The following is a 71888-nucleotide window of genomic DNA, read 5'->3' as shown; positions in this document are numbered from 1 at the left end:
TTTAACTTGCTTCATCCTCCTCTGCTGGGTCACAAGGACCTCCTACATGCTTTTGGTTTTGGTGTAGACAGACTGACATCAGATTTTACCTTCTTGTGCCTTAAACAGAATAATCTGGCCTCCTTCATTTCTTTATCCCAAGGGCTTTGACTCAGCCACAGCAACAGTGCTTCTTAGGGGCTTGTCCCCCATTCCCTCTCCTTTTATCAGCAAGAGGAGAGACTGAGCTGCCACTCTCAGATTACCCTGTTGTGGAGGTGTTTGCAGTCCTGGTGGTAATTCACAGAGGCGGTAGCTGTTATAGTGGGGTGGGAACATCAGACATAGCAAGATAACTTGGGTATAGGGTCATAGGCATCTTCTGGACATTAATCAGCATTCTGCCTGTGTGGTGAGCACAAGAACAGGACACAGATTGCCAGTGCTCATCTGTGAGAGATTCAAAAGGGACATCACCTTGCTCCTTGCACAGTCAAGGCTTTTGGGCTTTGGCATCACACTGAGAACTGACATGAGCTTATCATCCACTATGAGTTTAAGCAAGGCCCAGCTGGATCAACTTTAAGGTAAAAAAAAAAAAAAAGCCCAATTACAGATATTTGCTTGTAGCTTTGTGTTATTTTTAAATGTTACTTGTAAGTCATTCCCTTCTCAAGTCAGTAGGGACTGAACATGCAACTACAGCCAGGAACTTTGGGAATCAAAGAAACTTCTGTTCCCCAGACTTTTAGTAGGTTATTGCAGAAGTGATGCTTTTGGTTTCTCTGTTTCCAGGCCTGTTTTTCTCACTTTTGGAAGCAGAATCTGACTTTTGTCTCAGGGGCTTATTAGGCTAAATCAGTTAATTTTAGGGTTTTATAGATACAAACCATGAATTTTTACAGCTGATTTTCAGAGAAAAATGTTAGAGCCTACTGTACTTCCTGAATGAATTCACTACAAAGAGACAGTTTATTCCATAGCATAAATTCATTCCATTTACTTGTGAAGGCATTTTTTTAAAAAACAACAAACAAAAGCTTACATGAATTTCTGTTTTCCAGTATGTCTGCTAATTTAGGCATACATATTTTAAGGCAGGTGATGGCAATCTAAACAGACTCTTTCCAGCCATGCTGCAGAGCTAAAAATATTGTCTGCCCAGTGACTTAGAAGTAGTCTGGCTTCTGGGGTATGCTGAATCTTGAGGGGTTTTTAAGTCCATTTTATATGTCTAAATGAGAAGATTTATTTTCTCTCATGCACCAAAATAATCTGAATTGTTGAATTCAAGCCTCCGTAGAGCCAAATGGGCACAGTCTTAGGTGTTAAAGTGATACAATTACAAGTTTTGTGTGGGTGTGGTATGTGTAAGTGTGAGCATAGGAGGCATAAATAGTTGATCTAAAGTTCTGCACAAAATTTAAAACACACCAGCAAAATCTTAGATCTGTGGGAAGACCAGGACCATACTGCTGAATTTAAAAATGCTCAACTTTTTTCTGTCATCCATTCAAAACTCTTTCCCCAGCATTATGTAGGCTATAAACTATGATACCTGTGTCTTAGTTTCCTGTTAAAGGAAAGACTCATTTACTAGGTAGAAGCATAATTGTTGGTCACATGCATTCTTTTAAATACAAATGTTCATGTAAATGTTCAACAAAGCTCTTCTGAATTGTTAAAATATTATTCATTGTATTCAGATTTGTACCTAAATGCTTCATGAATACTTGGCACAGTCAGTTTCCTTAAATGTTATGAAATCCAAGAACCATTAATTCTTTTTCCATATTCATGGAGCAGGATTTGTCTGCCTCAATGCATGTTTAATTATGTGTTTTTTACTTAGGCAGCTTTCCCATGGATGACAGTTTCACTTGATATCACTGTTAACTTTGCTTGAATGAGGAGCAAAAATTAATTTTTGCTAAAAAGAGTTGTGAAGACTTGTGTTATTTTCTCTGTGCAATCAGAAGAATTTACTGTGGTTCCCAATTCCCTCTCCAGCAAAGTCACCTTAATAATAATTTTGCTTTAAATCCATTGTATATTCTGTGTTTTTAAAGTATGGCAACACTACGTTTTGCTAAACTGTTACAGTTTGAAACATCACTGATTTTGACATAATTTGATTATTTTTTGTAATATCCTTGCAAAGGGGAGTAAATTATTAGACAATCAAAATGAGAAAGGCTGGCACCAGTATAGCTGTTGTAATGCTGGACAAGCACAGTGTTCCTGCTGCAGTTGTCTGTAGGCCAGTCCCTTAAATTAACCTCTTAATTAAGTCCCTTAAGTTAACTTCTTTCTCATCTGTGGTTTCAATCTTTATTCTGATGCATTTGGGCCAAAACTATTGTCTTCTGTTTCCAGCATTACAGAGGAATGTTAAATTCATCCAGTAAGCTGGCTATGTTTAATCCCTTCTTCTAAATGTTAGTACTGTTTCCAGTAGCTTTGGTTTGTTATAGTGAAAACTGGACCCTAAGACTCAAGATAGATTAGATACCACAAAACATGTATCCATGTAAGAGAACTGATGGTAAGGACAGTAATAGAGATCTTCAGATGACATTTAAACCACTTGAAAGTAACCCTTTTTAGTAAAATTCTGCCAATCTTTTCTGTTTGGTAAGACAAAGACACTTTTTCAGCCTTCTCTCTCATTTTAGGCTGGGAATGGAGTGCATAGTTTGGATACCAGCAGTGGGACAACTAACCAGAACACAGCATCCATGGGACCATTGTTAATCAATGACTTCTAAGTGCAGGATTGGTGCTGTTGGATTGGAAACAGGTGCTACAGGATGCCAGGTGAGGTGACTGAGAGCAGCAGCGGGATGGAGGAGACCGTGCAGAAGGACAGCAAGTCCGGAGGCCAGAGCCCTCGCTGTGGCACAATGAGAAGGGCTGTGGCAACCACTGTGACCTTTGATGGGGAGGCCACTATGGACCGGAGGAAAAAGAAGAAGAAAGAGTCCCGTCCCGAGTCAATAATAGTGTATCGGTCTGAAAATGACAATAAGGTGGAAGAAGAACAGGTGGATGAAGAAGGAGGGGAGAGGAGCTCTGAGGAAGGCTCCAAGTTCCTGGGTCAGTCTATGACAGATGGTATGTAGTCCTGAGAACTCTCACTTCACATAAGCTTTTTTGATACCATCATGCTCTAAAGTGAAATAGAAGTGACTGTGGGACCAACCCTCTCCAAGACTGCAGGCAAGGAGAGCTTGAGTTCATACATGAAAGTGTTCTGAAACAGAAAGCATTACAGGCTGATTTGGGATGTCTCCTTCAGTTCTTTGCTAGTTTGTTCTCAAACTAGCAAAGTTTGGTTGTTGCTACAGTCTTAGTTTGAATGTATGTGCTGGTTGGGGTTGATGTGCTGGTTGTAGTGCTATGCAAGCATTAAGTCAATGATGTCATTCTAGGCTGTGATCAAGCCACTGTCCATACCTGAATAACTGCCTGTTAAGTGAAAGGATGGAAGCAGATGGAGTTAATGGCTCTACCTTTGATAGGGAATTTAACTCATTATCTAGGATTTGTTGTTGCCTTCTGTTTGCATATACTCAGCACTGCTTCCTCTTAAAGGGTGATTATTTGGTAAGGTCATCATGGGGGATCTTGGAATCACTTTCACTTATGCTGTCTGCCCTGGGTACCTTTTCAGGGAAGTGTGGAAGGCAGGTCCTGTGGCTAAATACTCTTGTGAGTCAGCAGTGCAGGCTGAGAGGGGCTTAAATGTTCTTGTTCCACCAGATACACTAGATTCCCCCATGATCCCAGACCCTATCCTCATTGCTTACCTGCTGCCATCCTACTTTTGCAGAGCACTTCAAGCTGCTCAGCCTCTTTTTAAGAATTTCTGAAGACCCTCTTCCAAGCTAGTCAGAATTAAAACCAGGAGGAAATACACTGTAGCCCCAAAGAGGAGTTTATGGCCAGTACCACTGCATGGCCCATCCAATACCAATGTCACTTGAAAGCTAAGGCAGTCCCTTTGTAGCTTTAACACATATACCAGCACTGTCCAGTTTGGTGCCTCTGCTGATCTCTCAGACTGCAAATATAATTTTATGGCAGTTTGTTAAGTTTTTCTAACCTTCAAAAATTAGTTTGGATTGAGATACAACGCAAATGTAAAGTGAAATACTAGCTATTCAGGTATAATTCCATGTGTGGATGTGCTTATTCCAAAACAAGTATCTCAGTGGTATTTATCTAATTAATCCCAAGTGTCCATGCTGTTCAGCAATAAATCTATGAAGTAAACAGAGAAAACAGGCATACCATTTTCAATTGACTTACTCTGTTGCAGCACTTTCCCTTCATGAATTGTCCCTAGTGGAGATCCTGGAGTTTTCTCCCTTGTGATTTCTATCATCTGGAATTCCTGTCTTTTTCCTCATTAGCTCTTCTTCCATTTTCTTCTGTGGTAATTTTCTTCATACTGCATTGCTTCTTGCCTTCCATCTTTTTAAATTTAGTTTTAACTGTAACTCCATATGCACTATCTAATTGTCTTTGGGGTCTTTGAGGATTTACACAAAATACTTTGTCCAGAAAATAAGTCTGATGTAGATGAGTTTATCTGTGTTGTAGGTGTCTGGAACATGCCTTTAGACAGCCGATATGTCACCTTGACTGGAACAATCACCAGGGGAAAGAAGAAAGGTCAGATGGTGGATATCCACGTCACACTAACGGATAAAGAGCTGCAGGAACTGGCTAAGTCAAAGGAACCTCCTAAAGAAGATGTACCTGAGAAGAAGAAGAAGTGTGATATTGGGTTAGACAGAGGGCCCCACATCGTCCTCTGGACCATCATTTGCCTCCCCATCATTTTTGTAGTGTCCTTCGTGGTTTCATTCTACTATGGAACCATTACATGGTACAACATCTTCTTGGTGTACAATGAAGAGAGGACCTTCTGGCACAAAATCACCTTTTGCCCCTTTTTGATTATCTTCTACCCAATTATAATTATGGTTGTTTCTTTCTCCCTAGGCCTGTATTCAGCTGTAGCCCAGGTAGCATGGTCCTTTGGGTACTGGTGGCACGCTGTCAGGGATATGGAGAAAGGATTCTGTGGCTGGCTCTGCAGCAAGCTGGGCTTGGAAGATTGTTCTCCGTACAGCATTGTCGAGCTGCTTGATTCTGACAATATCTCAGGTAGTCTCTCTGGCAAGAGCTCTGCACAGGGGGTTGAGACCTCAGCAGTCTGAGCCTTTGTCCTGGATGACTATTTTGGTCACATGCGAGTGTTCTCACCTAGAAAATAATACACTGATTTTTTAAAAAATATACATATATATTTAAACACAAACTTAATGAATAAAGTATTGGGCTGAGGGTCCTCTTTGAATGTCACAGAATGCAAGAATGCTAGCTTCACATGCTCTGGGTGGGGAGGTGCATGGCTTTCCAAGGATTTCTCATGTGTTGTAGCTTAATTACGGCTTCTGGGAATCATAAGAAAATCCAGGTCTGCAGGGCTCTGGCTGTTTGTGGAGTAGCAGAGATATATTATGAAAAGTCCACTTCTGTCAAGGTAGACTTTACTTTTCAGCACTATGACACAGTGAAAAGAAGTCTCTGCTTGGGGGATGAACTTCAAGAGATAGGAACCTATTCAGAGGTGGAGGCTAAATTGCAAAATGTGTGATGTTCCTGCAGTTTTCTTAGGGTCCTTTCCCAGTCTTTCCAACAAAAGCAGCTAACTTCGGCAGGCTGACGGCTTAGACACTGTCAGAGTTCAGTGTCACAGACCACTGGAATAGTGGGAGAGGACAGCATAGCTGCCAACAAAGGCAGGTGAGTTCTGCACTGACCTGAAACAGCCCCATTGCACGACGGAAGAACAGGGCTTGCTTTGTAATGCGGTGTGTGGGGACCTGATGGGGGTGTCACCAAGATCCCTCAAGTGCAGGTGCTCAGATAGGTGCTTGGAATACACCTGCAGTGGATCTCTTGATATGTGCACTGCTAGGAAGGAACCATCTACAGGAGTCATACACGGTGTGCAGTGCAAACAGTTGCATTATAGGGAGGAAACACCTAAGGAGGTGCCTGTCCCTAAGGAAGGGGCAATCCATTTACATCTCTCTGCAATGCAGGTGTGGACTTGCAGCACCTGGATTTAGGGAGGTGGAGTTGAAGGCTCTTGGGATGCGAAGGGCTCTGAAACAAATTATTGTGGGTTTCAGCTTGCTCTTATGGAAGAGCTGTTGGACCTCTCCTTTCAGAATTGGGAGTCCAGAAGTTCATGTCCATCTGTGCCTCAGCTCTGGAAATCTGTGTTGCCTTTCCCCACCTCATCCCTCTTCCTGCTTAATTATATGGAAGAGCAACAGATCATAATGATCATACATTGTCCCCCCTTCGTGTCTTATTTTCATAATGGTTTTCCCTCCTTTTTGGATTTTTCACGGCTTCACAGTGGGCTTCCTGACCAGGCTGAGGTGGCCACCATAGGCTAGAAAAAATTTAATTGTCTCTTAAAAAAATTACTAGCAGAAAAATTCTTTTTTCTTGATCAACTATTGGGGTTTTGGCCTAGGAAGGAGATGAGCAAAATTAGAGAGAGGTGTAGCAAATTCTAATGGGGGCTGAGTAACACATTTGAAACATGGTTAATTTTCTCAGTGCTCCAGTTCAGCTGGTGCTGCTGGAAAGTCGGTGATCCCCAAGCCAGAGGAGCCCACCATTTGCATGTGTGTAGGTAGGTAAGTTGTGGCATACAGTCTGTCAGTTGCATGGTCACTCCTGTCTCTGAAGGTGTCTCACTTCCCCAGTCTTCCTATCATGGGGAACTGTTCTAGCGTTAGGATGGCAAAAAGAAGCATTCAGAAGCTGTATTTCACAGAAACTAATACTTTGTGTTGCATTTTAAGGTTGAGCTCAAGACTACAATGACTGTCCTGGTTAGAACATCTGGGAACTGGTGATGTATAAACAAGTCCATCTGATCCTCTAGTCCAGACACTGAGAAATAAGTAGTATCTGCTGCATCCTTGATCCCTGGGAGGTCAAAGGAGCCTCTTAGCATTGGCTGAAGTCTTAACAGTGAATAACGCACAAACCAAATATCAAGAGCAGTCTTGGCCCCACACTTACCTGAGAAAGCAGTGGTGCTCCCTGGGCACAGGTAGAGCCAGGCTGTGTTTGTTGCTTCCTACTTTCCTTTTTTACTGGTGAGGTCTTTCAAAGCAATTACCAACTTCCAGAAAAAAAAAAAAATAGACCCCAATGTGTGAGACAATGTCAGGTAGTTTAGTGGGCTTTAAAGGGCTGACATATGCCTGGGACTGGTTCAAGCAGTGGAATGCCTTTCACAGGCCTGTTTGAATCAGGCAGGATGATTTGCCTCTGAATTAATGGAGATGCTGAGGATGAGCCATGCCAGAGCTGGCAGTCTGTAGTGACCTAGTGCAGCCACTCTGCTTAATAACTGCTCCACATGGCAATTGCAGGTTCCCACATGGCTAGAGGGTGGGAATAAGTGATGCTTAACAAGCATTAAGGAAAAGGAAGGTCTACTGGCAAGTGTTCTCACGCTTTGCCTAAAGGGACACTGCTGGCATGAAAGGGATGGATTGTGTATCTTGGCCCTAAAATGCAACAGACAAGTTTGGGGAAAGGATGGCTGGCAAGTGTGCATTGCTGCAGAGGGAGAAAACCCAATTCAGCTGTCACTGCCAAACAGCAGCTGTTCAAGACTAGACCAAAGGCTGGGGTCAGTAGCACAAAGAGCCTTCAGCTTACACAGGGCTTCAATGATAAATACCAGCTCATTACAGAATACATCCGTGTAAAATGTCTGCTGAGCTGCAGGATTTGCTTTCATGATTGTTAATAGCCGGCTGGAGTGGAGACAAAACCAAATCTGTGCCTCTTACTGCTACGAAGACACAAAGGAGTGTCAGAGGAGTCACAGTACCCTCCCTCTGCAGTGGCAGGTGTGCTTCTGGGTTTGGAGGTCACATTTTGGAGAATATTCTGGGACAATCCATCCTGTGTTTTCTACTTCTTTACATTTAACTAAGCTTGCATTGGCTCCTGCTAAATTCAAGGTGTTCTGTCATTGATTTTGGTGGGTGCTATTTTAAGCTTGGGATTAGTTCTGGTGCTTGGGATTAGTTCTGGTGCTATTTGTAAAAGTTTAATTCAGACTTTTCTCTAAACAACTGGATAGCTTTGTCACTTGCCCATTACCTTCTGTAGCAGCTTCCCTGTTGCAAAATATATAATCATTATCAATTGTTGTACAAGAAAAAAAGCACAAGTTTTTGTCTCGTTCTACCCCGCTTGCAGAAACTCCCAAGTAACTTCTGCTTATGTGCCACTGTCAGAATGCAGGGAATTCCAGTTACTCTGATTGTTGAGTGTGTTTCTGGCTGCTCTAGTCTGGATGTTTTTTAAGTAAAGGTACTGTTTGCTGATTGTTATTTTTAATTGCATTCCCTTTTCCCATCCTTGCTGGCCTGGGTGGAAAATAAAGATGTATGTGGCTTTACAGGAGTGTTGCTCTCATGCTTCTGTTTGACTTTGTGTTAAAATCAGTGCTGTGGGGCAGACATAGTCATTCTATGCTGATAAATGATTAGAATTCATTGTATCTGAAGATCCACCTTCAAGTGTGTCTGAAATTGGTCTAAGTTCTACCCCTTGTTAAACTGTGCCTATCCAGAATTGTCATATATCTCTGGGGCCTGGGGTTTTTTTACTTCATAGCTCACAAATGAAAACTTTTGATTTCATTTTACTCATTTGGTATCTGTTTAGCTTTAGCCCCAAGGATCTATAGCGGGGGACACGCTTCCATACCAAAACAGGAAGTACTTTTAATTCTACAAACATGGTGTGTGTGTCTGTGACTTGGAGCTGCTATTTACAGCTGTGCTGGGAAGATTCTTACAACCCTTGGGTACTTCAGGGATGTCTCTCATAAATCAAGAGAATCCACCACTGCAGTTCTTCAAGGTGTCTAAATATTAAATGACACCTTTGGATCTCTCCCACATAGTCTTATTACACTTATTTGAAATCTTCTTTCTTCTAAGGAGAGATAGATCTTCAGAAAACCCGAACAAAATTCCTAGCTGAGGCTTTGCACTGTTTCAGTAAAACAGCTCTTTGAGCCAAAAAGCTACCTGCAGGTGATTCCCTCAAACAGGAAGTGCAACAGTTAGAAATAACAGGAAGATGCTTTTGGTTTGATGCCTGTTGCAAACACAGCCAAGGGAACAGAATTCCTTATGTGGCAGATGTGTGTTGAGGACTTCCCACCTCCAGTGAAGAACATAATGAAGGACACTCAGCTTCCCGCTGTGACAGGGTGAGATGGAGATAGTGGGCCCAGAGAATTAGCTCATTAGCATTTGCAGTTCTCACTTCTGAGGTGCAAGGTATTAATTTTATAAGATAATTGTTATCACTGAGAGACTTCTTTTGAAGATCTTTCCACCAGGCAAAGCACACCTGTGTGACTGCCCGTGTATCTCAGGAGGGGGAGAGGAGGTGCTAATTCTGCCTGCTGACTTACCCACCCCATTTAGTTTCTTTGAGGACTGAAACAACAGCATGAATGTGCTTTTATCCACAGCAAGTCTCTTGAATTCACCCTTCTAGTCCCTCTGGTCAGTGCTTTGAATCCTAAAGCCAGGATCCTGCAATTCCTTGCTAGATTATTAGCAGAGGTTGCACCATGGATCCTTGTAACCACCCCCCCCACAGGTACCTTTTAGAAACTGCAAACACTAGCTAAGAAAAGCCACTCCAATGTGCTCTTGCACACTGAAACATGCAATTACATCGCATTACAGAGAGAAAAAAAGTATTTGCACCCCACTGTGATGGACACAATTTGTCTCAACATTTATGCAACCCCATTTTGTCCCAGACAGTGAATTATCTATGGGATCAGTGCCCTCCCTACTTCTTTCCAAGCACTTGGCAATGTGGAGGCAGTTACATTAATGTGCTTTCATCCCTAGATTAGTCCATGCACATTTATATCCTGAATGGAAAAGGGAACTTAGAAAAAGAGAAAAAAGAGGGGTTGAATCAAATTCAGGAGGCTAATCCACCTGGAAACACAAATTTTCAATTAATTTGGTGAATTAGAATAGACATAGTGTTTTATTGTCTTAACTACTAAAGCATGATTTCTCTTCCAACAGGCAGCCACTTAATGATGACGGAAGGTTTGTGGTTGTGTGTTAGGTCCAGGTAAATTATCAGGGGGGTCAAAAAGCCCCCTTAAGCATCCTTCCACATAACAGGTGAAGTGTGTTTGCATGCAAACAAGCAGTCCAAAGAAAAGAGGCTTGAGGGTCTCTCATGTATCCCCCTTGGTCACCCAGTTCCATTAACTTTCACTTCTCCTAATTTCATGTCATTATACAGTAACTGAGGTCTGTCAGAATGAATTAAAATACAAAGAATGCCTGAGTCAGGCCAACAATGCATTTTTCCCTGTGTTAAAAAATGTCCTTGCTTTTAGTGTGCTAAAACCTAAAACCTTACTCCCAGAGTGCAGCAGCTAAAATCTCATGTGGTTTGTATCCATTGAAATTAGATATGCCATGGATGAATTTGACCTGGAGCCTGTTAAGATACAAATCTTAGATGTGATGCCCTTGTCTTAGGGCTCCTTTTCCCACCCATTTCTTCCAGGTGGAAACTTAGCTTCACAAGATAAAAAAGAATAACTGCTGATTTTGATAGTATGTTCTGCCTGCAAATAGGATAAACCCCCCACCTCCCAAGCAACATGTTCCCCCAGAGCATGGTTTATTACAAGTTCCTCTAGCAGTAAGGTATATTAAGACCAATATATTTGAAGGTGCCTTTGCCTGTCTTCATACATATGCCAAATACTTTCTGTTCCTACAGTGATAAGGTAAGAAAATCAATTACTTCTACTACAAAATACCAGCAAACTGGCTCATTAGGATATAACACAAATATAGCTTAATTTATTCTAGCCTGATTATCTGAATAACCTGCAGTAGTGATCTGATCATCCCAAATATCATAAATAAATTGAATGGCTTTTATAGTGTCAATGCTGGGCATGAATCCAACAGCTCCTGGGGTAGTCAGCCTAAGGAGAACATGCCTTTTATTCAGTCCTTTCTAAAATACATTCTTGTCCTGAAGTATGGAAGTGTCAGTTTCTAATGATGTACTTAAATTGTATTTGTAGTGAAGTGCCCTTATAATTACAGGCAATTACTAGAATATCCTTCCATGATAATGGAGATTTTCCTTAACACTTTATCCATGTAAAAATGGCATACAGAATTAATAAACACAAGCAAGTTTAACCTTCATTAATTTATTCAAATGAGCTCCTCTGTGACCTAAGAAAGGAGCAGAAATAATTTGTCGTATCTGCATGTAGTAAAGAAAAAAGTGAAATGTTTAATATAATGAGCAGTATCATCCCAAGGCACACGTAGTGTCATTGCTAAATGGTATCTCAGTTCTCCCCAAATATGTGTTGGTAGAGCTGCCTTCAGTGACTCACAGTGATTATAGCACTGGCTTCTCTCTAATGTGATTAAACACCACTGGAGTGATGGACTCTAGTATCGAAACAGGCTCCAAGGCAAAAGTTTCATGTCATGGTAGTGACTTCAGCCAGCCCCATGATTACAGCAGAATTGCTCTGAGGCTCCAGTTTCACCCTAAAACCAAGTGTGTTTTGATGGCTAAATTTGCCATTTATTTCAATAGAAGGTTATAAAAAATTTAATGTCTGTCTTGAATGTCTAGGACAAAAAAACCTGCAGAAATCATTGTCATCTTGATAACTCCCTTCCAAGGAATTTCTGTATAAAATAACTGACAGAAAATTTGAAATTATTATTCCCCTACCTCTACATCTGACACTGTCACGTATCTGCTAGTGTAATGGGTTAGCATCCATTAACACAAATAGAAACCAAACATAATCCCTTCTTTCCTCTCAAATATAAGCTCTTTCACATTGCTGCTTTGTCCCCCAAAGCTGTACAAGCTGGAAACTCACAAGAATTAAAATATTTAAAACATGACGTCCCCTCCTCAATGCTACAATGCTTCATTTTGAAAGTGCAATTAAAGCAAATATTTTTCAAAAGATCTGAAATTTTATTCTTTCAGTCTGATTTCAATCTGCTTCCAGGTGCAGGCAAACAGAAATTTAAAATGGGATCCACTCAGCTCAGAAAGAGCCTTGTTTGGCAGCTGAAGACTCCTCATCCCGTCCCACAGTTGAATGGATAAGGAACAAAATCCTGTGCTGTGAGGATTAAATTAGATTATTAGCCAGCGCATGTGCGTGTGTGCATGCAAACATACATGATGCTGGTGAGGGCAGGATGAAACTGAAGGGGAGGATACTAAAGGCTTATCCTTGTGCATCTGCTAAGCAAATCCTTCATGCAGTGAATTATCCCAGCTAGCTGGTCCTGAACAATCTGCTGCATGAAAGCGCTTTCCAGAGACCCTGCAAACACAGCTGGATTGCTAATGGCTGCCAACAAAGACACTGCAGAGGCAGCGGTGTGATAAAGACTGCAAAACAAAAGGGCACGTGGAGAACAAGATGGATGAGATTCTGCTTCTGCGACAACCCCTTCTGAAACAGCAGCAACCACTTGGCACTTACAACCTCTTAATAAAAACTGGCTTTCACTTTTATCCAAACACTATTGGATACTCTTTTGCTGGGCTGTTGCTTTCCCCAAAGCAAGTACAAATGACATGATCTCTCTGGTCTTCTCTAGGAACCCAGGTGCTCTGGAGCTCAGTTGAGCCCAATTATTTGTTTGAAAGAGAATCAGTCTCTACATGGCAGATAGTCCTATAAAATGTAATAAACAAACAAATAATTCGTTGTAACAGATTTAACAACTAATCCAGAAAGGTCTGCTAAAGGTCTGTTTCCAGTGATGTCTGGGGCTTTTCACTTACTTAGCAATAGGAAATTTTCACCTCTCCTGATACCAGGCTGAGTGGCCCTTGCCTCACTGCCTGCAGAAATCCTTTGGCTAATCCATGGATTTAGAACTCGTGAAGCAATCCTAAACAGAAATACAGATCTTAGATGTAGGAAGAAATTTTTTTAATCTATCTCCCCAGAAGGGAAAGTGTAAGAGCATATGTTTCTTTGCTGCTGTTATTGCCCAGTTTCTGCCAGACTCGTGCAGAAATTCCCCTGCAGTTCGGCAGTGCTCGCTGGGTGCCGCTCCCTACGCCTGCGGGCTGCAGAGCTGCCTCCGCCTGCTGTCTGGGGTCACGTTGCCCTCCAGTGGCCGAACTGAAAAACGGGGATAAAAAGCCACTGTAGTACTTTTCTCTGCTTTAGAAATGCATCCAGAGAGGTCTGTGCACCATGAAATTGCAATGGAAATACTAAGAGTTTAGTCATGCTAATTATTAATATATGAATGTAAAACTAATCCTGTCCTCCCTTCCTGTTCCTTGTAGGTATGCAATCTGGAACAATCTTCATCCTCACGAGTTCATGCTGCTCTTTCTCTGGCTTGCCAGGCTTATATAGTGGGGCCACGGGAGGATGTTTAATGAGAATCAGATTCAGCATTTTGGTTTGTCCTTATACAGTGTGGTCAAACCCTATTTTCACAAATTGCACAAAGCAATCTCTCCATAATACATGTCACTCTAACGTATCTTCTCAAAAAATACTTTTGGGGTATTTTTTTCCAATAGCATGGGACGTAAATGCTGATAAACTAATATGTGGCAATAAAGGCACAATATTTTAAAAGATACAAAAATCTAAGAAAGCTCAGTGCCCCTCTGAGCTGCCCCTTGCAGCTGATTTTTTTTAACATTTAGCAAAATGAGGCGTTTTCTGTTTAGAAAGTGAAGCTCCATTCACAAACACCTGTGAGTGCTCAACATTTAAGCAGATCTGACTTATCTCAATCTGAGCACTAAGAAAATGTGATTCACACAGCCAGTGCTTACTGGTGAGAGACTTGGTTCAAGTGATATGTAAATCAGATTACAGGCAATCTGCTGAACAGAACCAGAGTTTAATTCTTAAAGTGCCATTTAGTTACCATAATCATAAGAATTTCCTCTTTCACACTCTGTCTTTCAATTTTTGTAACAAATGAGATAAAAGTCTCATGACTCCTTCAGTGCACAGCTCTAACTTTATCCCAATACATATTGAAATAGACTGTGACATTGCCAGACAAAAAGTACCAGGTCCTGTAGTTGAATCTGTATCACAGTGTAGAGAAATACTTGGTTAAGGTTGGAAAAGAAACTTTAATGTCAGAAATTCCTGTAATTTTGGAGCTGGACTTTTCCAACTTTATTGTTCTCTTTACTTCTTACAGAAAAACAAATAAAGCAAATGAAATTACATTGAATGGACTCCTCCTGTCTGTTACATGAGATTCAGCTGGGATGAAACCTTTGGACACACAGCATATGCTTCTGCCTTTTGAGCTAATTAAATAATTGACAGCTGTGGAAGACTGTCCATTTACAAAGGTCATCTGCAATCAGGCAGCAACACAATTAACATCAGCAGCAAAAAGCGATTAGAGATAAAATAGGAAATGTCAGAGTGTGTTTAGACAGTGGAGATGTTTTCAAACCAGCTGAGCCAGGTGAATTCCATCCAAGGCAAATATACAACTGGGCAATGCAAGTTTTACTGATTTCCCTTGAAAATCATGTGTGAGATTACAAATATATCATCTGCTTTGGAAGGGGATGAGAGAGGGCAAAGATGTCAGGGAGTCAGAGATTCTTTGTGTTCAGAAAGTGGAAAGCAGTACAGTAAATAATTAAATCTTTAGTAAGTTCTCAGAACATAATAAGTAAAAGGAAAACCAGGGAAGGGGGGAGTTAAGGATAAATACTGTTAAATTGCCCTCCCACCTTCTTTATTTTCTTATTCCTTTAGTAAGGCTTTGATGTTGTTTTAAATGCCATTCTCCTGCGCAAGCTTGGAAGTGTTGTGCACTTTGGTGTATGCCAAAATAGCTGCAAAAGCAGGTAGAGTGATCTATCTTAAGCTGTGCCTTAAGAAGTGGTTATTCCCAGGACTGGCTACCTTGGGATGTGCAGTGTCCTTTCATGACCTGGATGAAGACAAAATAGTTCTTCTGAAATCTGGAATTTCACCACAATGAGGGGGATGTAAAGCACCATGACTGAGAAGATTAGAGCTAAAAAAAATATCACTGCAATTTCATAAATGGATTGAAAGAGGAAAGAAACCAGGATTCAACTTGTTAGACATATGTGTCGTTCAGTTCATTTGGAATAAAAAACAGGAGGTGGAAGAACTATTGGATGGGCAGCAATTCTGCAGGACAGTACATGCAGGCTACAGAAGAGTGTGATTCTCAAGTGTGACTCCATGATAGTGTGAAGAAGGTAAAAAACACATGGGGGAAAATGGGCTGTAAACACTGTTGGCCTGTGATTTTATGCTTTCCCTCTCTGGCACTTGATAAGGCCTCTGCTAGTGTATGATAGCCAGTGGAAGGGGTGTTGTTTCTGCCTGAGAAATGTGTAATCACTGCATAATCTGAAGAAGAGAAAGGGAGGGAAAAGAGGAAGCTGTAAATTCAGCAGCTGGGGCGGGGGGTAGTGAGGAGGAAAAGCAACCGTGACACCCTTGTGGGAGAAGAACAGCAAACATGGAACCTTTGTCTCAGCTCCATGCAGAAGGATTTGAAGAGACATTTCTCCTCTGCAGTGCTATGGGCTTAGGAGTTCTGGGTGTGCTGCTTTGAAGTAGTTTATCGGTGTGATCCACCCATTTGCCACTATTCAGGAGCCCCTGAGCTGGAATGTGCATGGCAGGACACACCTTGAGTCAATATACTCTCCTATGTTTTTCTTTTGTGTCTTCAAGCAATGTTGGATGGTGTGGTGTAATCTTTCCTGTTTTGCTGATTTTCCTACTGCAGTAAAATCTTTGTTTCCCAAGAGGCTCATTTCTTAGCATTACATGAACTAAACTGAAAATGGACAGAGCGTGTAGACCAAGAGGTAAAAACTGTTAAATCTCCCAAATTATTTTTTAGAAGTTATTTTTCACTTTAATAAAGGCACAGTTTTTTAATGGGCCAAATGTTTTTGAGTCACTGACACAGAACAAGCCCTGTGGACTTAGAGCTGAACCTCAAAGCCAAAGACGAGTTTTGCTTTAGAGAGTGGCTCTTTGAGTTTTTTTCCCTGTAGATATATTCCACAGAAGCAACTAAACAAACACTCTGAGTTATCCCTTGGGAAGGGCCATCAGAAATCACTAAACAGACCTAATATATACTAGTGTTAGTCTGCACCACAGTTTTGGCTTGTGTTTTCAAGCAGGTGTTTGGAAAAGCCTCTTGGGAGAAGACAACTGCACACCTCACAAAGCCCAGCATAGGGGGATGCTAACAGATTTGCTTCCAAGCTCTGCTTTGTTTTGGATGCCAATTTCCCATCTACTTTGTCTTCCAGCTTTCTGCCAAGCTTGTGCTGGTGGAAATACAAGACTGATTGGTGTCACAGTGTGTTTGCCCTGCTTTGTTTATCTGTAGAAAATTCAGTTCATAATTCTTCAGTTTGCAGTTAGCACCCACTTTTATGTATCATTCCAGGCAAAGAATAGGTAATGATTGCAAAGTTATTTCTATTTTTCTGTAGAAAATTCTGCTTCATGTATCCATTTCAATAAAACTATTGGGCTAGATCCCAGATGGCTATGGTATTCATCTTTCTACCAGGCATTTATCCAAAGTTTTACCCTGTGGGTAAAGAGGGAGAAAGGCCAAGTCATCTTGCTACTTCTACATTTAAGTCATTTACATTTGCTCAGAGATGCCATAAGCAGCTGGGTCTCAGCTATAGCTCTCTGGGTAATACATTCCTTCTTGTAAAAAAACAGGGAAGCCATTTTCCTTGCTGCCTTGTAAAGGCATTCAATGAAGTTAAGCACAAAGCAGACCATTCATTGCTGCTTCCCAAAAGTGTACTTATTTAATCCAGGCTTGGTTTTGAGGGAGGGAATTAACCAAAAAAGGAACAAGCAGAGAAATGAGTGAGAACCTCACTGACACAGAGGTGGGACTCAGTTTGGTGTGAATGAGATTACAGCTGATCACCCTGGATCCTGAGTCCTCTAAGATGTCACATATTTATTATTTATACCCAGAGACTGACATTCCGTACAATAGAAATGGACAATTAATCACAGACTTCTCTTTTTTATTTTTTGCACACTTTTATAAGCAAAGATCCTCAAATCTAACAAGGCTAACAAAGCCCCAGTGTGCCCAGATGGAGTTGATTAGTCACATCTGATGATTACCAATAAGGGAGCTCTGTTCAGACTTGCAAAGGAAAAAGGAAATGTGGATTAAGGTTTGTTTCAGGAATTATTAACCAGTTTTCCTTTGAATGGTGGAAACAGCTCTGAAGAAACCTGGCAGCATGAAGGTGTGAAGTGGAAATGTTTAGGTTTATTGTTTGTGTATTTTGCCAGGGAGCTAAAAGCCCCCAGTTATGTCAGACTGAGAGCTAAAGGATAGGAATATCACAGATGGAGTTTCATGGTTATAGGTGTCTTTAGTTTTACTCAGACTTTGTAAGGAAATTGGATGCTGCTGCCTGGGCTGGGCATACAAAGCTCCTGCAATCAGAGGTTCACCATTCTGGCCCAAATTTGGTTTCCCTGACTAATGTTTGCAATTACAGCTCTAGCTGCAAGAGCTTAGACCAAAGCCTGGGATTCAGTTTTCATGTCAAATCTAGGATTCAGAGAGAAGGGCTTTATGTCAGTATTCTGTTCCAGCAGTCAGGGCTGGGGTTTCACTTTCCAACCCCAGCATAAATATAAAATGTTCATTGATCTTGATGCCTTGCAAAATGCTTTTCTTCTGGTGTGTGAAAAGCTGTTGCTGATGAAATTGGTGAATTCTTGTTTCTCTGTTCTTCCCTCATTTGTGTGCTCCATCTCCTGTCTTATGTCTAGAATTCAAGCTATGTTGGAAATCAGCTGGAGTGGGGTTTGCCTGGTTGTGAGCCCAAGGCGGGGCTTCTGGACTAAGATAATATCAGGAATAACAATAATGATAGTAAGCAGCCTGATTTCCTTGGCTGATTAATCTGAAATCTCCTTAGAGACATTCAGGAAGACAATGCAAGATTTTCTCTGGCAGTAACTGACTGGGGTTTTTTGTCTACCAGTTTCCCCTAAAATGTTTGTCACTTTGCCAAGCTGCTCTGTTCCTTTGATATGCAAAGTGCTTTGAAGAGAGAATCCCTCAATTACCAGTATTCCCAAGGCATGGCAATGTAGTAAGGAGGGAAAGGGGATTTTTGTCTTCAGACATCACTCAGTATAAAAAGAAAACACTTGTATTTGTAGGGTCATCTTCTGGTACAAGATTTTTGAAGTGTTCGTGTGATATTTACTCTTTTATACCTGTACTAGTATCACCACTTTGAGCTCTGTTTTGAGAATAATTATAGATAATATGTGGATTTTGAGATATACCTAGAAGTGAAAGACGCTGGTAATGGTATCCTCAAAGGATACAGGAAAGGCAATGCAGAACAAGTACTCAATACATGTGATGAAACACTTGCATTCTCATACATCTCTAATGATTTAATAGCCAATGGGCACTAAGATATTCCTGCCATAGCATCTATTTTACTAGGACTCCTTAAAATCAGTAGGTTCTAGTTAGACCAAACAGCTTGGATGTAGCATGGTTCAGAAAATCTATCTGTTGTTCATGGTGGGAGAAAACTAGTGTTGTGCCAGTGTTTAATGAAGCAATCCTGATTCCTGGGCAGAATGCAACTTTTGGGATGCTCCAGACAGCTGAAATCCCTGTGCTAGTGATGAAGGGAAATGGCTGCTCCCCATAGGCTGTGTCCTGTGGGACTCATGAAGAGGAGGCTGGATAGCCCTGGAGACAGCCCCTCTGGGGAGATGTGCTGGGTTTGGCTGGGATAGAGTTAATTTTCTTCACAGCAGTTGGTATGGGGATGTGTTTTGGGTTTGTGCTGAACACAGGGTTGATAATATAGAGGTATTTTTGTTATTGCTGAGCAGGGCTTACAGAGCCAAGGCCTTTTCTGCTTTTTGTATAGCCATGTTGGCAAGAGAGTTGGAGGTGACATGGTCGGGACAGGTGACCCCAGCTGCCCAAAGGGATATTACAGACCATATAACATCATAGTATATAAAGAGGAGAGGAGGAGGAGGAAGGGGGGGTATTTGGAGTGATGGAGTTTGTCTTCCCAAGTCACCATTACAAGTGATGGGGCCCTGCTCTCCTGGAGATGGCCGAACACCTGCCTGCCCTGGGGAAGCAGTGAATTAATGCCTTGGTTTGCTTTACTTGTGTGCATAGCTCTTGCTTTTTCTTGTTAAACTGTCGTCATGTCAACCGAATCTCAAAAGTTTTCCACCTTTAACCGTTCCGTTTGTCTCCCCAGTACAGCTGGCGTGGGGTGTGAGCTGCTGTGTGGGGCTGGGCTGGCACCGGGGTCACAGGGCCGTGGGTGAGGGATGGGGGAACCGGGAGGTGCTCTAGGACAGGACAGGGCACAAGAGCCTCTGAGACTTGCCCTGCGACTGCCTCTCCTCAGGGACCCCAGTGCATCCACCTCGGTGCATCCACCTCGGGCTTGTCCTCGGCTACGCTCTGATCACATTTTGGCCAAAACGAAAACCACACCTGCGAGATGTGGCACTTTGAGGGAGGGCTGGGGAAAGCCCTGAGGAGAAAGATGCGAGGGACACCCGACATCTCCCTCCCCTCTCCCACAGCCGGCCGTCCCCAGCTCAGCAGGTGCTGAACAGGGGCACGGCCGGGAGCGCCCCCGCCCGGGCCCCCGCCCGCCGCTAGGCGGCGCTGCCCCCGCCGCGGAACGCGAGGCGCCACCGCCGTGTTCCCGGGGGGACGCGGGACGCGCGGCGGCCGGAGCGCTGAGTGCGGCGCACCGCGTCCCGGCACGAGCGCCATGGCGTCCAGCGGCAAGGTGAGGGGGCCGGGGGTCCCGCTGGCCCCGGGCACACACATGTCCCCATCCCTGGCACCGGGTAACCCCTCCCCGTGCTGGCCGCCGAGCCGCTGCCGGTGCAAAGCTGACTAGCTCAGAGGGAGTCAGTGTTCCTGCTTTAGAGCACAGTCAGCTCCCGCAGCAGTGACTTTTGCTGTTGCTAGAATAACGGTAGAACGAGTGTTGCTCTGTTGAAAATGCGGTTTGTATGTGTGGTGTGTTTAAGGAAACTTGTTGGTGAAAGCTGTGTTAAGGTCTCTAGTTATACTGGGCAGTTTAGTGTCTGTTAAACGCAGCTTTATCTGTGCCGCTTTAACCATCTCTCTCTTTGCTCTGTGATAGTACTTGAGCACCGAGAGGTCAGAGATAAAGGCAGGCTTGTTCCATATCGCCCTCACCAGTAGTTGAGCTGAGCAGGTTGATTTATCTCAGGTGTGACAGGGCTGTCCTGCGGTCACACGAGCGGAGCATCGGGAAAGTGTCGCCTAGGACCCTGCAGCAGCCCTGGGTGCTCGGGTGAGCTGCCCAGAGGTCAATAATGGCTGAAGAGAGACAGAGGGGATACCGGAGGAGCTGCCCTCTTCCTGGAGGAGGATTCCACTTACCTGAACAGGCAGACAGCTTGGGCTTGCTGCCTTCCAGAAGGGCACGTCGGCGTTGACACTTGATTGTGTGTTTCATAGGCAAAACAGCAGCTCTTCCTCTGTGCTTCTTGGGCTTCTCTGCTGTCATCCTGCCGTCTCTGAAGAGAATTTTACCCCTTTTAGACAACAGGATGGATTTGACTGCCAGTTTTTGGGTATTTTCAGGGTTCTTCAACATTTCAGGGTCTTTCAACATTGTCTCTTATATTAACAGTTACTGTAAAAGAAACCACTTATAGTGTAGTTTGATTTTTAGGTGTCGTGTGTACCCTTTTAACTTTTTAAGTAATTATGCTTATATTTTATTTTTTATTCTTACTCATTCTTTCCAGGTGGCAATAGTGCTGTGCCTGGATGTAGGCCTTACAATGAGCAGCTCTTCCCCTGGTGAAGAGTCTTCACTTGAGCAAGCCAAGAAGATTATGACAAAGTTTGTGCAGCGACAGGTGTGTGCGACTTCAGAAATGTTAAAGAGGGAGAGGAAACAATTATATCTGTGAAACATTTTTCATAATTTACTCATTTACTAATAATTGAGACTTCAACAATTAATAATTACCACACAGAAGACTCATTTTGAGGGCTGAATCAGCCAATTTCATTTGTTTAATCCCAGATAACTGCTTGTCAGTTTGTTAATTTAATTATATCTAACTTTGTGAACTCGCTGTAAGGTTTCGTTTTGAGAGGATAGCATTGAATAAGCTAAAAAAAGTAAATCCATTGTAACGTTTCAAATTTAGTTCAGCTTGCTGTAAACTGCCTAACATAGTTGTGTATTAATCTACCTGTGTTTTTATACTGGTGCTGTGTTCTCTGTATTTGCAGGTTTTTGCTGAGAGTAAAGATGAAGTTGCTGTAGTTTTGTTTGGCACTAATGGCACTAGAAATGACCTTTCCAGTCAGGATCAATACCAAAATATTACTGTACATAGGTCACTAATGCTGCCAGATTTTGATCTGCTGGAAGACATTCAAGATGTGATTAAAGCAGGCTCTAAACAAGCAGACTGTATCCTTTTGCTTTTGAGGACTTCTTGAACTGATTCAGCTACGTAGGAGACAGGAAGGCAGTGTTGTGAAATTGGGCTCAGCCTCCCAAATTTTAGCTACTATCAAAGTTGAGCTAATTTGTGGTTGCAAGTTTTTCCAAAAGCGGATTTAGCTGCTTTTTGACATTCTTTTAGGCTAACAGATGTAATCTTGGCCTTAAAAGGAATCATTGCTTTTATGAAGTGTTCTGTTAATTAAAGAGAACAAAGATAGTGAAACAATTTTAGGCCTCAGATAAGGCATGTGTTTTTTAAAAATAGCATTACAGAACTTGGTTTATGCTTTTTAATAAAAATGTTATTTATGAAATAAGTCAGCAGAAGTACCAGAAATCAGACTGTCGTGGTTTAAGCCCAGCTGGCAACTCAGCCCCACACAGCTACTTCCTTATTCCTCCACCAGTAGGAAGGGGAGAGAACTTCCTTATTCCTCCACCAGTAGGAAGGGGAGAGAACTGAAAGGGTAAAAGGGAGAAAACTCGTGGGTTGGGAAAAAGACAGGTTAACAGGGAAGTTCAAAGCTGTGCACACAATCAGAGCAAAACGGAATTATTCACTACTTCCCATGGGCAGGCAGGTATTTAACCATCTCTAGGAAAGCAGGGGCTCCATCAGACTTACCAGAACTCTGAATATCCCCCCTCCTTTCTCCAGGCTGTACATGTTGAGTGTGATGCCAGTTGATGGATATCCCATTGGTCAGTTGGGACCAGCTGTCCCTGCTGTGTATCCTCTCAGCTTCTTGTGCCACCCCCAGCCTTCTCACTTGCAGGGTGGTACAAGAACCAGAAAAGGCCTTGACTGTGCAGGCACTGCTCACCAACCACTACAGTATCCCTGTATTATCATCACTGTTTTCAGCACAATTTCAAGACTCAGCCCCTTGCCAGCTCCTGTGAAGAAAACTGGCTCTATCCCAGAGAAAGCAGAATAGATCAGATTGATTTATTGATGAAGTATTTCTAACGTTGCCAAATATTGCTTCCTGGTTTCAATGCCATTCATGTTTGAATGTGTTCTGCTTTTAGTTACATATAGGGAGAAGAGTTTTCAAGGGTGATCTATCTAGTGTTCCTTCATGTGTTTCATTTACATACAGATGAGTTTCCTAGGTTGTCTCTCTCTGGCCATAAAGCGATTGCTGTGAGTTCTATCTGGGCAGTCAGACCTGTTTCAGAGAAGTGTGCAGCTAGTCAGCTGGCTCACACATTCCCAGTGGGAATTGTGATGAGGAAGAAACTAAGAGTTTGTCAGATGCAGGTGCTTTGAAGAAAAACTTGCATGATAAAATGATATATATTGAAATTTTGTTGATGGATTCAGAGTAACATTCTAAAGCTCCTATTATTGGACTTGAGCCTCTCATTGACAGTTGAGAGGCTGTGATCTGAAGTAGTCTTTTTAGTGTTCCATTGGGTAAGTGGGGCAGAGACAAGATTACAGTACCCACAAGTTATATAGGAATATAACACATTAGTTATTTGAAAAGTATTTACCTCAAAAGACTATTTCTTAACTAAAATGCATGTTTGCCAGTCTTTGAGAGGAAGTGAAAATGTAAAATTGTTTTATATGAAAAACACTTTTTGTTACTTGATTCATATCCTGAGATTTTTCTTAATTTCGCTTAGTTTTGGATGCTATTATTGTGTGTATGGACTTGCTTCAGAAGCAAACAATGTGAGTATGTAACCTGAAGTCTTATACAGATATCTGACTTTGCAGTGGTCTGTTTTCTTGTCAGTCTTATATTTCCAGTACATATAAACATAGGAAGTGCTTCCTTAAATAAAAATAAATAATAGAAAACCAACAAAAACCAAAAGAACTTTAAAGATAAACAGCACACTACAGAAGTTTCTCTGAAGAATCCTTGTGGGACATCTGACTTCTCCAGACAATTGGAGAGCTTTCTGAGGCAACTGGCAACTCTGTAGTAGAGCCATGAGCGTATTAATGCCATTAGAGAAGGCACAAAGCCTTCACATTCCTTGTCTTCTGCTTTCAAAATATGTTAATCTGGATGTTAAAATGCTTAGAAAAGGACTACTGAATTTAAATGGAATGGCACATTTTAGAAAGAAAAAAAGAAAACAAAACGAGAAAGGTGAATTTGTTCAACCTAGAAATGTAAAGACTGTTTGTAAATATGGAGGCTGTAGTAAATAATGGTGCAGAATGAAAAAACACTCTTTAAGCTGAGAAAAAAGGGTGACATCAGTGTTACAAAGTTGTCAGTGAAGGTACTTAGGCTGGCAAGGTGTTTCTAACACTCTGTCAAGTAGTGGTGCAGGGAAAGGAAGGTAACTTTACTTCCTTTCAAAACAGAGCTTAAGCATGTTTCTAAAAAGGTTATGTGATCTAATTGTGAGTGCAGAAGACTAGACTTGGTGATGCAATTTGTATTTTTATGAATACAGTCTAATCAGCGTGGGAAGCTGTATGCTTCCCAAATTCCCAAATTTAATAGTTAAAACTGAGTTGTGAATGAAAACGACTGTGTTTATGGCATTATAGCCTTGAATAGCTATGGAGCACCAGATTTTGTTGTAGCCTGTATACACCAAGCCCTTTGATACGGAGTTTGCCTTCATTAGAGAAAATACTATAGGGTAAAAATACAAGAAAATCTTATGTTTGATTATCCAGATCAAACCCGTACCAATTCAACTGAATTTTGTTCTGTCATTGGCCAGCCCTTCTGATCTGTACTGTTACTGCTTCTTAATCTATTGAGTAGTCTTGAAAGTCCATCTTCTCCGATGAATTTACTGAATTAGACTACTAAAATGGAACCCCTACCAGCAACAGTAATTTAAAATACATTTTCACAAGAACAGACTTAACATCTGCAAAGGAAATAACCAGTGTAATCCATAAACAGCCTATTTTATTAGCATTTTATCCACACTGGTGAAAATTGGCAGAATTCAATTCATTTAGATGTAGTTAGTGATTTATACAGTCACAGGGCTAGAGTCCTCAATTTTAGGGTAGAAAGGAGAAAGGAGAATCATATAAACACTTAGGATAAATAATATAACCTATGGTAGAATAACTTCTACCAGGTAATTTATTTGGTTTCCTTCATTTTACAAGTATATTTATTTGGTAAAAGTAATTGCAAATATATTACTTTTGTTACTATTTTGTAAGGAAATAATTTTTAAATGGCCTTATAATATCTTCAATATATGTAAATGTTTTTCTCTATTTTAAGTGGAAAGAAATATGAGAAGAGACACATTGAACTGTTTACAGATCTTAGTAGTCCTGTTAGTGAGGATCAGCTGGGAATTATCATTGCTAACTTGAAGAAAACAGGAATTTCACTTCAGTTTTTGTAAGTATAAAAAGGACTGTTAGGTACTATGCCATTTTTTAAAGGGAAGTTATTCTTTCTTAATAATTATCTTGAAATAGCTGGTGATCCACTGGTTTATGGTTTCTATAAAAGTGTAGCAGTAAGTAATGTGATTATTATAAGTACTTCTGTTAGTTATATGTATCTTGAATTCCAGTTATGAGCCAGGTCCCCTTGATTAAGTAATGTGCAAATAAATGTTAAGATGATGGTTTCTTCTCCTCTTAAGCTTATAGCTTAGAGCCAGAGTCTAAAGTGGGAGACAGAAGGACAATATAAGTAGAGAATTGGGAAACAATAAGCCAAAAATAGCCTTAGAAACAGTGGTTTTGTCACAGCAACAGCCTAGATCCTTTTAGGTAAGGACATTACTGGGAAGAAATAATGAGGTATTGTTACAGATATTAATAGCTTGATTCTGGTGTCAATAGAGGAGCAGATCTGAATAGAAGGGTTATATTCACAATGATGGCTTGGGAAATGGAAGCAATGTCTTAAGTGTTAGAACAGGAATCCCTTGATTGTAATGCTGTAGATATAGGCATTGATCCAAATAGTCAATGGTGGTCTTAAGGTCTGTATTAGCTGATGCATGTGATGGCTTCTGGAAGCTGTGAGCCTTCTAGAGTTTATTTTAAAGCCAAACTTTATGTGGCTGTTTATGAGAAATATTTTCACAGGAGAAAGTTAAAGCCCTAGTTTTCTTCTGACCATGTACTTTTTCCTAGATCCATCATTCTATAAGGAACAATGTTGTGAACTTAATAGTGAATTAATTTAAGCCATTTGCCAACCCATCTGGAAGATAAAGAAGCGGTTAGGTAGGAAAATGTGACTAAAAATCATGGTCTGATCCTCCACAAAAAAATCTTTGCATTTGCTTAGGGGGACGCTGGGTGCAAAAATGTCAGGTTCTGTCTACATAGCAAAAGCAGTTATGCTTCCAATGTGACATGTCCCTCCTGGCTTATTTGAGCTGTTGTTGGCACTGGAGGCAGTAGAGGTACAACACCATGAATCTGAGTACCTCTGCCAGTCAGAGTACATCTTTTGGAGCCCTGGTATTCTGCTGCTGCTCCCTTGTCTACAAAGCACAAAAGAAATGTTGCTGTTACAGCACTGACTGCAAGTTTGCACCCTGTCTACCAGCCATGGGAGCAAAGGATTATTTGATTTTTACTTGTACAAATGCAAAATGTTTATTTAAAAATAATTTCTTGCTTAGCCTTTTGTTATAACCTATATTTCCATCTCTTATACCCTGTTCATAGACTAGGTTGTAGCTTGCAGCAGATAGTTTGTTTTCCTCCCTGTTTCCAGGTGCCAAACACATGCTGAGCACTGTGTAGTGTTGGGTATTATGTACTTCTCATCACAGTAGTCTCTGGGCATTATATAGTGAATGTAGCCTAACTTTTATCTGTCAGAGGTTTGAAGCTTTTTTGATGTTGCCATATCAGCTTAAAAATTTCAGTGGAATCTGCTTCCTAAAAAGGTACGGAATGCTTTCCTGAAGCTTGATCTTTAATTTTGCTGTATGTGACACTGTTGTGCATAGTGTTAACTCTGCTTATTGTGTGTTGCTTCATGGATAAGTTTAGTGAGGACTAATGAGGTGAAAGTATGGAAGAGATGTGTAGGCTGCTTTTTAAAAAACATAATACAATGCTAAAGTTATTTTGCTTTGTAGAAATGTGGTAAAAGGTATCATGTGGTTCATTCAAAAATGGATCAGATGGAAGACCTGAAAAATCTGCAGGTGTTTTCAGGGGCACGGAGTTGATCTTATACATCTCTCTCTGTTGTGTTTGTTATACTCAGTTAACACACTTCTATATTCTGAAGAGCTGCAAAATCATTTTATCTATAACCCCTGGCTAAATTTTAAAATCTGATTCATGAAGTGCAGGAAAAATGTGTCATCTTCAGTCAGAAATTCACCCAGTGTTGTAAGCTATTAAAATCTCAAAGAGTAACATTTGTTCCAGAAATACCTAATAGCTCCACTGCAAAGAATGTCCTGCTTGCTGGCATTTGCAGCTGATACAGAGTCATAGGCCTGGGATGGCCTTTAACAAGTCATCTAGAGCAGTCCTCTACTGCAGACTGGGTCAGCTCTATGTCTGTCATTGCTGAGCAGTGTTTGTCTAACCTTCTGATAAAGATTTGCAGTGATGGAGACTCTTCTCTCTCCTCAGGCAGTTGGTTTTAAAGATTATGGTTTGAAATGCCTTTATCAGGTTTTTCACTATCTGACCTGACTCCATGATGTGATTGGAGTGCAGGCAGAATACAAAGAACTGATTGTTTCCTTCCTCTCTGCAACAGCTTTTTATATTTAAGGCTGTCTTGCCCTCCAATTCCCTCCTCTACGGGCTTTATTTTGTTCAATCTTTTTTAATGGATCTTGCTTTCTAATCAGCATTGGCTTTACTGTCTAATCTATTCCTGTATGTGGATGTCTTTACTGATGCACAATACCCAGAGCTGGTGCATCACTCTGGTCAAGACATTTCCAATGCCAAGTAGACTTGAAATAATGCTTAATTTGTTTTGCAAGTCCTGTGGCTCTTTATACATCTGTCTGCAGCTAGATAGAAATAATTGATCCTGAGAACATTTTTGTTTTGTTTGTTTTGATTGGTTATTTTAATAAGGAAGAAAGTTAAACTAACTGCTTCTTCTTTTCTTCTTAGTCTGCCATTTCCAGTGAGTGTTGATGGTGGAAGTGGAGATACAAGTGCCAGTGTACATGCTCATATACACAGAAACTCTTTTCCAATAAAGGGTTTAACTGAACAACAAAAGCAGGGTATTGATGTGGTGAGGAAACTCATGTATACTTTGGATGAAGAAGGAGGGCTGGAAGAAATTTATACTTTCAGGTAAATTTGGCTAAGCCTGATTATTGTACTATGTATATACTTCGTGATTTCTTCTCCAAAAGATGAAGTAATCAGTTGTGTCACAGTTTCATTGAAATCAGTGAATTTTATGACTTATTGTACCCTCAGTCCCTTTCATACCACTTCTTCAGTGACTTTAGAATAAGTAGAAGAGCTTAGAGATTTCAGGGCAAAATTAATTTTCTGTATTTAAAGAAAAAAATCAGCTTTCTTCCATCTTTAGTGTTGGAGAATTTTGGAGGGAACATTTCTGTAAATGTCATTTCAAAAATGTGTTTTAGAAAGAAATGGAATTTGTGGCATAGTGCAGCTTGAATATCTGCATTTAATTGGTAGCCTTTGTTCCTCGGTCACAGACTTCTTTTAGCTCACTGGTTTGATAAACTCCCACGAATTCTTTGAGTAAATGTTGTTTGTTGAATTCTCCTCTTTAATCACAGTCTACTGTGCCACCGTGACAAACAATTTATTTTGTTGTTTTTCATTTTTCTTGCATTAAGAATGCAAAAATTGAAAGATGATTTTTCACTTCTTGTTTCCCCAATGAAAGAATAAAAATTTGTGTATCTTTGAAAAACTGTAGCTAATGATATATCCAAAACTTTTCTACGCAGATGTTGTCTCAGTTGGGAAACAGGCAAAATGCATCTACGTGCCTTATCATAGTCTGATGTTACTGTCTCAGTAGTTCTCTTCTACAATTATGAAAAGTGATCCTTTAGACAATGTGGTTTTCAGGAAGCTTAGCAGACCATAGCTGTAATGTTGTTATCAAAGCTAATTTATTAGCTTTAATTATCTAAAAAAGGTAATTTTTAGATGAGGACTGTCCCTGTAGGTTTGTGTGCTGTAATTAATCAGTTTATTTGTGGGATTTCCTTCCCTTCCCCAGGTCAGCTGGTAAGCTTTGCACCTCAGCAGCCTGAGAAGCTGCTCCTAGAGCATCAGTGTGCATTAGTGAAGAGACACGTGTCTCTGTGTTCTGTACTAGTCAACAGAGCAGTCTGAGTCTCTAGAAAAAAGCAGGCTTTGTCACTGCTTCAGAGACTGCAGAGAAAAGCAGAATCTTCCCTGGCCCGTTTATCCTTTAGGATAATCCATATGCATGAACCTACCATGTGGCTTGGCCTCTTTATACTTTTTTTATCACAGACTCTTGCTATTCTACAAGCTGTCTTTGTGCCATACTTTCAGGGGAAATCCAAAATCTCTGGATAAATAGGCATTTGGCTAGTAGATTAAAGCTTTAGTTGGAAAAGTTGTTTAAGAATATGTGAGGGTTTAGATGCAATTAAGTTGCTTATCAAGCTTTAACAAGTCAGCTTTGCAAATCTGTCATGATAATTGGCCAATGCAGATAGACTCTCCATTTTCCTAGATTCATTATTCCTGCTGTTAAAAATATATCAACTCTTGTAAAAATAAATTAACCATGCCAGGAAAGTGAGGAGATTTTGCTGTGTTTTTTGTAGTTATGATACTCGGCCTATTAGACAGGTGGCACTTCTGCTGCCTCTGGGTTTTGGGGGAAGGGATTGCAGAGCAGAAGAGAAAGATTGTGTTCATAAAATACAAGCTAAAATGTACATTTGCAAGGTTTGTATTGACTGGATCATCTTTGATAACAGGCAGCATTTTTCTTCTATAAATATAAGAAATTAAAGGATAGAGATAATAAATTGAGCTTAAATTACATTTTTAGGCATTTGGCACTTATGTATTTGATTTTTTGTACTCATCCCTGAATATATGTGTTACAGTACTCTTAATGATATAGTACCATGTTCTTTTTTAAAATCCTGTATTGATGTCTTTATTGCTAGAAAAAAAAAAAGTCTTCCCTTACTTTTCCTAAGGAAAAAAAAAATGTAAAAAAGGAAATCCAATGTTTATCTCATATAAAAATCCGAGTGTGTTTTTGCCTTTCATTGTACTTTTGGACTTCAATGAAACAAACCCTGTTCATACCAGGAAACCTGAAAAGTAGAATGCCAAGTTAAATTCTGTACTGATCTTGAGTTGATCTTGATTTGTGCCAGACAAGTGCTTTAATCAAAAGAGTGGTAGATTCCAGGTTTTATCATAATGTGAAAAAGAGGAATTCAACTTTGTTTTATCATGCAATGAAAGAAAAACAAAAAAAAAGTTCTTTCTCTGTGTTGGAATTTTACAGCCAAATAGCCAATACTGAAAATAGCTGAAAGTTGTTTGGGGAGAAAGCCTATTTGAATTCACAATGATATATTATAAATTACTGTGAATTGTTAATTTTGGATGCTGTTGCTAAAAGTTGTGCAATTAAATTTACGCTTTTTAGTGTAAAGTCACTACAGTTCCTTTTTTTATATTTTTTTAAATTTGTATATCTCCTATTTAGGCTAGAAATAGTTGAAGTAACCTCTTTCACTCTGACAGAATGCCCTTTAATGCATTCACTAGTACTGTATAAAAAAAAGTGTCAAAAGTTTATTTCCACATAAACAAAATCCTGTTAATTGAAACTGGATTCTTTATTTCTTCACTAGAGAAAGCATTTTATCACTTAGAGAGCCTTTTCTAATTTGTGTTGTTCAGCTTGCTACATGCCCTAATTGGGTGAGCACAGATAAATGGGAAGTGCTTGATTGTGTAGTTTTATCACTAGATGTAACACAGGGTCTTTAAGCCCTAATGTCACACCATCATAAAGGCTCAAGATGGGGATTATCTTCTGTTCCACCTCTTTTTTTCATTCTCTTTTCTGACAATGGGTAATGATAAGATTATTGATAGAGTTTATTTACTTTGTGCAATCTGAGATGAAACAGTTTGGACTCCTGCATTTCCTTAAGGAGAGTGTATTGTCTGTAATACTTATTAGAGTCCACCAGAGTTCATTTCTGTTTTCCTGATTCCTTCATTTAGAGAGAGCCTGGAACGTCTTTCAATGTTTAAGAAAATGGAAAGAAGGCCTATGCCTTGGCCCTGCCAGCTCACTATTGGTCCCAATTTGTCTATAAGGATTGTGGCCTACAAATCAGTAAGTGTACAAAATGATGTGTTTTAGTGTAATTTGGCAGCAAGTTAGGTGCAACTGCATGTTTGTTTTTTTTTCCTTAAAGCTAAAAAATAAGGATTAAAAAAATCCAAATAATTAGCTAGAGATTTTTCTTTGGTTAGAAGCCAGTACATCTAAAATTGTGGTTCCCACAGCAACTTTAACTTCACCATACATGTTAAATAACTAAAATTCTTAAGGTGCAGAAATAGGAGTAATTGCTATCTACTCTGGCACTAAATGGTATTGAAGTTGATGACCGTTTAAGAATGCTGTGATTGAAGATTTATATTCAGCATAAGTGATACGTGAGACTATTTATATTTCTTAAGCCCTAAGGCTTGAGAGGAATTTTGGACATAAGATTCCAAATGTGTGTGTAAAATGGTGGGTGTAAATGTTTTACCAGCCATTGTTTCAAATCACATCTGTTGTTATTTCAGACTTGGAATAAAAGATCTGTTTTTCCAGCTTGTTTGTACTATTTGGCAGAGCTTGGGCCCAGTCTGTTTCTTATGGTTTATATGGTTCTTTTAATCAGTGCTAGGAAAAAAATAAGTGTACTTAAAGGCAGAAAATGTCCAAATTTTTAGTTATAGTTAATAGGTAACTGTGTAGTGTGGCAGTATTGATGGATCTGGTGAGGTGGAGATTAATTGGTTTGTTATTTCAACACAAGACTGAGTCTGATATTAAGATGAAATATGTTTGAGAGAGCTGGGTATGCTAGCCTTGAAAGACATCAACATTCTATTTATAGTTATTACTAATTTTTTTATTAGTCTATTGTGTCAGACCAGTGCAAATAGATAGAAAGAGTCCTTTCCCAAATATGTTTACACACAGAATAAAGTAAGATTGGGAGAATAAGCAGTGTGAACTGAGTGACTGGCCTGAAGTCATAGAGCAGTCATACTGACATAATCTGTTCTGTCTTTCCTGTTTTCTGCTCAGGTCTACATTTTTCTTTTCATGTACCGACTATACCATCAATTTCACTTAAGCAGAGAGAAAAGAAAGTAGTTTTATTTCCCTGTAGTTGGGAAACAGTTACTCTTTGTAAATACTTATTCCTTCTTTCCCTCCCAAGTGCCATAATGCAACTGGGATATTTTTGCCTTTTGGGGAAGTTGCAGTAATATAAGGTATTTTTATCCTGTAGTGTAGTAAGCCTGATGGAAAATGTGGCCAAGCAAGCTGCGTGAACATTGAGTCTTACTGTATCAATAACATAGTTCTTAATGCTTTGTCAAAAGTATCTATACAGTTGGAGGTAGTAAATTGCATAGCAAGCAAGTTATACATAACCTGTGTATATCCTTTGACTCAAAGACTTCCTCAAATGGCTTAACCTACAGGTTTAATGAATAACCAGGAGAAGCTGTCAGTATGCTACAGTTCACGTGTTAGGTCTCATACAGATGAAGCGGTGCTGAAAGCACAGTGGTGGCAGCCAGAGATGCATTATTTGACACTGTCTTTATTAGTTGGCAAAACAATGCAGCACTCAGGCTAAGGATTTTTTGTGTGTTCTGGTAAGTACTCTGGGTCCCACTGAAATGTTAAACATTCCTTTTCTTTGAATTCTGATACCCAGGTCACAGAAGAGAGGGTGAAAAAACTTTGGACAATTGTGGATGCTAAATCCCTCAGAAAAGAGGATGTGCAAAAGGAAACTGTTTACTGCTTGAATGATGATGATGAGACAGAGGTTCAGAAAGATGATACTATTCAAGGTACAACATCTTTATGTTCACCCTGAAGACAAAGGGAAGATAATGGCTTGGACTTTTAGGTGACCTAAGGGCCTCTTAGTTTTATACCTTGAAGCCTAGCTATGATCTTAGAATGTAAGCTCTGTAGGCTGATGGAACACGGAGACTGTTACATGAGACTTTGTTTTCACATATTTAAAAAAAAATAAATCTTACTTTGCCAGTAGTAGGAATAATAATAATAATAGGAATAATAATGACAATAGGAATAATAATAATAGGACTAACAACATCAATAATAATAATAACAACAGATGGAACTTGGAAGGCACTACAGTGTTCTCAACTGTGGAAGGCCATACCTCAGTTCTGTAGTTTGTAGTTGTGCTACCACTATTCTGTTTTTAGATCTTCAGTTGTACTGATAACATGAATACTTTCATAGTGCTGCTTTTTTGTAGATGAGCAAATGCTCTAGTTATTCTGCACTTGGAAAGATGAAGCCATCAAAGGAAGGTTTAGTGTTCAAGAGTACTAGCTTTGCTGTACTGTAACAGGATCAATCTGAAGTAGGTGTATGCAAAATACTTTTTATGACCTGCAGCTTCTTTCTGAGCAGATTAATTTCCTTGGAAGTCTACCGGCCCCAGAAACAGCAGGAAATAGTGTACTTACTTTTAAAGATGGAGTTAAGCAAATCTTTTTCATTTTCTGTGATTATATAGATAAATTTTGTTACTGTTTTTTTTTCCTTTCCTTTTCTGTTTCAATCCTATGCAAGTAGGGCAAGTATATTAACTATAAAGAGCAGAACAATTCAGATAACAGTATAGAGAGTGCTGTCAAATGAATAACATAAATTGAAAATTAGAATAAGCTGTGTTTTTCATTTAATCTATTTCAATTTTAGCTTTCATAGGTGTTTCATAGCAGTATCAGATAAAGTCCCAACGACAATATGACCTTCTTTAAACAGAAATGATGGTTAAAAAAACAGTCTAGTTATGTTTTACAACTTCAAAGCTGTGTGTAAAAAAAAAAAATCCACTTCTTACAGAGAATGCATTTTGAAGGATTTGTGACTGGTTCTCAGCTAATCTCCTGACTGCTTAAGTTAGTAAGTAGTTGTGAGATACTAGTAAAAAGAAGTGGTGAGCAAAATAGATACAGGATTTTCCTATCAGTGGTGTGATATTTCTAATGCTAAAAGAGCTTCTGATGCCTCCTGGACTTCTGTGAATCTTTTGAGAAATGTCATAATTAGACAATATTTTATATTTGCAGCACCCGTACTGATATTTTCATTCTGTTGGTGTGTTTGCTTTCCAGTTTGTAGGAAAATAGATCTGTTTGTAGGTTTTTCATCCAGGGATTTATCTCTGTTCCTTCTTTGTTCTTCACACCTGAGGGATACCATCCTTAGTCTGTGGTAATATAATAAAGTGATGACGTTACAGGGAGGATATTGAAAGCTGAGATAGGAGAATAAGCAATTGGAGCAGATGATACCTCTGAGAAATTACAGCTTCCTGTTTTGTGGATGTATGCCTGTAATGTATGGCACAGGAAGTAAAACACAGAAATATATAGGAAGATCAGTTCTGCATACAGGAGTGTTTTCATTTTCCATTGTGTATCTTGCTTCCACTGTTAGCACATTTTATTCTCTGAATCTCTTCTGGTGTCACCTCATGTGGTATGATTTGTGGTATGTTTGAGGTTGCTTGTATTATGTTTGCAGAGAGTGTTGCAATCTGTTTGCTGAAATCTATTCTGATTTGCTTAAATCTATTCTGTGAGCGTAACTTTGTTAGGCAAGATGTTCTCTTATTTTCTTTCCTGCTCTCTGAGGGTACTTGTGTTACATAAAATGATGTAGAAGGAGTAGTGCAACTGCTGTTCACGAAGTACAAAATGTGTCTATGGGTGTTTGGGGTTTTTTTTGCTAACAGGGAAAGTAATTTGATGAGCATGTGTGGAATGTAGCTGTGGGGCATGAATGCATTGTTAAAATATTCAGGGAGCTAATTTTGGTGTTAAAATTGTAGGCCCATATGCTTACCAGATGCTCTTCTCTTGTTCTCCAGGTTTTCGGTATGGGAGTGATATAGTTCCTTTTTCCAAGGAAGATGAAGAGCAAATGAAATACAAAACAGAAGGAAAGTGTTTTTCTGTTTTGGGATTCACTAGATCCTCTCAGGTGTGATACTAAATGTCTTCCCATTCAGCTTCCTGGGTTATTCAAGACAATTGATCTTGGTTAGAATTCAGTAAAGTCATGGTGTTGTATTGAGTTTCAATATTGGGAATGGGGCATCTCCACTCAGGTATGCAGGGGTGACTTACTTGCTGATTCTAGTAATTCATGTAAACAGTATGTAGTCTTGTGAAGGAGAGGAGCTTGTAAATGTGGCCATTGAACCCTGAAGTGGAGCCAGAGGTATTTCAGCTCACAAGCTTTAATAGTCTGTCTTCTGTTCAGCTCACACAGCAACCTTTCTGGGCTTTGTCCAGCCAAGAGTAAGACTGCTTCTTAACAGAAGCTTCTCCCTCAGCATTAAAGTAATATTAAAGCAAGACTGAAAGCTGACTCCATTAATTCCCAATTCCATAAGGATTAGTTAGTGAACCATGACTTGCCTCTTCTTTCTATTGTGATAAAACTTAAATGTAGTGAAGACTTCTTAGAACTTAGACATCATTCAAAAACTCTTCATATTTCCACAAGGTGCTTGGTGTTTGTAACGCACTTATCTCTTAATTGTGGTATTGACTTTGCTATTTGCTGTCCCTGACAGTTTTAAGAAACTTTAAGCAAGTACCTTAATAAAAGTTATCCAGCTCAAGGTGATTTCCTTCAGAAAATCCAGGACTTAAGCATTGGCAAAGCCTTAGGCAAAGGCTTAACAAAACTATTCTTGAAGCTGGACACATGAGGAAAGAGTACAGAGATATGAGTGCCAAGTAATTACTGTGAATATTAAGTTGCTCCCCATCTTTTTTCTCCAGCATATTGCTCAGGGTGACTGAAACTTGACTCATCTTTGAGTTATCCACACCTAGTTCTCTTCACCAGTCAAAACTGAAATGAAATCGTAGGGCCATTCTACACCTGTTCTGACAGCTCCTAGCCCTCCTGCTCTTTGAAATCTCTCACTGCCTGGACAAAGTAAAAGGCTAAGGCATCATCACCTTTACCATCAAGGAAGGATGCTCATGAAATAGGAAGCATCTGTGGGAGCTTACTCCCAAATGGATGTAACTAAACATCTTCTAACTTTACAGGTGTCACAGAGACCTTGTGCCTGTTGCTAGATATGTCATTAGACTATGACAGTGCAGTGTTCCTAAACAAAATAACTGAGGAGCCAGGAAGTTACATGATTTACTGAAATGAGGAGCCAGCCTAACTGGAAACTGTAACCTGGTTGCTCCTTGAGGACCTTCAAACGTAATTGTTTAGTGTAGCTGTTTAGTATATTTGTTTAGTAACATGGGTTCTTGTGCACTGCTAGTGATTGAGCAAGGAAACATCTCATGCTTGAGCTTATGTGCCCTAAATTGGTCAGGGCCAGAGAGGTGTTAGGAAGTGCTACCTCCTGTACCGATAACTGGATCTAATGAATGAAATGTGTCTGAACCCAGTGTTCCAATGAGACAATTTCTTGGATCTCTCCATCCATTATTAGCCTCCAGCTGAGTCTTGCTATTGTCATTTAGTTCTGCAAAATGTATTTCACTGTGTGCAGACGTTTCTTATGCTGGAGGTTGGCCTCCTGTTTCTGTTGAAATTTATTTGAAAATGGAAACTAAGAGGAAAGCAGATGATGAATATAGTGTTCCTGTGAGAAAACTCCTATTTCAGGTGGATTTTTATTTTCCCATTGTTGGTCAGATAGAGTGTGGTAATACCTTCAGATACATAGTTAATAATTGTAAGGTTACAGTTAATTTTAGGGATACTTTCTGAGTCACATAAATATGCATAAAAGAATCAACAAGTTGTTTTTAAAAATTTTCAGAGTACCAAATATAGATTGCTTTTGGTTATTTTTTATGATGTACTTCTCTTGTGTCTAGATTTCATAACAAACAGAAATAATATCTTAAAGTGTGCTCTGGTCCTGTAGGCAGGAGTGTGAGTAGTTATGCCCAGCAGTAGCTGTCCATTTCCTCAGAGGAATAAAATTATTTGGGTGTGCTTGCAGGATTAAAATTACAATGCATAGATAATGGTATCAGGGAGTTTTTAACTACAGCTGGAATTTTCAAGAGCCACGTGTTATATCAAGTTTTGCCTCTTAAATTTTATTGTTTGGAATAATGAAATTGCCACTGTTCAAATGTATGTTTTATATTAAATTGTTCCTTTAAAAAACTTTGATGGAAAGATAATTCATTATTGACTAGAAAAACTGGAACAGCTCCAAATACATAATTAAATAAGGAATAGAACCACCTTATATTATTTTCCTGAGTTGTTCACATCCCTCAGGAAAGAAGATCAGAGGCCGCTTAAACTTTGATTTTTAATTTATGAGCCATGCCGTGTAAATCAAGAAATAATACTTGAAAATATTACGAAGAGACAGTTTCTTTTGCAAACAAAAAAAGATGTAGTGATACACATCTAGTTATTTATACTATACTGAATGTAAAATTTCCTGAGCATTTAGAGACAGAACACGAAAGAAGAATTGCAGGTAGAAAAATCTGAGCCGGATTGTGCTGTAGTACAGTAAACAGGTCTGCTCTGGTGCAGGTTGTCACTGACTTCAACAGCTTCATGGTAATTTGCCAAATAAAGAAGATAAAATAAAAAGATGAGTGAAAGAAAAATCAAAGGTAAAACAAAGTTAGTTCTGCACCTGTAATTCGAAGAGTTTTTTCTTTAACAGAGAGGTTATTTTAACCACTGTCCATAGTAGTGTGTGATCTTTGTGATGGGTCTTCTATGACTGCAGGGTTTCTATGTGTGTGTGAGCTGCTGTAGCTCCAGCTATTCCAGTGATGCTCCTTGATGAAACTATTTTTTCTTTTTGATTCAGCCATGTTCATGAATAGAATAAACTCTGCCAACAGAAATGCTTCTTTGCCAGCACAGCTGTATATATTCTGGGTTGCCATTGAAGTAGCTTTATTAATTAAGGATGCAACATTTTGCAGCTCCTTTTTGATGTATCTTTGCCAGAAAAATGTAATAGCATAGATATGGTGTCAGGTTTAGGTCTTGTATTAACTACTGTAGCTTCCCACAATAACTTGAATTACTGAAGTATAATTCAGACTGGTAACAGCTGCCAGTAGCACTGTCTTTCATTCCTGCCCATCAGTATGAAGCTATGAGAATATCCTACCCAATACGATTGAATTCCATATTAAGTGATAAATAGAGATACATACAGGGCTTTAACCTCCATGCACTGTAATTAAATTTGGTGGCTTCTGACTTGAGTAATGTTAGTTGTTTTGTAATTTAATTGGTCCAGTTGCATTAGTGACCTTTTAAGTCAGGCTAACTCTTGACCATTTGAATTTGTAGATCCAGAGGCATTACTACATGGGCAACCAGGCTCTGAAGGTCTTTGCAGCAAAAGGCGATGAGGTAAGGTGAACTGAAGTTTAATGCTGAATGTATTCTGCTGTATAGTAGTGATGCTTGAGATTGTCCTGTCTTTCTGTGTTAATAAATGGTTTTAATGCAGTTTACAGAAATGTCATATTTCATTGCCCAGTAGGTTAAAAAGACGTTGGATTAAACCCCAAATGAATACAGTATCTCATGAATAATGAAAAACTGGTAGATACTATATTTGAGGAAGGTTATGATGAGCCTGAAATTGGTGCTTAAGTCAATTCTCATGCAGAACAGTAACACAGTCACTGTGTTGTTTAGAACAGACCTCCAAAGTACTGGAGGTAAAAAGCTCACTGTGGTGCTCTGATATGTTCCTTTAAGGGTCTGATTTACCTCCCTTTCTCTATCGCTTGCAAAACCTCTGAGAGTTCTTCACACCTGGTGAAAAAGGTGGAATGTGCTGAATCTAAGTTGGCTCAGCTTTTAATGGATCCACTATCACGATGAGATTTGACCCTTCTGCTTCTTTGGTTTAGAAACATGAAAAAATGCTTGTGTTAAAGTTATAGCTAAAATGGAAACTAGTCTTGACTTAATCATTGCTGTTGAATTCCCTGTGGAAGATGTATTTCATTATTAAGAACTTGCATGATTTTGTAGACTTCTTTTTTCCCTCCAGAATGCAGCAGTTGCTTTTTCTGCACTTGTTCGTGCATTGGACGAGTTGAAAGTGGTGGCTATAGTGCGCTATGCTTATGATAAAAGATGCAACCCACAAATTGGAGTAGCTTTTCCGTGTATTAAGGATGCATATGAGGTAATTCTTCACTCTTGCCCTTCTGCAGAGAGACCCAGAAGCAACACAGTATGTCAGAACTTTTGCAGCATATGTTTCCCCTGATCTTTCTTACGAGAGACTATTGAAAGAGCTAAATATGTATAGCATGGCTGAGCAGTGATGGAGGTGGGGGCGGACACAACAATCTTCAGACTTTTGAAGGGTATAAACATAAAGGATGGAAAGGAATTATTTAGGGTGGTATGAACTGGAGGAGGTAATTGAACAAAGAAAAAATGAGGCAGAGAAATGTTAAAAAAAACAAATCCAGCTTTTGACTTTAAAACACAGTAAGCTGTGATAAAACTTCCCAAAGCGCCAATATATTGGATATTTAAAGCATGGATAATTGGAACTCTGCACAAGAAAAAGGGATCAGGTGATCAGGGAGGTCTTTATTCCATGAGCAGAAAAATTGAGTGTAGCCATCACTATGTTATAAAATATAATGCTGTGTGTTATTCTGATTGGGTTGCTCTGTAAATATTTTAAGTGTTTTGATGTGCACAGACATTACATCTTCTGATTTTTTGTATGTTTTATATCGCCCTGATATGGCACTGAGGGAATACAGATTTTTTTTTTTTTCCTTCAGGCTCAGTTGTTTTTTCTTTCCTCTTGCACAGTGTCTCATCTATGTGCAGCTACCCTATATGGAAGACCTAAGACAATATGTGTTTTCATCCTTGAAAAACAGTAAAAAATGCATTCCTACAGGTAAGGTCAACTGGAAGAGGAACCTGCTTGTTGTCTTCTAAGATGCTGTAAAAGAGTTAGAATATTTGGTTCTCCAGTGAAAATATAAGCTTTATTGTTATTTTGGCTTGAGGAAACACCCAGGTATTTGGGCATCCATTGTGGTGATGTCATCTTGGAGCATAAATATGTATTAAAGCTTTGCCACTCCAGGTGTGGACTGAGCAGACCTAAGATTGCAGACAGTATTTCAGCTGTCCTGTTAAATGACTTCTGGCATTGTGAGTCTCTCAGGATCCTGTGACAGAGAGCTGAGATTAGTCCTCTATCCTTTGATCTTTGAACTCATTTGTGGGAGTAAATGGCCAAACCTTGTGAGATCTACAGTGTGTGATTAGCTAGCTAGAATTAGAGCAGAGGCAGCTACTCTGTTGGTGCAAAGCTGGTCCCGTAGCTGTTTGCAGTATGGTCTATTAATATAATGTACAAAGGCAAAGACAATATTTTCTGTGGAGTGTTATTAAACCACGCACTTACAGGTGTCCGGATTGAGATGGATGGCATCTTTGGAGAACATGCAGCTACACAAAGCTTTACTTGTTGTTCTGAGAGTTTTGCACAGCAATGAATGTAGTTTAAATGAATGTAGTTTAAAATTCACTCCCGCTTCTTCCATTTGCTGTGAGATGCACCTCACATCAGGGTATATAGTATGCTGGTTTGCTTCTATAACAGTTTCTGTCTTCTTGCCTGGAACCACCAGTTGGATAACAATTCTAAAACCTTGCTTACCAAGGGAGTGGCTGGCTAGTGTGAACTGTGTTAATTTGCAATCATAACTTTAAAAATTTATATTGCGCCATTTAGTTTTGCTAACCAACTGTTCTTCTTATTTTCTAAGTGGCCTATAAACCTTCTGTTGCAAATGAAAACATCTTGAAAAAGGAGAAAAGAAAAAGCAGAAAGGAAGCAATAATTGAGGTCTTGAGGAAAGAGAAAAAAGCTTTATGACTTTACACTGGAGTCCTTAAATAAAGTAGGGGTTTATTATTGTGTCTGTTATCCATATTCTTTATTGGCACATCCATAGCTGCAGTGTGTTCTCTGGCATGTAATGACTTGGTGAAAATCTCACATCATGAAGCGAATCTTCATTTAGAAATTGTTTCAAGAAATGCATCCATCTGCAAGTGTATTTTATCTTCCTTTGTATGTAATTGCTGCCTTAGCGGATCAGTTATCTGCTGTTGACTCACTGATTGATTCTATGAATTTGGTTCACGAAGATGGAGAAACTTCGGAGGACCTATTTAAGCCCAGCAAAATTCCAAACCCTCATTTTCAGAGGTTATATCAGGTGAGGTGAACTATGTGGTATTTTTAAAAAACTTATTTTCTTAAGGCTTTTCACCTTTCTGTCTTTCTGTGATTCACATCGGAAAGAACTGTATTGTGAAAATGCAGGTATAAATCTCTGGCATTAAAGTATGGGGTAACCAGTGATTGCTGTGTCCCTGACATAGATTTATCTTTAAAATTTCTAGTTTCCAGGAAGGAAGGGAAATGATACCTTTGCTGAGGTGTCTGCAACAGCATCAGTTATATTCACAGGCACATGGACTAGACAAGTAGAAACTTGCCTCTCAATGCTGTATTGTGGACATAGATTCAGTCTCTGGCTTTTGGACAAAGATAAAAATTTGCTGAAAACTGGGGATATCTTCAGCTTCTCGTTCTGTGTCCCACCACTTTTTTGTGCATTTTTGCACCTAGCAGTGTTCCAAACCAGGTCAGTCTGAGGTGAACTAGATCAGTAAGAAATGGTTATTAACACTATTGACATTTAAAATGTTCTGTTGGGGTGTCTATGCTGATGCACTTTATGAACCAGCAGAACAGTTCACACTTCCTGCAGTTATTATATCAAGCTGTCTCCATTTTGATTTACATTCCTTTCATATCATGAAGACTTTCATTTCAACTGTGAGGATGAAAGACTTAATTATACATTGAAATTCAAGTGTTTAAAAAAATGACACAGCAAATTCAAAAATAAAGAAAATTATGTTGCAATTTAAGCAACTGCAGAGTTCTACTGTGTACAGAACCATGGAGATATATTGAATGTGTGACTCTGCTCTGAAAATTGACCAAAAATGGTATTATAGCAATCATGTTCATCATATCTCAACAATTCCACATGATTTATTTCAGTTTACAAGTAGGAAGAAGATACTTTTTAAATTAAGAAAACTTACCCTAGCTTCCCAAGGTCTCAGTGTTGTCAAAATAACCAAAGGATCTGAAGGTCAATGTGCATTTCAGAAACACATGTAAGCCCACTGTCTTCAAATCCTACTCTGATTGACACCCGAAGAACTTGGTGTTCTCATCAAGTTCTGCCAGTCATATTGACAAGACAGTGTGTAACTGAATGCAAGATTTGATCAGTTGGAGGTTAGTGCAGGGCAAGAACTTGAAATGATCTGACCTCTGCACAACTCTTATTTTAGGAAGGATTGTTAAGCTTGGATATTACAAAACTTGGGCTTTGCTTGTAAACTAAATACTTTGGGGTAGAATTTCCTCTCTTGTATTGCTAGACAGAGCTTTGTATTATTTTGGTTTAGTGAATGTAACCTATTTCAGTGAAAGATGGTTTTGTTAGGTGTGCTATTTGTCTTCTGAAACAGTGTGATGATGGTGTTCCAGCACTTGAGTTAGTTGCTGCTGGAAGAGAGTAACTTGCCAGTTTCCTTAGAGGATAATAGGATTTTTCAAGGGTGACTGCTACTGGTAGAAAAAGTATTTATCGACTAAATGTGTACGGTAGGATACAGTTTCTGTCCTTGCTGTTCAGAAAACCCTAAACTGTCAGTCCTTAGTGCTTTCTTTTGGCCACACACAGCCCCATTTGTTTGTCTTATTACAAAATTGATATTAATCTGTGTAAGTTGTTCTCTCCTTTGCTGTAAAAATGTTCCAGATTCTTAGTATTTTGCTCTTAGGCCAAGTGGCACTGCTGGTTCCTTAAGAACTACGAAGAAAATTCTGCATAATCTTTTGACTGGAGCCAGTGAGTGGATTGGGCTGAACAGAACCTATAAATGGTTTTGAAAAATAACTCTGAAGAAAAGGATGAACTCCTACTTCATTTCCTTGCTTTGTTGCCTCATGAAGATATTTGGAATGATAAGTGACAAGAGCCAGAATTTAAACAAAAACATCAAGCTAAATTATATCTCTGGAAGTAGTGGTAGGCATCAGGAAATGACAGAGTGGGTGAGAAGTAGTTGTTAATGCTTGCTGGAGTGGAAGATGAGGAATATCCTATATCCAGACTTTCAACTTTTATTCCTTGCTTCCAGAAAAAACTAAGTGAACTTCTGTAGCTTTTGTGGTGGCTGACTTTCAACATTATTGTTTAAGTTGCCCATCTTAAATACAGGGATTTGAAGCATCTAAGACGTTTAGGGAATGCAGTGCATTATATTTGTTAGCCAGATAAACAAATTGCTCAACAGTGGTGTTTTTGTACACAGATGGCCCTCTTGGTCTGTTGGTGCATATATGTCATTGCTTATCACAGAGTTAATGATGTGAAGCCCACTTCATTACACCCATTGACCAGTATCTTGGTGTGACCCCTGTTCCCAAAAGCTGACTGTGTCTCTAGAAGTGGACATGTAAGAAATTAGGAAGAGCAATGAAGAGTTAGTGCCTTGGTGACAGTGTTTGCAAGTGGCACTGTGGGTTGCCTTCTAGCTGTGAAGGTAGGAGTGGTTCTTGCTGGACACAGAAGGAAGGGAAAGCAAGGTTAAGAGAGTCGGTGTTGGATTAGAAACTCCAGGTTGTCTGTTTAACTTAGTCTTCATTTAGCACCTGAGTTTTGACAGTACCTGCCATCTCAGGTTTCAGATATAGTCATCTATTTTAAAAACAGGTAAAAATGTTTCTGGATGCTGTAGCCACTCAGTCTGCTCAGCTCCTGCAGCTGCACACATAAAGATTTCAGTTCCAAAAGCCTGAAACACAAAGGCTTAACAGGGGACTTGAGTTTTTTTGCTTTGTGAGTTTAATTCAATTACTTAACTTTTTAATATATTTTTTTGTATCGCAAGAACCATTACTGCAGTTTTCAGCAACATTTTTAATCTCTTTCAAAATAATTGTGCCTTAAATCATTACAAGTGTTTCCAAATCAGTAGCCTTGTACAACTGCCTCTTTTTGACAGTATGTTCTAATATGGACTGGAATCTTAATGGCAGCCTGAAAACACATCAGTATTGATGTGTCATACATTGTCTCCATTTTCTGTATTGGCAACTTTCCAGCATGAATAGGGGCTTTTATTTGCTTTGATTTTGTTTTTTAAATTAATGTCATGTCTGACAACTGACAGGGCAGCAAATCTCTGCTGTATTCTTAGTGTACTGAGTAGGTACCTTCACATGGGTGTCTAATGTGCCCAGTAAAATGGGCATGGAAAAAAATTGTCTCCTTTGTACATCACATCATTTGTTTTGATGTGTTTATGTGCATGCACTGGTATCTGTGTGTCTATTTGTAAATGCACATACCTCTCTACTGCTATCCCACACTTCACAAAATTTTAAAGATATTTACTTTTTTTTCAAAACCCTCCATGGAATTTCTGTAGCCTGCCTCATTAACCTTGTCTCTCCCCCTCTGCTTGGCTCCCTGACTGTGTGTACTGACTCTACACTTGGGTGAAAAATCCTTCTCTGTAGCTCTCACCATCTGTTCCAACTTTGTGCATCTGTCAGGCCCCTTCATTCCCTACTCCTTTCAAAGCTAGGTTCCTAACATACATATATTCTGTGCCTCACCTGTGCACATTTAGTATTCTGTCTTTCCATTTCCATTCTCTCTTAAGTCTGTGAACATTTCTTCTGTATGCTTACTGAGTTCAGTTGGCCAAGAAGAAATGTTTTCTTTGAAGGATGTTGAACTGTTTCAGTATCTGGAATGTGTGGTTGGCATAGATCTCATTTACTTAATTCTTAAATTAAGTATAGAAATCTCTCCCATGTGACTTTTATAGGATAACTGCATTTTAAGGTAGAGTGAAGCTAAAAATATGAACAGCTGCAGATGGCTGTTTAATTCCTGGGATTTTTCTAATAATTTTCATAAAAGTCATTCCAGTGAGTGTGGGAACACTCATCTGCATCAGTATTCTTGTTTAATATCATTAATGATCTCCTTAAACAGTTGATCATAGATTTTCAATCCGCTGTGAGGCAGAATATTTTTCAGCAATACAAAGGTAGTATGTTTAATATGGAAGTTACTTGCAGTTACCATATGGTGTACAGGCATGTTAAAAGTTTTTAATATAATTGAAAGTTCTGCTTTGCTCAGAGTGTTTTGTTTCTTGCAGTGTTTGCAGCACAAGGCTTTTCACCCTGATAAGCCACTGCCGCCAATAGAACAGCACCTCTTAGAAATGCTGGAGATGCCTTGTGTGGTAAGAGAAAGGTGTCAGGCTCCTCTGGAAAGAGTAAAAGCACTTTTCCCCCTAAAGGAAATTGGCAAGAAAAAAGAAGAGAAGACTGCACAAGACATCTTCAAAGACAAGTAAGTTGGAGATGTATTATAGATTTTTTTGAAACTTTTTTTTTTTTACACTTCAGGTTGTTTTTGCTGGATGAAGCAGGCTCAGAATCTTTTGAACATAAAATCAATGAGATACACACTGGAAAAAATGCTGATGGATGGAGAATATTGTGGTGCCACATAATGTCTGGAGTATTTTGTGAATAGTGGTGGTCATACTGTTGCATTGCAGGACACACTAGGAACCAGTGTGTAAGTTCCTTGTGTCTCTGTTTGCTGTCAAAGAATCACAGAATCTATCAGGTTGGAATGGACCACAGGAGGCTTCTTGGTCAACCTGTTACTCAAAGATGACCTGTGAGATCTAAGGAGGGATTCATCCAGTCTTGAAAACCCTTCAGGGTTTATGCATCCTTTCTGGGCAACATACTGCATTATTTTCTGTCTCCTAGTCAGGTAGTTTGTCCTAGAGGTTGTTATAAAATAGTTCAAATAGCACTATCAGAGAGTCTAATTTAGTTTAGAAGAAATTCCATGGTTCTTTAAATTAGCCATAAAGTTGAGCCTTCCTTCTCAGCATGCTTGATTTAGGTAATTGTCGAGTTTTCATTTTGAATATCAAAAGAAAAGCAATTTCATTATTATCTGCTGTGCAATTAATATGGTTGTGTCAAAAAAAATCAAGCTGTTATGGACTCTTCCTGGAACAGCTATTGTTTGAACAGTTTTAAGATAGGGTATTTTTATTGCTTTTGAATATACTGTGTTTAGTTTATTTGTGCTGCAGATATGAAGGGTAAATGCTAAATTGATACTGCAGTTGTACAGTCACCCCAGCCAAATCAATTTGTGTAAACAAAATCTGCTTCTTAGAAATTAATTTATTGAAATCTGTAATAAACTAGTGGATCCCTGAGATGATGGAGTGTTCTCAGTTAGCTCCTTCTCCCTTCATTTTGTCATTTTTGGTTCAATTCTTTCAGTGCAAGGAGCAAAGCTTTTGAGGTGTTTTGAGCTCTTGCTTAGCTCAGCTGTCATATATCCTTTCATCTGGGTTGGGTAGAGCTTCCTCAAAATATTGTCTTTGGGAAGACATGACACAGGACCCCTCACTTTGCTGCTTGAGACTGATGACCACATTCCTTTCTACAGACTGGGAAACACCTGGCTTTTTTCTTGTTGTTGCTGAGTTCATTGTGTTCCTGTTGCCTTGGTGTGTCTGTGAATTCATAATGATTCATTCTCTTTTCCTTACTCCGTGCCCCAGTTTCTCAGGGTTTATGTACATATGTACATTTATATGTACATCTTAAAAAGTGATAGAGCCAGTTTAGAAATAAAAGGCAAAAATTGAGCTCAAACAAGCTAGAGAGAGAATTTGAACAAAAATCAGTGACCCATTACTATTAGTTGCTTTAAAATACATCTTCCCAAAAGCATCTGACAAGCAAGAAAGAAATCTGTTTTGTTTAAAAACTAGTTTCCTTTAGAGGGGTGATAAAAGTAGCTGTACAAGTAATTTAGATAGAATTGGATGTGGGCATTAAAATGATTTTTTTTTAAAAAACATAAAGGAAGTGAAAGGATACAGACTCAGCTATGCAAAGAAGAATGAATGATGGTTAAGATTGTAAAAAAACTGCAGAAAAATGTCATTGCTGTAGTAATGAATGGGACTGGTGGTATTTTATCATTGCTGCAACAGCAGTCTTAACTGTATAGTTTTGTTCTGTGTTTGGGGAAAAGCTGAGATGATACAATTTATTCACAGGATAAAGAAAAATACACCACTCTTCAGTAACAATTAAGGAAAATATTAAACAACAGAGACACTGGCCCAGGATGCCCAGAGAGGTTATGGGTGCCCCTTCTTGGCAGTGTTCAGGGTCAGGCTGGCTGGGGCTTTAGGCAGCCTGGTTTAGAGCCCATGGCAGGGTTGTAGGAAGTGGGTGATCTTTAAAGTCCTTTCCAATCCAGAGGGTCCAATTTTGTGATTCTAAATGCTATACTTCTATGAGATTCAACTCACTAATACTAAGATATAGGTTTCACTGAAGTATTTGCAAAAAGTTGTTGAGAAGATGTCTTCGCCATTATTTTTGTTTTATAAAACTGATTTGTATTTCCTGTCCTCATATGGACCAGATTCTTCTCTGTTAATTTTTAAGGTCTAATAGGACTAAAGCAGCATAATTGTAGGCATGATATCTTAACAGAGATTTCATTATTGTATCACCTTTGCTTAAGATCTGTGTAGTTTAAAAAATATTCCAGTGAAATAGAAAACATTTTTCTTTCTCCTTCTTAGGTTGGCTGTGGAGAGGCTGTTATCTCATCCAGCTTTGTAGGATGTGAGAGGCTTCTATATTAATGTAGAAGTGGGTGTTTTAAATTAATCCTGTATTTTATTAATTTTTCTCAAATAGTAATTGCACGTTTTGCAGTTTAAAAATACTGCTAATCAGTGCATATTCTAAATGTCAGATCCTTGGCTGGTATAAATGGCTATGGATTCATTAGTTTCTGCTGTGCTGCACTGATTAATGATAACTGTAGATTTGGTCCTAGGCTGTTAAATGCAGTATCATCATTTATTTTCTCCTTCTTCCAATCCCCATTTTGAATCGATAAAAATAATGCAGGAAGAAAAGAAGAAATTTGATTGCCAAATACTTTTGGCGGAAAATATTCTAAAAGAGAATTTTCCTTGTTCTTTACACCTTTCATCAAACTGTGTTAATATACAAGATTTTTGGTTCCAGTGGAGCTTCTAAACTCTCTGGTGTTGATAAGTATCATTTTCTCCTATAGAGAGACACACTGGATGTTCAAAACAATGAAGTAACTCGTTCCAGGTTAGATAGAAAGTCAGCAGAGTTGAGAATGAAGCAAAGGTGTCTTATCCTTGTCCTTAGGCATAACTAAAGCCATCATTTCTCCTAGAGTGGTAAGTAAGGTTATGCTGAATGACAGGAGTTGCTGAGGAGAAGGGATTTCATTTTGGTAGTGACAAAACTAAGTAAAGGACAGAGAAGATGGCTGAAACAAAGTGAGATAGACAATGACTGTAATGTAGGGGAGGAGTGTGCTATAGAAAGCAAAAAGGAGGACTCCACAAGTTCTTTCTAATAGTTGATTGCTTCTGTAATGTGCAATTCAGCTTTTGCAATCAGTTTTAATCTTGCAGAATGAAAAGTTGGCTCCTAGTCCAGGATCTCTGGCTTTGTCCCTACATCATCAAGCTGTTTCTTCTTTTCACAGTAGTAGAATTTTTCAGAAAAACTTGTTACTTTGTTTTGGGATGCCTTAAACACAAATCCTACCCTTTGGGATGCTGAGTAGCTTTCAGTCATTCTTAAACTGAAATCAATTCATCTGTGTCAGTAGCCTGACAGCATCTGAGTTTCTTCCCCTGTTGTGATTATCTGGCTTTTCTTCTGTTGCTGAGATGTGCTCTAAAGTTAGCATGTTACATCTTAGAGTTAAGTTCCTAGTTTAAATATACACCTTACTCTATGTTACCTGTAAGGACAAAGTGAGAAAGTAGCCCAAAATCACAATTACCTTTTTAAAAATAATAAGTAGACTTCAGAAATCATTTTGAGATGTAGCTTAAAATGTCCTAAGAGAGTTCTGATCTACTTAACTGGATTTTGTCTAGCAGGTTTTAACAAATATAAGGTGAAAGTTTACAGAGCTCTCATATGCTCATGGAGAATAGTTGTCATTACACTCAAAAGCCACTATGTAAACAGGTTTGTTAGCTGTAAATTCCAAGACAGGATCTAGCAGGTAGTGACTGAATAGTAAATTAATGGCTTACTAAAATGGTAAATTTTCACTGATATTTAATGTTTAGAAAAAAATCTAATGAGAATAGCAAATTCTTATTACAGTCATCTTATATACTGTAAATTATCAAGGTTAACTCAACACAGAGGTTCCAAATTGTGTTTGGAGATATTCTGTATTTAGAAAGATGAAGAAGGTCTGTGTAAGTAAATTCACACCTGAAATAAGCACTAATAATCTCATACCTTCAACAAGTGATGCCTTTGCTGTATGCTAAGATGAAATTTGATCTCTGTTTCTACTGTCTGGTTTGTGCAGCCTAAGGGACAAATGAGGCATGGTTAAGTGTTGATTTTGGAATGGTTGTGTAATGAGGTTTAATTCAGTGTATATTTCATTAATTTACTGACTCCCTAGTTAGTAGGCAGGACAATCTTCAAGTGTTTATATTCATTTTTGTCCTTCTCATTTGCAGTGAAGATGAACCCAGCCTTAAGAAACCAAAAATTGAAGATGAGGAAGAGAGCTTTAGCATTATGAAACTTGCTGAAGGCAGTATCACCTCTGTAAGCATATTTTCACAAATCTGATTATTAAAGGGGAAGACTAATTCTCTAAGTCTGTTATAGTGAATATACAGAATTCCTTATAAAAGAAAAGGAGAGTTTCTAGCTGAAACATGACTGAAATACTGTTTACTTGTACATTTGAGACTCTCTGCTAGAGATTGTAAAGACAACTTTCTCTGCCCTTAGGCATATGTTAGCACAAGTTTCTATCAGTTGTGGATATTTTAGGACAAAATTCTCTCCTGGTGTTTAGAATTTTAAAAGGAAAGCCTGGGGATCTAAAGAAAACAGAATTGGAGCTCAGTGGCTGAATTTTGTTCTTGCTGTCTTTCATACCTTCTGCAACATAGAAATTGTCTCTTTGTATTTAACCAAAAGTATTGCTGTGATTTTAGACATTATTCTCTCCATTAATTGGGGGTCTAAATCAGAAATTTGGCTTCATCTTGCCACTAGATATAATTTTGTGAGTAGATGAAAGTTGTATCTTAACTGTGCACCCTCCTTTATTTGTTGTTTTCCTCTTACTAAAAAAAAAAAAAAATTGAGCTAATTTAAATTTTTTTCAAATGTGCTATTCTTTATGGTTCATTTTGAAAAATGCATTATTGGTACTTATAAAATTATTTAAAATCTAAAAAGATTTCAGTGTTCTGTAATCCTAATATAATTTTCTGGTATTTCCTGAAAGGTGGCATTGCTACATCTTAAAGAAATACAGTGAGACCAAGCAAATGTATTGCAAGGTCCATGAATTATTTTGATAGCAAAGCATAAAAATTATAAAAAAGTAGGAGAATTATGATTGCTGATAAGAAAATTTAAGCAATGTAGAGTTTTTGTTTTTTTCCCCTGTAGTTAATGCATCCATTTTTCAGTGTTTATTTATATTTGACCTGGTTTTAGTTCCTTTGAAAGGTTTCTGCATTTGCATGCTCATTTAGAGCTTTGGCTTTAAGATGTCAGACTCTGCCAGATAGCCTAGATGATTTAAGGGCAAGTTTTTAATTTTGGGGTCCCTATTGGAGTGGCAAACCACCTATGTGCCTGGGAGCTCACACTCCTCACTAAGCATGTGGTGAGATTAGGGAGGTCTGAGAGGTCTGTGCTACAGAAGATCTCAAAGCTGAACTAGCAGATAAGCTGAATTTTTGTGTTTCTGTCCTCTCAGTACCAGAAAAGTGGTCAACTTGCAAGAGTGCAGCAGTGAATTCACCTTGCTCATGTCATGACCGACTTTTGCCAGGAGTTACTTTGATTTTTTGAGTCTGAATGCAGAGAAGTACACAGCTGCTGTTTTCATTTTAAAGTAAAAAGAAATTCAAAGATTCTTGTTGCCTGACAAGAAGAAAGAGATGGATGTTGGAAGACAATTGAATTGTTTTTTGTACTTTTTCTAGGTAGGCAGTGTTAACCCAGCAGAAGATTTCCGAATTCTGGTGAGGAAGAAAAATGCTGACTTCAAAGATGGTAAATGACTTTTGTCTATCTTAATTATGCTAGAGCACCTTCAGGGTTCAGTAAATGCAACCCATCTGTCTAAACATAAGTTTCTGGTGTGAGTTCTGTAGAATTTACAGGTTAGCTTGTAGTGCCATGCAGCCAAGGAAGGTGTCATCTGTAATTCCCATTTAATAAATAATAATTAACCCATATAATAATTATTTAAATAATAATTATTCAATGTAATTATTAATTCTTATTACAGTAATTAATAATTAATTACAAGCTAATACTTGCCTTCCCCAATTAAAAGTCTCGGGTAGCTGTTTTTGGGTAAGAAGGCACTAGACAGCTCCATTGAGGCACCTGAACAACCCCTCAGGTGTTTCTAACAGAAGACCTCTTGGTATTCACCAGCTCCCTCACTCAGAATGAACCTCAGCTTCTCATTTCCAGGATCTTCCTGGCCTGAAGTGGAGAGATGTTGGGTGTGTACAATGTGAGAAATCTGTCTTGTGTTCCATGAACAAAAAAGAGACTCTCATGCCTGGGACTTAAATCTTTACATGCAAAGGTTATTTCTTACTGTTTGTGAGTGAAAGAAGGCACAGGTGAATTCAGAGTGGAATAGCCAGGTAGTATTTGTAATCTGAAAGTTGGGAGGGAGTTCTGTGTCCACTGACTCTTCTCAGAGATGAAGAACACAAGGCACAGGTGAAAGCACTGTCTTGCATGAGTTAAGTCTGAAAATGCAGTGAAATTATCCTTGGTTTGTATGGTATTTCCCTCATGGAGTAGCTATATGTATGAGATCTATATAATACAAAGTTGTCTTGCAAAGAGTGCATAAGATGGATAGGGTCCTTTATCTTGTAAAGGGCGATTTGAAGGTTGTGGCAGGGTAAACCTGATCTGCCAAATAGCCACAAATGTCACATTTCTTTTCTAAGAAAGATTTGCAGAAGTGCTTAAGTGAAGTGCTGGGTATTTCAATAAGACCTTTGGTCCTTTTGGATGTAGTTTCAGGAGTGTGTTTAGTGGTATATTGAGTTGTGATGTGGTCTGTTAAAGCCTACATAGCTATTTCTCTCCAGACCTCTAAGCCAGCTAGCTAGCTTTTTTACATGGATTTTTCATTACACCCGGAAGAAATTATTTATTGAAAAAATGTTTGGAGTTGTGTTCTTAAATCTCAGATATATTAAGATGCAGTAAAAAAGCATTGTATAATGCATTACAATACAGAAACTGTGGAATGGTTGACTACTTTGTTATGGTGATAAATTTTATCATGCAGGAAAGCTTTAAGGCAGAAATAAGTATAGTGATTATCCTTGAAGATGGTTTGACTAGAAAGAGTTTTTAAATATGTCTACTTGGTAGCTGTGCTGGAGATAACTGCAGTACATTTGGAAAGTTCTGAAATTTTGAGCAATTTGCTTTTATTTTATGTGATCTGCTCTATAATGATAAGGTGTAGTTAAACAGAATGTAGTGCAGTCACCCATTTAAAGGAGAGATAGAAGCCACTAAAAATAAAAACATGCTTTGCATATTATCTCTTTCTTCTGGATAATCCTTTTTGTGCTTTTAGAACCTTTTAGGTGGCTTAATACACTGAACATTGCAAGCATGTTTTTAATGGCTTGCTGTATTGCACTTTGGTTATGTAAATAGTCAGTTCTGCCTTAAAACTATTCAGTGGTTCTAAGGGGTTTTTTGGTATAATTTTGTCATTTAATGATGAAACTTTTTTTCCCTAGAACATAAGAAATATGAAATTTCTTTGCAGAAAAGGATAATGTCTAGCATTCAAATACTTAATTGTAAAAAGGGTAGCAAGTGTCATGATGCAGACAGAAGAACTGCTAAGTTGCATTCTTTTTTTCTTTCTTTTAAAGAGTAGATGCTTTTAAAAAAGCATCTACTACAGTCTTTCTAACTGAATAGAGCTTACATTCACCTTTTAAAATAACAGCAGTCCTTTCATTGGGAGGAGAAAGATCTTCCAGCTGTTTGATTGGAGATGGGTTGTTTTTAGCCAAGTTATAGCAGTAAGAAAGAGTTGTACTTTAGACACTGACACTACAGTTGCTTTTTAATTCAGCTGCAGGTTAATGGCACACCCACGCCAAAATTATAAAGGGATGGCAAGGTGATTATTTTTCTTCTGAAACGGCTTGTAGGATGTTCTGATGGTATATTTATCACTGAAAATATGTACCAGTATATTTCCTGCAGTGCCCTCACTGGGATTCATTAATCAGGGTTTGTACCTTTCATAGCAGAAGTCTTAGGTGGAAGCTAGTCCGTGTCTGATGCTATGTGAGAACTTTACCACTAATGCCTAAATACATATCTTTAGAAAAATCAAAGATTTTCTGATTAGTAAGGGTCTTAGGTTTTCTGGATGGGCAGCTCAATTCCTGAAACAATAATTCACTTTGGTTTTACCTGAAAACTGTGTAGTTTATTACAGTAGGGAGCTGCTTAAGGGTTACATGGTGAGTTACGTTTGATGGTATCAGCCTACTGGTTAACACTGATGCTCATGTAACTAGAATTGTGTTCCAGTCTAGACATCCTTACTTTCTTATTTGCATTCTTGGCCAGAGAGATGTCATTTCATGCAGGTCTTATTTTGAGCAAGTCACAAGTGTACAGTCATCACAAAGAGATGTCTTCTGATAACAGCTTCTGACGTTTTTATCAATGACTGCACATAAAATAGATTAGTTTACCTGACTAGAATCTAATTGTTGCTCCCAAGGGTGTACAATGAGTTTTTGCATTGCTGTGGCTTCAGAGAAGATGCTCAAATGCAGTCAGTGCTTGCCAGCTTTGTAATGCCAAAGAAGTAGCCATGTACTACTGCTGCATCCTCCTATTTGGAGGTTTCATCCATGTCTGAATTTCTGGAGAGCAGATCATGTCTGATGTATTGTATTTCTTAGGCTTCTATATAAGATGAAATCAGGGGAGTAGAAAAAGATATTGACACATGCATAGTATTTTCTTTGATTTCTAAATTTTCTGTGTGAGTTTATAGCCATGTTTCATTGCATCTTACAATACTCCTGTCTGAGAACATGACAAAAAAGCTTTTTTTATTTTACTGATTGTCAGCTGGGAGAGAAATCTGCAATGACAACTCAACAGTTTATGGACCTAAGAAAAAATGTCCAGAGACAAATTGCACTAAGCTCTTATTCCTATATTTATAGTAAGTTTGTTAATATTTTATTCCTAGGCATTTTTAGAAAAATACAGTTAAAGGAATCAGTAACTGCATGTGAACAATATTGGTATTTTATTGCAATATTTTCTGTAGAAATAATTATAGTTAATTACCTTTCTGGAGCTAAGATAGTTTTTGAAGAAGCTAATACTTAATTTCATTCCTTGTTGGCATATTTTTGCAGTTTGTCTGCATTTTTATCTTACTGCATGTTTTTGTATATTTCAGAGATTATTCATGCTCTACTGCTAGGTAGGCCAAATGCAATGACTGGTTTGATGAAAATGATTCAGTCATTAGAAAGTTTTTACAAACCAAATACTTGTGTATATAGAATCACTTTGAAGTTTTCTGTATATCTGCTTCACAGAGAAGATGAAGCCAGGTTTGTCTTTGAAGGGCATAGTGATTGGATGAGACTCAAAGCTCTGAGTTGCAATAAACAGAATTTGAATTAGATGTTATGGAGAAAAAGATAATAAAGATCACAGTGATGGGACTCGAACACAGAAAAAGGGGCTCAGGGAACTTGGAGACTCTCCATGTTTGGAGCTACACGGAACTCAAGTCTGTGGGGCACTTAGCCACCTCTTCCACAGTGAAACCAGTTTTTAGCAGGGATTTGGGTCATTTGGATGTGTCCTTCAGTTATCCAGCCTCAATCATTTCGATCCATACTTACAGAACATTTAGAGACACCATTTCCAAACTGAACAGCACCTCATAGGGTATTGGAGTAGTTCAACAGCCAACAGCTCTTGATCTTCAAATTCTATTTTCTTGGCTTAAAGATGGAGGTCCATAAAAATTAGTACCCTTTTCAGTTCAGAATTTCTTTCTTCTTTTCAGTTCAAGAAAGATGATACAGAGCAGTATTTTAAAATTAATTATCAGGTGATTTAACTGATTTGTCAGTGAATGACACTTTAAGTACTGTCCATGAACACAGATTGTTACCACCAGCAGCACGTTAATCAGAAGATTAACAACGGGAGTCTTTTGGCTAAAGGAAGAATTATTTTCTTAACCTGATTTATTTTTTTTAGAGGGGCAAAAAAATCCCCAAGGAATCAAACTCGGACTGTAATAATAGACAGTTTTGGCTACTCTTATTGTGTATATCTGATTGGTATAGTAATCAAGACCAAGAGCTGAACTGAACAAACATGAAAATATAACTGCACTTTTGTACTGTAGCTGTTCAGAGATAACAACTGAATATAATTGTTCATGGCATATTTCACAAAAAATGACAGCACTGGTGAATGTGTTTTGGAGTAGGAAATGTATCTGAATGCCAGAGGGGAAGGGATTAAATTCTGCTAGAACTAAAAGATCTATTCTGTGATTTTTTTTTTTTTTCTCCCTGCAGTTCTCCTACCCTTAATAACTGTATTTGTTATCTAACCAGTCAGGTACAGTAGAAGGAGGAAAGAGGAGATTAAAATTTCTTGGGATGTTCTGCAGAATGTGTTGGTTATTAGGAGTGCTGGAAATTTCAGTTAATGCAAAATGTAGAAGTCTGTTGTTAGTTCATTTCCTTAAATGTGTGTGGAATGAGGGAGAGAATGTGGGAGAGAAGAAAAAAGTTACAGTTACACAGAAGTGGCCTGAATAGGCTGTAGGTTTGTAACTGAAGGGTCTACTCTTCAAAACCTCAGTGCCTGAGATTTGTTTGGGACACATCAGAGTTAATGCCTATCACAGCGTAGTTAAAAAGACATCTTTATGCAGAACATGCCTTCCTCCAAAAACAGGGACATCTATTTTTTGCAGCATCCAGACCCAAAGATTCAGACTAATGAAAAGGCAGCAGGAAACCAACGAAGTTCTCAGATGAGAAACATAAAGGAATAGCAACCACTTCAAGAATTTTTGGCTGTAATCCTTATCTACTGTCTTTAGTATTACTTTTGGCCCCCCTGATCAGAACATAGGAATTTTTGTCTATTTTAGATTCACTGGCTTATCATTTAAGGGAAACCCAATGGACAGAACCAACTTCTTAGCCAAGCTATTTCAGGCTGTTAGAGGAATGTGACTTTAAATACTGCTGCTGTGTAACATGTTTGCTGCCTATATTATGGACTCTCAGTGCCTGGTAAAACATTGCTGGTTTTGTTTTTTCCTTAAAACAAATTTCAAAAGGAGACACCTCGCAGTCAGTAGCAAGAGAGTCTTTTCTTCTGATGGCTGCCAGGGCAATCAAATGGACAGGGATTTTAAAAAAAATTAAATGCAGAAGAAGTAGTAGAGTGTCTGATAATTTCAAACAGTATGCTGGAATCTTTCTGACAATAAAGACTTTTATTGCACCCTCATAGTGCCTGAGGTTTTAATTTAACACATCAATGAGAAGACAGTGTTTAAAAAAACCACCACCACTACTGAAAACACCAGCAGGACTTGCTTTTATTAGTGCAATTCATAAGAAATTAGAACATTTAATGAGAAAATCATTAACCATGGAAAAAATGGACTGACTTAACTTGGGAAGCTTAAGTAGTTAGACTTCAATTTAGTTTGTCAGCTACTGGTGAAATAAATAGAGTGAGCTGATTACCTCTGGCACAGTAGGCACTTTAGCACACTTTTTTGTGCTGTAGCTGCTGTTGGACAGAACCATTATTTGCCTCCTTTTCTAGAAACTGTCAAAAGCTAGTGGGAGAATATCAAAGATGCCTTGTTTCACACTATTCAGGGATGTTGTCCTTCAGATTCAGTTCAATTAGGCATTTTATAGAAAATAATACAACAGCCAGTGCTGTGCATACTCACAAGTGAGCAGAGTGGAACACAATACTTAAACAGTATCTCCTTCTTGGTGTGTTTACTTCTTGTTTCTTCCACCACTCTGGCAGGTGATTTTCTTTGTTGATGCTTCCACAGCTGATATTATTGAGGTGATGTCTATGCCCATAACACCTGGAGCTGGGAAGAGCTGTAGGTCAGGAGAAACGTTCTGCTAATCCACTGACTGGTCTTTAACAGTGCAAGAACAGGACAGGCAGATGCTGCAACTTGGTCAGGAAGCTTTCCTGAATCTTTTTCCTCAATGGCAACAATACTGTTAATCTCCCGTGATAGACATACTCTTTTAAGAATTCTAAGAATTTCTTCAAACATTTTTTAAGCTGTCAAAACTTAAATCAGCCTGTGGTAAAGGGGTTAACTGATGTACATTTTAAGAGATCCTGTTTTGTTGTTTGTTCTTGACCCAAATCTTGGCTCTTGTTTTGATAGAGGCAGGGCACTATTAGCTCACTATTTTATCCCTGTCATATTTTTCACAATGCTTCTGAGTTTATAGATCACTATTGTATCCTCCTCACACTTTTGTTTTGCCTGGCTGAGGTGTCTGCTAGAGGGTAAAATTGGACAGTTCCTTAACTGTAAGTAAATATTGAAGAGAAAATAAATTACTAAAATCCTGCAGAAATTAGTTGGGATTTTCAGGGCTCTTGGGTAACATTTTCTCTTGTCTGTTTGCAGTGGTTTATTTAGCTATGAATTTATTTCTCCTTGTCTTCCAGTGAGTCAGCAGTTGATAAACCGCATTGATCAGTTCTTGGAAAATAAAGGTTCACAGTACTACATGAAAGGGATTGACTGTATCAGAGTTTTTAGAGAGGAGGCCATGAAGGTAATGTGTGAATACTCTTACCTCTTTCACATTGAAGGTATGGTGGGCCTATTTGCTTTATAATTTATTGCTGCAGCAGAAAGAATTTAACTTTAAATATATTTCAAATTTTAGAAATAGAGTTGCATTTTATGGGGGCTTTTATTGGTACTGGAATGGGGACTAGCCTCTCTGGTATTATTTGCTGTTGTTTTTGTGTAAACATAAAACAGAAAGCCTATGACCTGATGATTGTGCTAGTTAAAAGTGCAATCCTACAACTTCTTCTTTTTTTTTCTTCTTCAACAAAGCTAGTTACAAGAAAGTCTTCCCGGCTTTCTGAAAGGCACATTTTGTGGCTTGCCTCTCCTTAGAACTCATGGTTTTAATAGAAATAAAACCCAAATTCTGTAGAGATGTTTGTGCTCACCATGTTAAATGACTTCATGAAGAAGTTTGTAGTGCTCTTTAGTAGTTTTAGTATTTCCTGCTTACAGTTGCTGTTATATTTTTTCAGCTGTCCAAGGTGCAGAGCTTTAATGACTTTCTGCAGGCCCTGAAATCAAAGTTGGAAGATAAAGCCTTATCTGATTTCTGGGAGATCATGGTACAAGGTAGGATGGCGTGTAAAAAAGAATCAGACAATTTCTAGTTATATTATGCATTTATCCATTAAGTAAGAAAACTTCATTAGCAGTGGGGCACTTAGACTCACCCCACTGCAGCATTTTGATATGCTTCGTTCCTGCAGCCTATTTAAAAAAAAACAACTTTCATGTTGCAGCTTCTTTTCCTTTTCTGCACTAATAGTTTCATATCAGCATTATTCATAATGCATTACTAAGTCTTGTTGAAATGGTAAATTAATTGTGGAAGAAGAGACAAATTAAATGTTATGGGGTAAGGAGAAGGCACAATTTCAGCTGAATTTCAGAATAAATGGAAAAAACTCATGCCATAGAGCTATAAAAAGATTCTTGCAGTTTAAGCTTCCAAAAAGTCACAGATAACGTTGAAATGTGTCACTGATCATTTTGTATTTAAGTAACCTGAAGGACAGAATATGTGATAATATGACACTTACCAATGATTAAACTGGGAGATAAAAGGCAGTGCCATTCTAAAACTCATTCAGAGACTATGCAAGTGATAAATAAAGGAACATTTTCACAAATAGAAAATATAGGGGACTAAAAAAAAAGTCTTTTGCGTCATACTCTTGTTTTTAATTGGAACCAATGCTAAGAAAATCTGTTAAATGCCCAGCTGTATCTCTTAAGTGTGCATACTATGAAATGCAGTGATGTGCTTTTGTATAGTACCATTCAAAGTGGTGAACTCCAGACATGCTGTAATGTCTAATTCATCCAACATCTTTGAATTACAGGATGGGAAGCTGTTTAGCAATGTGAAAAAAACAGCACAGGACAACACTTGATGAGAGCATTATATTCAGTAGTGCTGTAGGGGACCTTCTCTGTATAAATTTGGAAAAAGAAACAAAATTTTGAAAGTAGCAAACTTGGATCTTAAAAGCCATGAACAGTTTATAGTTAGTATAAATCAGAGTTTTTTTGACAAACTGGAGTACATTTCTGAGGAAAAAAATCAACTAAACAAGTACAAAGAGAGATGATATTTTCATACAGCAGAGATTATCTTCCTTTGAGAACATGGTGAAATGAAATCTTGATGCTTTATGCATAATCTGCCTACTCTCAGTAGGCAGCTGAAATTGCTTTTTACTGGCTGCTAACAAGAGCAGAAGTCCCGTTTTCTCTCATTCTTGCCACATGACCCATCCCCTCTTTTCTACCAAATGTGGTGTGCATTGGGTCTTGACATGAGTGACTGCAGTCACCAAAAGAAGATGGATGTAAGTTAGTGAGTTAGTGGCTCAGAAGAAAGGCAGATCTGTTTGACAAATTCCTTTGTTTGATGAAACTGCCATGTGGTTCTGTGGGCACATGAAGGTGATACTATGCTTACACTTCTGCTGAAATTTTTATGAATCTCCGATTCCTTGCTCTCACACCCACAGCTGCTTATTTAGGCAGAAGCATTGATACAGCCAAGTGATGAGCTAGACTGGAAAAACTATTGGGGTCAAAATAAATGGAGATTTTTAAAATTTCTTTGTTGGGGGGGGGGTGGGCAGGATTTCACTGCACAGTGTGGTGCTGCTGGCACAACCAAGGAGCAAAGTGAGGCAGGACCAGCACTTCAGTAGTAAGACAAGGTAATCACAACACAAGTGTGAATGATAAGAGTTAATTTTTTCTGAGGACCTGAGAGCACGCTGTGAATGACTAAAAGTGTAATTTCTAATAGATTTTCAGCATTTCATCTGTGATCTATGATTTCAGTGTCTCATTAGTTTGATTGTCACAATATTAGCAGTTTCCTAAATGGATACTTCCACAAGCTTATGAATATGCTCATTAATTTATTTTTATATCATATTTTATATCATAGTTGACTCATTTATGCAAGTCACTTTTTCCTTTGAATGATACTGTTTTTTTGCTGGTGATGATGACACATCCAGAAGTTGGAATGTGGAATACTTTTTTCACTTCTAACATTAGGTGAATTTTTTGGGAAGCCTTCTAATGATATTTTTATGGTTTCTGTTTCTTTTTGCAGACAGAATTTCTTTGATCACCAAAGATGAAGTGGAGCAAAGTTCAGTGACGGGTGAAGAGGCTGCAAAGGTATAGTTTTTTTTTAATGAGCATCTGTTTTTATAGAGCCCTTGCTGTGGAGCTGAATACTTTCTTATGTGGATAAATCTTCATCTGAATGAAATAAGAATGGTTATTTGCCACACAGTTGAAACTTCTTTATTTCAGAACAAAAATACCTTAGCATGTCCTACAATGTTTTACTTTAATTGGTCTTTAAAAAGTAGCATGTATTGAAATTATCTGAAAATATCCTCTACAAAGAATAGGAACTTCAACAACAAGTGTAGTGGAACAGCAAAGTACTATTTACGTATGTAAGATCACTATTTGAACTTCACAGAAAGAAATGTGTTCTCAGTGGTAGCATGAGTTCAAAAATCCAATACTTTTTCTAAAGGTTTTGTTAACTCTATCAACTCAAGTTGTTGAGGCTAGTTTTCACCATACATGCAGTGATACCAATATTTTCACTTTATGCAGCTCTTGTGGATTGGTGGATATCACAGATGATGCTGGGGTATTATTGGTAATCATACTAGATCCTTTTGGAAATGGGAGTTTTGGACTATTTACAGGTATAATTCCTACAGATATGTAGCATTTCAGTAACTACAGTGATGAATGAAGGATGTTCCAGTTAAAAAGGACTGAATTACAACAGGCAGAATGGTGCCTTCTCTTTGGAAGGAAGCAGAATTCAGAGCTGCTGTCAAAAATTATATTTGTGTGGCAAGGATAAGATGGATGTTTTTGTCTCACGCTGCTAGTTCAGGAGAAAGGTCCTTGTATCACAGACCCCCTGAAGGTAAAACTGTGGCTAAAATCACCATTTTGCAGAGAAGTAGCCTTTATAAAAGATACCACATTGATTTTTGTAACTTCCAGGCCTTCCATTAGCAATAGCCAGAATTGGGTAGAAATAGGTTCTCTAGGATTTAGTTAATGAGTAGAAAATGGTTGTATTTTAGAAACTTCTTTTTTTCATCGGTAACAATTTACCTTAAGGTGAGGAAGGCACAGAAATGTCATGAAAATGAAAACCTAACAAACTAGGAGTCCAGAAAGCTGAGCACATGTGCAGGGTGCAAATGACAGAGTATAATTATTTTTCTAGACATGAAGGACCTGTTGGTTATTTATCATTACACATAAATGTATAGAGCAACTTTTCCCCCAGTGGTGGTTTTAAAGAGTTATCAGTCCTTTTTATCTACTTTAAGTGCTATGAATTTACTTGGAAGCTTCCTCAGATAATATTGTTCTTGAGAACTTTACTTTCTAGTCTGAAACTATCACTGATGGTCAAAAAATGTGCTAATGCTCTGTGAAATAGCCAGTGTTCCTTAAGGAAATCTCTACTAACCACAAAGACCTTGCAGCATACCATTGTCTTCACTGTGAGCTTGTGGTGGCTAAGAAATACTGTGCCTACATAGCACTGCAGCACAGTTGATAGAGTATCAAGGACTGGATTCCTTAGCTTAGCTGCTAGGCTAAGCTGGAACAAAGCATTTGTAGACTGACTGCAAATTTACATTTCTATTTACCATCATCCTACAATCACCCTCTATTGCAGGAAACTATTTTGTGACTGGAGGTAATTTTGTGATTGATTGAAGGTCATACAATAGCTCTATCTTCCCATTCAGTTGGGGGAATATGAGATACTGCATGAAATCAGTTTTGCAGCAGAGTTCTGTAATATGGTAGTTACCTTAACTTCCAGAGTAATTGGATTGCATCTCTTTGCTAACTAAAAACTTGGCAGTTCCAGATATTCACTATATAGCCACCTCCCCACACACTGTCCAAATCCAAACCCAGAACCCTAATTCCCATTATCTGTTAAGGGCTTATATGACTTTATCATTAAGAAACTGCAAGACTGCGTATTCTTGGAGTAAGATCTACATGGATAGAATATTTTATATTGATATTATGGGACTGGTATAAAATCTAGTGCTCTTTGGTCCAATTAAACCTTGTCACAGGTTTCCTGTGTGATACAAAGCCAGCATTTTCCTAGGTCTAGAGCAGATTACAAAAGTGGTTCATTTATTTTCTGTACTGAAGGTGATACCCTTCACTTAAAGATTGTATTAGATTTTTTTCTAATATCTCCCAATAGAGTAAGAGACAAGTTTTCTTCACCTCTGCAGAGGTTATGTGCAAGCCTGTTGTAGGTCATTGTTGTTGGGTTGTCTGTCAGTGTAGACCTTTGTGACACAAAAGCCTAACGTGCTGTTTACTAGCTGCTAGTATTTTCAGGACTGTTTTTTCTGTAAGATTACAGGTTTTATAGAGTTGCTATCTGCAAGATAAAGCAAGACTTACCAGGCTGCTTATTAGACAGGTCAGACTTCCATTTTTCTTTTTGCTTGAGGTAGGTTATGTATGCATATTTTCCTATCACTGAGAAAAATTATTTTTTTCCCCCCTGTAATAGTGGAGATACTCTTTTTAGAGCATGAGGATGGTAGGTTAAAAGACTAGGAATGTCAAGTACTTTTTCTGGTGGCTTTAGGGAAGATAATGGATTTCAGCACAGCTATTATATGTAATTTGCTTTTGCATAAATGTAAAACAGGTTCTCAGAAAAAAACCCAACTTTGGATGTTCAGCATTTGATGGAAACTTCAGGATTCAATTTACTGCAAATATTCATAGTACATTTCTCTAGCTTTTAGCTTCCTTTGCATAATTTAGCGTGAGAAAGCCGATTGTAAAAATTTTGAAAAATGTGCTACTTCCAGAAATACCATTTGACTCTTAATTAAATGTGAAAAAAGGAAATTTGATCTGGCACAAAAAGCCTTTCAGAGCTGACAAATGTCATTAGCTTTTAGTTTCATAGTATGTGCTTTATATTACTGCTAGATTAAGAACTCTTCCAACAAAAAAGATAAACAGACATACGGCATCCTGAAATTCTAATTCCTTCTGGCCTTGTCACATTCCCTGCCTTGTTTTTTTTTATCAGCTACAGAATCTCTATGATATATTAAACTCAGCATGTTAGAACATGAATATTGTCTGTGGAGTGAGATTTCTGCGTTCCTCTTGGGTGTTGCTGTTTAGGATGTAGGAAAGGTCTGACCTTTGGTCACTGAGACAATGGGGCAGAGGTTGTCTATATCCCTATACCCTCTGTCTTTGGTGTTACCCAAACATGACGTATTTACTTTTCATCCTAGAGGATGCAACAGGAAAGTAAGAGTTTTACCCTATGTCTAAAGCTGTCACTAGGGTTCTAGAGAAGGACCAGAATATTTTATTTATTTAAAATAATGTTTCAGCTTTTCATGCTACAAATGTATGGTCTCAGAGATTGGTGATGTTAATAGGGATCCCATGGCCTCTTACACAACCTCTCTGGCTGATACAGTTGAAGTCCCCAGCTGAACAGCAGCTCCCTTTTAGGAGCACAAAAGAGTTATCTAAGCAGTTATTTATAGCCTGTTTAATGTGGCTGTTTTCTGCTTAGCTGTTCTCTTTCATCATCTGGAGTTACAGTGAAGTTGTTTCTGACTTGAGGATGACAGGACTCCAAGTCTGGGAATGTGGCTTTTTCTCCTTAGCTTCCCATCTGTGTTTTCTTGGGGGGCAGGGTTGTTTCTGGCTTTGTATACTTGTTCTGATGCATTTTAATAAGAAAAAAAATGCAGATATTTTGTATTAAGGATATTGGTAAAAAGGTAGTAACTAAGATTTACAGAAAACTGGATGCTTTTTTAAAATAAGAGTTAAGTATTGACATTTTTTCCCTACCATTTTAGTTTTTTCTCTTTTTTTAGGCTAAGAGAAAAATCTGTGAAATAATTTGGAGGTGGTTGTACTCCAGATATTGTCTGTATGTTTGATTTCAGTTTTTATAGTATCTGAGCAACTTACCTTTCTCTTCTGTTTATGAATGTCGTACTTTAAGTGAAGGGCATATGGTGAGTTGTATCAGCAGCTATGGCAATGTAATTTTACAAAATGAATTTTCTATTTTTAATACTGGCATTCTAACAGTCTTGCATGTTAGAGGGTTTTTAAAAAATATGTATCTTTGTTCATTTGGCAAATGTTAATTGAATTAAATGGGGAAGCTTATAAATTCAGCACAGAACTAGAATGCTGTGTGTAGGACATGTCTCAAAGAAGCCATTGGTCACCCTTATGAATGTACTTATATCATTTGGGGTATTTTGTTATCCCTGAGCATTTTGTAGCTACACACAATATTTGTTAAGAACATAAAGTCGGTCAAACTGAAATGGATAAAATTTCCATCTAATCTAGAATCCCATGTCTGACAGTGGACAAAAAGGGACGGATAGAGACAAATGTATAGTCCCAGCCTGCAGCCACTGATGTCTCAAAAACTTTTTGTGCCCGAGGTTGTTTCTGTGGAACTAGTAAGCTTCAAATGATTTCTCTTCTATGCATCTTGCTTATCTCGCCCTGAGTCTATGGAATAATATTTGCAGCATCCTTATCACAGGGTGTTCTACAGTCTAACCATGTGTTGTCTCAAGAACAATATCCTTTTGTCTGGCTTTTGACACATTTCACCATAAAATCCTTTAAAAGCAAGTCTTATAGAGTCTTTTGTAGTTTAGTTTTGGAGGGTGGAAACCAGAACAAACTTCCTTCCTGATTTTTGATTACAGGTGGGTTTGTTTTGATACACAGAGGAGACATTCTTTTAATTTAGTATTAAAGACTCTCAGTTTTGTCAGTATCACATGAATACATTTTTATTTTTAGTTCTTGGCTCCAAAAGAACAGAAAAATGAAAGCCTGCCTCCTACAGATGAAGGTGGTGATGTTGATGATCTGGTGAGTACCATAAAGATATGGTGTGGCTTTTAAATTAAGCTCTAAGTGAAAGGTACAATGAGAGAGCCAAATGCTTCTTAAAACAGTAGTTATTAGAGTGCATGGCTTAGAAAACACCTAAGGAATTGAATCAGAAGAGCCATGTGAAATTACTTACTTGCTATTGTAAAACGTAGCCAGGTGTGAAATTTTATGATGGCAAATACTATTTGATGTAGTAACATAGGTGTTTACAGGGGTGGAATGTGTCCTCTAATGTGTTTCAAAAGAGACAGTGAGACACTCATTTAATAGTGGATTGGTATAATGTACTATAATAGCATTTTAAAAAGTTTATAAGCCTTGAACAGCTAGTTATGTGGGTTGAAAACTGAAAAACATTTTTAAAAAGATGTTTTAGTCTTTTGAATTAAACTTCTCTATATAGGCTTGCTGAAATTCAAGGATACCAAGTTTTTTAATAAATATTTTAGCTATCTTTTACAGGCTGACTCATTACAAATCTGTCTCCAAGGCTTAAGCTGATGGTATAGATGGTTTTAAAGAAGCTTTGGTAACTGATAGATTTCTACATTTGGACTGTACTTTAAAAATCTATAAATTGCACATATGATTATGTGAAGATGAGATTTTTTAGGTCTGGTTTTGTACTTCATAGAAGATTAGTACTGAATTCTGTGCAATCCATTTATGTTACATGATAAGGATTTCCAAATTCGCTTGGTTTTCTCAGCACTAAACACTGAAGCACTAAACATTGAAGAAATAACTTCAATGCTGCTTCTTTCAAATCTCTTTTTTTCTGTTTGCAGCTGGACATGATGTGACCAGTGATACATGGTGATTATACAAGCAAAGTTTCGGAAGAGATGTCTTTGTAGGGTGGAGCACAAGAAAAGATGGTAATGAGAAGACACTACATCCATCTTTATTTTCTCAAATGAGAACAGAAATCCCAGAAACGTTTCCAGGTGGTATAAATGTCATCTGACTTTGAAAACTAGAGCAGAAGATTGAAATTGTCTGAAGTGCTTGGGAAGTAATGATACCTTTAAGACATTTTTTTTTCCCCTCTTTTCTTTAGAACACTGAATTTAGCTTGTCCTTTGTACTGCTTTTAGCTAAACACTACTAAATTTATTGATAATCTGCTCTGGTGCCTGAAATTCTTGTTACATTACCTGGGAAGGAAGACAGAAATTTCACAGCAAGGTTACCAGGTAATACTGAATATTTAGTGGAGGTAGTCCTATAGATTTATTGTTACAGAAATTAAAAAGTCTCTATTTTCATGCTTTAAAAAAAACAGCTCAAAACAAATATAAAACAAGATAGAGCAAAAAAATTTAAACCAAACAAAGCACCATGAAAGCTGCCACAGAGCCTTGGGAAAAAATTCTAAGCACGGGACTCAAGAGTTTGAAGTACCCAAGAGAATCTAAAGGGTACAGCAGAGCCAGGTGTGCTCATTTTGCCACACTGTCCCCAGGTCAGTAATTATGGTCATCTCTGTACTACAGGTTCTCTATCCTGCCAGCTCAGCAGCAGCCCAAGGTCCCTGTTACCCATTTTCCTGTTTCATGTGCTGAGATTTTTGATTTTTTAGGCTTCTAACTGGTATGGTTACTGTACATGCTTCTGGTGCTAAAAGGAGGAATGAATCAGTTTTATGTCCATTTCATACACTGCTGAGAACTGCTAACACAGAGCAGAGGAATCCTTCAAAGCTGTACACTGACAGCTGTGATAGGTAAGTGATAGGAGTTACTACTGGTAACCAGGATGAAGTAATGTCTACACAGAGCAATCCAAACTAGTCAAATACTGCTTAGAAAGAGACATTCAAGTCTGATTACAGAGCTGAAGAGACAGTAATGACACCTTCACACATGCTTGTCTGTTACAACCAGATTAATTCCTTTAAAAGCTGTTCTTTCATTATTATAAATGTATAAATATACTGTGCAAAATGGTATTAAGATCACAAAAAAAGGGAAAACCGTGATCTATAGTTGCAAAATGTTGTGGAATATTTGCACTTTATACTGGCCAACAGCTCCTGTGTGGAAAATGGCAATTGTTTTTTGCCCCTACTTCCTTACACAGCAACCTACTCTCTCTTCTCTTGCATTCTATCTTGACTGAGTTGAGAGCATTTCTCAAATGCAAATGGCAGGGAGCAAGTGGTTTTTGAAGACCTTTATAGCTTTTGTATCACCAGAAGATATTTTCTCAACTGTAAATAAGAATTATTTGATCAGTGTTTTGAATGTCTTTTAAGGCCAATATATGGACTATACTGGCTGGGGGTTTCTTTTTTCTTCTAATTTTTTTGTTCAATAAAAATATTTTAAAGGTTGGGTTTTGTCTTCAGAGCCATGTTTGCTAAAATCAGGTGACTATTTATGCAGTACCTAAAGGAAATAATCAAAAGCCCCTTTTCTGAGCCTACAGTGCAAATATTGAATATCAAAATCCCTCCACAGAAGGAGAGTATACTTACTCTATTCTTTACAAACTCTAATCTTTGCAACACCCCAGTAAAGTAGGTTTTACTGTTCTGCAGAGGTGATGAGAAAATCTTGGTCAAGACTGCATAGAATATAGAACCTGGTGACCAGAATATGGAGTTACTTTGTTTCTTTTGATTTAGTTGATCACATTTCTAGAGTGTATTGCTTCTGTCAAGAAATATACATTTAGTTCATGGAGAATTGCTTCATAGATCTTCTTGCTACCTGTAACTGTACAGTACAGTACATACAGGTAGGCTCAGTGTGGTGATTGAGTTGCTAGGACTGAGAAGAGGGATGAGAATTTATGACTTGAAACAAATAAAAGTGAGTTCTTGGAAGGCAAGAAAAGCATCTTTCATTCTGTCCAGCCTTCCAAGTTCAGTCTTCAGAAGCTTCTGATCTTAGTGAGGATCTGTGACACCTCATTTTACATTTGTTGTTTGGCAAAAAGCTAGGTTCTTATTCAATGACTGGAAGAGATCTAAAAGTTCAAACTCAAATTTTCAGTTACAAAGTCTGACTTACTGTTTAGTGGGTCTGACTCACTGTTTACATTGAGAATTCTCATTTTCAATTGCTGCACTGACCAGTCCTCAGAGGCGCTAGAGCAGTTAGTTGTCCACTTCAAACGCTGCTATAAAGAAAACATAAAGTGCATTTGTCTTCCTTCAAGCAGCAGAACATCCCTTGTATAGGTAGAGAAATAATCAGAATGTCTACAAAAAAGAAGACTGTGATTTTTGTTATATGTTACTGGTTTATTTTCTCTTTCCCCCCTGGAAATGCCTCTCTGGAAACCTCTTCGAATGCTAATGGTATGGGGCAGTAACCATAGTAAGCCTTGCTTGCTATGAGATTAAAGGTTATGATTGTTGTCCCTGTCTTTCTGTTAATCTGCTGCTCATTGGGCAGAGTCAGCTTTGATAGAGGGGCAGTGATTTCAGCATTAGGTTTTTAAAGTTTTTTTGTGGAAGTTGATGCTGGGAAGAGGTAAAAGGGAAAGGAATGATGAGTTCAGCTTCAGGATGGTTTCTCCCCTCTTGATCTGGCCCAGCAGCTGAGTTCCAGCCAACAGCCTAATCATTGTGTCATATCAGCCTAGTCTGTGATACCTTCTTTCTTCTCATCCTTAATTAGAAGAGGGGTGTGGACTAAAAAAAAAATTTTGCAATGTGGACTGTGAGTGCTGGAGAATATCCAAAGGTATTATACCTGAAAGTATAAGTAACGTGTGAAGAAGTTGGGACCATGGCATGGAACTGAGAGTACTTCACAAAAGAGGACAAAATACTGCATTTGGGAGTCACAGAGAAAGACTCTTCTGGTTACAATATACTGTGAATCTGTAAGTATCTAGGCTGTATCAATTCTGCACAAGGCTTTTTGCTCTGTCAATGAGTAGTGGGGTCTGCTACCTCTTTGGTCTCATTCCTTTTTGTACTCAGAAACTAAATTTGTCCTTCTGGACAGTTGTCAATATGCCACAATAAAAAATAATAATTTAAAAAATCAAAATAATAATAATAATAAAAATAAATAATAAAAAATAATTTCTAGAATGTTACATAGTTGAAGACTTGTGATTTGTGTGATACTAATCAGGTTGAAATGAGTGTCAGGTCAACAGTATGATGTCAACATATTTGGAGAATTCTGAAAGCAAGGCTTCATCTCTGTCCGTAGAATGTGGCACCAGAAGTATTACACATACCATCAAAACCCTTCCAATATGAAGAGACTTGTTCTGCTGCTCTGTGGTCTCTTAGTTGCCAGATTGGTAGATTTACATCTTGCTAACTTTCCTGGTATTTGGGTTTTGACAGAATTGTCTGTTTGATGTTGAAGCAGGGTCTTTGGAATTAGAAACTGAGGAAGGGAAATCAGTTATCTCAGTTGTAAATTCTATAGACACAGGCCATTTTTATGTTCTGCATTTGCACATGATAAAAGGTAAGGGAGGAATTCTCTTATCTCAGTAGGGTTGGGGATAATCTGGAAAGAAGAGTTTTGACTTGCATGTTGCTAAGCTGGCAAATACACTGGTAGATTTTGCTGCTGTGCTTGTAGGGGTGGATTTAGAATTGTTCAGACCCACCGCTGTCAGTGTGAAATAAGCAGTTAACTTTAGCTCTTGGTTTGTGACAGTGGAAAACTCATTTCCCCTTCAGCTTTGCTTTCTTTCCCCTTCCATCTGCATTCTTCTCTTGGTGCCATTACAGTAATGGAGTGCAGTGCTGGGAGCACTTCTGAATGTCAGATGTAGGAAACCTCCAAGTTTTCTTTTGTCTCTTTTGAGATATGGGTTACAAAGATTTTTTTTAAAATTAAAAATGTTCCTAGTACTAGCAGGAGACTGGAGGTCCACCCAAGCTTTTGTTTCTAAATTCTTTGAAGAACTACTACATAGAACAAACAGTTCTTTCAGGAAGCCCATACCAATTAAAGGTGCTGGTCAAGGAAGTCAGCACTGACTTGTGCAAGAGGTGACTTGCCTTTCTGGGGGGTGGAGCTTGTGTGTAGCATTTCTCTGCACCATTTTGAAGGCATCTCTAGAAGAAGTTCTGTACCAGTTTGGACTCTACTTGTGGTTACTGTACCTGAAAATTTTAGAGGAATAGATTACCGCATATTAAAGAAAATAGAGGAAACCAGAACAGGTGAAGTTTTCTTTTGTAATACTGTCATAATCTGATATGAAGGACTAAAATAGAGATATTAAAAAAGGCAAGGCTGTGATTTTTAGCCTCTCTTGCCTTTCCCAAAGGATCAAAAACCACATTGTACTCTACATAAAAAATTGGCATAGAGGCAGAGATACTCTTTACAAGAAAATTACTTCGAAGACATTTGAACAAAGCTTAGCTTAAAGTTTAATCACATTTTTCAATGCAGAAAGTTTTGGTAAGCGGAAAGATTAGTGTCTCCTACCTTCACTCTTCTACTGTTTTGGAAAGTGCTTGCATTTATGAAAATAAAAGAACTAAACAGGAACTAGAAAACCTCTCAATTGTGTTTTTACAAACCAGGCATAACTTTAATGTATCTGTGAGATGACTACCTTCAAATAGACTCTTTGCTCATCAGATTCTTCTCATACTGTGCTTTAGTGACTTAAGCTGGCTAGAAACTCATCTGCTTCTTCCAACTAAACTTTGTGAAGACAGCATGACTAAGACATAGTCAAATTAATTCTGTTTCTTCTGAAACCTCCCCAGTACAAGTCTCAACAGTTGACCATCAAAAGCACCTCTTTTGCCAGCAACCTGAAATACTTAGAGTACTTTCGGTTGTTACCAAATAATGAATTATTTCCCAGCACTAAAAAGTACTCAGATTTGGTCACATAGATATTTACTGTTGCATTAATTCTTAGGATCCTTCCATATGTACCCAGTCAGCTGTATTGGACTTCTGTGTAGGTTTGGGGAGTCAGTAATGTAATTAGTAGGTTGACCATGGAAATGTATTCACTGTTGCTTTAAATATATCAAACCAAAGGATTGTTTTTCTTCATGGTCTCACTGAGTTCCAACTCTGTCTCATCCTTTTTTCCCATTTTAACCTGCAATAATAGGCAGTAATAACTGTCATTTTCTTTTCCTCCAGAAGGGAGTGAATCTTGCAGCTTTCAAGATATTAACAGAAAACAGAAATACCTCCAACGTAGGGTATAACTAGAAACGTTTTCTGTCTGCTGTCTGAGACAATGCATAAATGGAGCACAAGCCCCTGAGGAGACCAACTGTGGTGCAGAT

At 38.4% G+C, this 71888-nt stretch overlaps 2 protein-coding genes across 7 annotated transcripts in view; both read left to right on the top strand.

The window, feature by feature from the left end:
• Positions 1-8502, top strand: part of TMEM169 (transmembrane protein 169) — a 16980-nt gene extending 8478 nt beyond the window's left edge. For 2 of the 4 annotated variants that reach the window (XM_015634376.3, XM_033516192.1), the window contains 2 exons: positions 2655-3093; positions 4585-8502. In XM_015634376.3, coding sequence (XP_015489862.1) covers positions 2790-3093; positions 4585-5207 — 927 coding nt within the window. In that variant the 5' untranslated portion in view covers positions 2655-2789 and the 3' untranslated portion in view covers positions 5208-8502. The remainder of the gene's footprint in view (positions 1-2654; positions 3094-4584) is intronic. The other 2 variants (XM_015634379.3, XM_015634377.3) reach the window with 2 other exon arrangements.
• A 6397-nt stretch (positions 8503-14899) lies between these two features.
• Positions 14900-67977, top strand: XRCC5 (X-ray repair cross complementing 5). 3 transcript variants are annotated; one of them, XM_015634369.3, is made up of 21 exons: positions 14900-15396; positions 21008-21121; positions 21504-21687; positions 23359-23407; positions 24948-25070; positions 27788-27976; positions 30902-31016; positions 32632-32770; positions 34837-34949; positions 38292-38354; positions 39007-39144; positions 39792-39882; positions 41091-41218; positions 45267-45463; positions 49710-49800; positions 51204-51273; positions 58018-58127; positions 58624-58720; positions 60753-60820; positions 65546-65617; positions 66430-67977. In XM_015634369.3, the coding sequence occupies exons 2-21, from the start codon at positions 21044-21046 to the stop codon at positions 66442-66444; spliced, it is 2130 nt and encodes a 709-aa protein (XP_015489855.1). In that variant the 5' UTR covers positions 14900-15396; positions 21008-21043; the 3' UTR covers positions 66445-67977. The 3 variants fall into 3 exon arrangements, with proteins under 3 accessions (XP_015489855.1, XP_015489854.1, XP_015489856.1); XM_015634368.2 differs by lacking the exon at positions 14900-15396 and adding an exon at positions 19936-20010; XM_015634370.2 differs by lacking the exons at positions 14900-15396; positions 24948-25070 and adding an exon at positions 19936-20010.
• The last annotated feature ends 3911 nt before the right edge of the window (positions 67978-71888 follow it).

The sequence above is a fragment of the Parus major genome, chromosome 7, assembly GCF_001522545.3.
Source record: "Parus major isolate Abel chromosome 7, Parus_major1.1, whole genome shotgun sequence".
Classification (NCBI taxonomy): domain Eukaryota; kingdom Metazoa; phylum Chordata; class Aves; order Passeriformes; family Paridae; genus Parus; species Parus major.
Note: the sequence above shows the minus strand (reverse complement) of the source record. Positions and strands in the feature narration are given on the sequence as shown.

Excerpts from the sequence above, each read along its gene's own strand:
- XRCC5 (XM_015634368.2), top strand. Across the intron at positions 27,977-30,901 it reads GAAGAAATTTATACTTTCAG|AGAGAGCCTGGAACGTCTTT; the intron begins GTAAATTTGGCT and ends TCCTTCATTTAG. Across the intron at positions 49,801-51,203 it reads CTGAAGGCAGTATCACCTCT|GTAGGCAGTGTTAACCCAGC; the intron begins GTAAGCATATTT and ends TACTTTTTCTAG.